Source organism: Hydra viridissima, unplaced genomic scaffold (assembly GCF_058129835.1).
Source record: "Hydra viridissima isolate aposymbiotic clone 2 unplaced genomic scaffold, HvirCarnegie_v1 scaffold_4, whole genome shotgun sequence".
Lineage (NCBI taxonomy): Eukaryota > Metazoa > Cnidaria > Hydrozoa > Anthoathecata > Hydridae > Hydra > Hydra viridissima.
The window spans coordinates 9644916-9717004 of NW_028324303.1; the positions used below are offsets into that span (position 1 = coordinate 9644916).

Sequence of the window (72089 nt, forward strand, 5' to 3'; positions counted from 1 at the left end):
ATTTCGTAGGTACGGTTGCAAGTTCAACATGGAAACACACATATGGGAATAATGGATTGTGTTAAAACTATAATAAAAAATGAATCTGTAAGTAAATAAAAGCCTTCTAAAAAGTTCTTTTGTTTTATCAATTTATGTACAAGTTTAAAGAATATTAACTTTTCAATCTTTTTTTGGTGTGTTCTTGTATTTTTTTCATATTAACATTCATTTGTTAATCAATTGATTATATACATATAGATACATACATACATACATATATATATATATATATATATATATATATATATATATATATATATATATATATATATATATATACGTATATATATATATATATATATATATATATATATATATATATTTTTTGCAGTTTATATAGTTTTTTTTTTTTTTTAAATGCGTTGATTATAATTTTTTCTAGTTATTACAAAATTATATAATTTATCAAAACATTAATCAATCTCATTTTTTATTTTTTAGTTTGTTGGGCTATACAGAGGCATTACACCACCGTTACTAGGGGTGGGGCTTCAAAACGCAATTATATTTGGACTTCAAGGACAATTTCGTTCATTTGTAACTAATGATACAAATGGAGAAGTAATAGCTGGTGCATTAACGGGTGCTGCTCAAGCTGTGGCCACCGCCCCAATTGAACTTGCAAAAATCCGCTTACAAATGCAAGGTAAAGACTGTAAAACCTTGCACCAGCATAGAAAATACAAAGGAGCAATACAAACAATACTAAAAATACAAGAAGAAGAAAGTTTTCGTGGATGTTTTCGAGGTTTAACTGCTGTATTAATAAGAGATATTCCTGCAACAGGGATTTACTTCGGGTCTTTCCATTACCTTAATACGCTTTTAATACCTGAGGGTGGGTCGCTAGACACACTCTGTTTTTATCATTTGCTTTTAACTGGAGGTTTATCAGGTGTCATGTCATGGGCTGTAGTGTACCCTATTGACGTACTGAAAACAAGAATTCAGGCCGAAGGCATAATTCCGATAGGTCGGTATAAATCGAATTACGATTGTTTTTTGGTAAGTTGTCGAGAGGAAGGTTTGGGGTGGTTTTTCCGTGGTTTTGGGGCAACAATGCTAAGAGCATTTCCGGTAAATGCAGCAATTCTTTCTACTGTAACTTTATTAATGCGTTTCTTCAAGACTTCAAATGAATAAATAAAACAATTTTACAAGTTTCTCTTTAAGAAAGACTTCAACCCAATGTATGACCATGGGTCCATATGACTACGCTCATGCAGTAGTTTAAAGACTTGTTGGAATACAAAGATATATGAATGGATTTATTTAAAAAGTCGTTGCGTACAGCGGATTTAGTCAAACCTATTCCCAATACGAATAATTGCTAAATGTTTAAAAGTTTTTTACCAAATAACATTTTTAGGCTACAGCTAGTTTTTATGAATTTTTAAAACATTTCGCTTTTTATAAAGGATTTCGCTTTAAATGTCCAAAAATGTGCACCCTCATTTTCGGTGCGTTAATAGGAATTTTTGCTGCATTAATAGGAATTTCTGACATTATGTAACTTTTATGAAAAACCTTCAGCGACTCTAGAAATTAAATATTCTGGATTTGTTTGTAATAAAGTTTTCAAAAAAAAAAAAAAGAAAAATAGCTTTGATGTCATTAACAAAATTTAGAATCTTAGAAATTAAATTATAGGGCTTATAAAGATGTTTTTACATTATTAAAGAATAATGTAAAAACATCTTTATAAGCCCTATAAAATAACTCGAATTTTCTGAAATTTGTAAAAATTTTTATGGGTTTAAAAAAGCTGTTTTTAAACATAAAAATTTAATAAACTTAGCTAGAAAAGTTTATGTTTTAAATTTTGCTTTTCAAAATTTTTAATTTAAATTCATTTTATAAATTTCTCACGTCAAATATAATTATAACTTATAATTTTTGAAAAATAAGATTAATGGGATTTTATTGAATAGTATTGTGAAATATCTTGAAAAAATAAAACAAATTAATTGCATTGTTACTAAGGTATCAAAAACTTATTTATAGAATCATGTAACTTTCTATATCTAAATAAACAATTTTGATTTCGATTTTATTCAAAAGTCTGATTTAGAAAGTTTGCATTTTATTTGTAATTATTTTTAACGGAAAATAAAACGCAAATGCTCATTCAACTGTGGAAGAATTCAATAGACCTACTTGTCTATGTATTAACGAATTTTATTATGTAAGTCTCCAGTGGAGTTTAGGACTAGAAGAGATAAACTCTGATTAACTGTGTTTTTTTGGTAACGAGTTTCTTGTTAACCCGAAGCGGAATAAGGTCAAGCAATTGATTTTACTTACAAAAATAAAGTAAATAAATGCTCAGAATCTAAATAAGGTCTAATTTTTCAGCATAAAAAAAGGACTAACTATTCAGTAGCAGAATAAGTGTAATAAAGATAAAGAGAAGGAGGGAATGCTTAATTATTACTTCAATACAACAACGTCATCAGGTGTCGGTTCCATACCACGGCCTACTTAATAACAGGCCTGAACTGTAGGCGGATGTTTGTGGTTTTTTTAGTGTTTATATATATATATATATATATATATATATATATATATATATATATATATATATATATATATATATATATATATATATATATATATATATAAACACTAAATTTTTTAAAAATTTTTATGTAAAATATTATGTAAACTTTTATAAAATTAATTTGTAAATTTGTATAAAATGCTTGTATAAAAAAACATACATGCATGGTTTATTTATCACAAAATTTACATTTAGCCACCCTAAGCATATTCAAAAAGTTCTTTCAATGGTGTTAAAATTATCACTTCTTTTGTGAGTAGTTTACTTTTAATTAATATGCATTTGCAAACTAGATTTTCAGCTGGAATAACAACAATATTTTGTGTTTGTTCAACAATAAAAAATAAGTCATCATCAATGTTAACTTTCACATTTCCAATCATATCACCAAAAGTAGATACTAACTTGCATTCCACATTTAATAGTTGTAACTGAACATGTATAAGATTGTCAACTAAAGGAAAATCCAATATGATACCAAACTTATTATGTCCAAATTGACAAGTGTAGCTGTTATGTTTGCCATAAGTTTTTGAATGATAAACAATACCATGTTTTAACAATTTGCCAGGATTTAGCATTTGCAATTCTTCCTGTTCACTAATGCCAATATTTAATGCTTAACAAATTTCAGAATTTTTAGGATGATCTGTTGTTTGCAAAAAACAAGAAGCTGTCTTGAAGTCAAGAAATTTTTGCACAATCTGCTGTGGGTGACCATGTGTTCCTTTCATCATTTTTTTATAATTACTAAGCTGAGCTTCAAAATAAAACATCGAGTAATTTGTCACCGAGTAATTAGCAATATTAATAATATCGCTAACATGACCAAGTAGATGAACATTGATAGTATTCATATATAAAGGAAGCAACTCAGACAATGATTTTTGATAAAAATTAAACAGCTGGATAATAACTGATACTTTATCTAAACATATTTCACTGCTTGACAAGCGCATGCCAATTACTAGAGAATAGATCATCATCATGCAGTCAGGATTTAAATATGGCAGAAAATATGGAACTGCTAAGTATAAAATAAAGTTTTTAAAGTCATGGCCTTTCCAATATATAAATGATTTAATAGTTGGTGGATTAGGCATGTTATGTGGCATTTTTTGATCAGCAAGTAAGATTTCCAGAGCATTTATTTTTGCACCACTAACAATAAAAAATGCTTCATGTTTATTGATAACAGAAAATAAACAAATTAAAAGTTTTTTTGAGCAATTTTCGTAAAACAGATGCAACACATCAATAAGTATCATATCTGGCACTTTAATAAATGACATTTCACTAAAGATATTCAAGCCTTTTATTTCAAATACAGATACTTTTGATTTTTCAGCTAATCTAGCACATTTGGCATACATTTCAGATGTTTTAAGATTATATTTTGTATCTGAATGTGAATAAATTCTTGCTGAACCAGGATGTTCACAATAATGACATCTAAATTCACCATTATATTGCTTGTGATTGATAATTGAGGCCGCTGCAGGTAAATCGAAAACCAAACCAACAATATGAATAACAACTTGGATATTGTTAATTTCAAGGGGTATTTCAAACAGTTTTTCATTAATGCACTCCTAAAAAATAGTTAGTAATATGGTAATTATGCCTAATTGTTGTTTGTTTGTTGTTTATTATCATTACTTATAGTGGTAGAATTCTTTCACTGTTCCACAGCTGGAACAGTGAAAGAATTCTACCACTATAGGAAAATCAATTAACTATAATTTTAATATAAAAAATAACTATTAATAATTGATTTATCTTCAAATAAGCATGCCAATTAGGTTTTAATGTTGAGAACCATAAACCAAGAAGTAATCTTTTTTCAATTAGAAACCGTTTATAAGTTGATAAATCCAAAATAATGGCATGAAATGACCACATTGTAGTCTTTTTTTTTTGTGTATGGTTCTCCACCATCAGTTGACATTAATAAATGAATATGCAAAACATTTTTAGATTTCATATTTTCAACAAAACTTTGTCTCAAAATTAAATCACTCTTTCATTTACCCAATATAACTTCCATTTGATAAGATTTAATTGCTCCCAAATTTTGAGATAAAACAAATTTCATTTGGCTAATAATATCCAATATAAAGATATGTGATGAACAATGAAGATTTAGTTTACATTGTCAACTAAAGCTGTGCAGCAATCATGACAATAATATGTATGGGTTGGTTCAGTATGGGAGAATACATTTTTTTAAAAAAATCTACGAATCATTTTAAGAGATGAAGGCATGCCTTCTACACACTGGAAAATCTATAAACAAAAAATTAAAACTTTAAAAGTATAGCTATTGAAGTTTTACCAACCAACCCAGGCCCCAACCTTAGTTGAAATGAAAATAAGGCTAGACAGTAATGTAGAATGTTCCTAATTAAAAAACTCTCTACTTGTGCCAATTTTATCAGACTTTTTTTTACAAATTATTGGCAATGGGCACCATTTCTGATGGTAGCCGGAGCTAAGCTGCCAGAGCAGCATTTTTTGCAGTGCATTACTTGATATGACAGGCTCAAAGACTAGTCTGAATAGACTGGGTGTATGCACTTTTAATGTAAATGGAGAGCTTTAGAATAAAGCCATGGCTAGGCTGTGCGCGCTGCAGCCCATGCAGCCTAAGCAAATAAAATGACTAAATCATTTCATGGAACCATTGCAATAATCAGGAAGAGAGAATATTAACTTTAAGACTTTTTATACATCTTCAAATATAGCAACTTTCCATGTTTAGCAACTTTAAATAAATTTATGTATTTTTACAAAAAGTTTTATTTATTTGATGTTGTTAATTTATGTAATTATTAATTGATGTCATTTTATTTTTGGTGTACAAAATATTTATTACCTTATAAATTTTTTTGTTGGTGTATTGGTAAAAATTAAATAAATTTTGGCGTTGTTGACATATATTCTGTGAAAAAAATATGGAATGCACCCTGGTTCAGGTTTTCAGTGGCATTTGTCTGCCCAAGACAATAAATGCATTGTGTTTTTGTAATTTTTTAAAATTATGCCAATAAACTAAAAAAAAATTTTCAAAATAAAATTTAATACGCCAAAAAAAAAACTTTTAGAGCATGAGAACACTAAAATAACCCTCTTCTTCAGGCCATTCAATAAATAAATATACAAAATATTTTTATTTAATTTTAATTTTATTAAGTCTCTAAGCTTGATCAGTAGCTTACCTATTGCAGAAAATTTTTGGAATAAAAGTCACTAAACTTGAAGATGTCTGAGTTTTTAAATATTTTAATCAAGGGACAAGTTGGTTGGTGATTTAATCAGCTTGGCAATATTCATTTACAAGTACATCGCACAATGTAGGCTACATTTTACATACCAGCAAAGTCTTCAAAAAACGATCATTTGCGATTTCAGTCAATGAATTGCTAATCATTAAATAAAATAAGGTTAAAAACATAAACGTTTTGTTGGTAAGTGGATCAAATAAAGAATTTTCAAATAGATTACAACTAAAAAACTGAAACATGGAAGCTTTTGATTCTTCCTCAGGCTCAGATACTACAATTTCTTCTGTTTCTTGGGTGAATCTACCATTATTAAGATTATCATCCGTATTGCTACCGTCGGACTGAGAACTACTTTTAATGATGTCCCCTTCAGAAGACGTAGACTCAGCTGTAGAATTAAAATTTTTCTCTCGTACTTTCTATCAAAAAAGTTTCGTTTCATTGCGCACATAAAATTTAAACAAATTTTCCCACCAGACAGGTTCGTTCCGCGCATGTACAAAATGCCACTTTGTACATTAAAATCATTCAAAGTCGTTAAAACCGATAAAAATAATTCCACATTAACTTGCAATAAATCCATATTATACAGTTGCAATAATATTGCAATCAGGGCCGTGCACAAGATTTGGGGGCCCCGAGCATCCTTCAGTTTAGGGGCCCACCCTCTTTACTCCAAAAAAAAAAAAGGCCTGCTTAAATATTTTTTTTATATTACTGGAATATAAGTATAATTAAATAGTCCAGCTGTTGTTTCTTACAATATTATTTTTCTTGTCTTTTGTTTAGCAAACTTTTCAATCACATCATGGAAATCAATATTTTTTGCTAATAGACACTCGATACTCAAAATGGCGAGGTCACTTGTTCGTTCTTGTCCCATAGTTGAGCGCAAAAAATTCTTGATGAGCTTCAATTTACTGAATGAACGCTCACTTGAAGCCACTGTCACTGGAATTGAAGCAAAAATACGCAATGCAATTACTATATTTCTAAAGAGTTCTCCAAGCTTCATTTCAGAAATTTTGTTTAATAAGTCAAATGGGGCAAGAGGTTTCTTTCCAAAATTTGCAGTATGAATTTGTTTTATGTGAAGCAATTCTTCAGTCAGTTCATTTTCGGTCACATCACAAGAATGTTTTTGCGAAAAATGTGAGCAAGCACTATTGATTTCTGCTTCAGACAGTTTTTGATACTTCACGGTCATTTAAACTTTAGCAAAAAGCGACAAGTTTTTATACGCAAGCGCAGTAGTAACTTTAAAAAAAGTCAAATTTTAATAATGGCTACGGTCCGTAGCAACGAATTTTTTTATTTAGTTGACTGATTATTTATACATGTTTTCACATTAATCAACATTTTAAACTCTTTCTAAAACTGAAATCATAATAAGCATATCTCAGTTGCATAAGAAAATGAGTCAAATAAGCTTAAGACTATATCAAAAAATTTAAAGTTGCGCTTTTCTAAGTAAATTAACATTCTTGAATATGCTGATTTGTTTACACTCTTAAAAACACATTATCTAATTTTCTGAGCGTAGAAATTTAATAATTTTTTCGTTTTAAGTTAGATAAATTGTGTCTAGATTTGAAACTGTATTCATATCTGAGAATACAATTTTTTTTTGTTAAAATATATAGTTCTTCTTACTTATAAATTTTACTATCTATGACAGAGTGTATTTTACTATCTATGACAGATAGATACACAGTATCCCAATCACATAGTCTATGTTCAATTCTTAATTTATAATTAAGTAGAGCTATATTAAAAATAATAATAATACAGGGTTCATGGCACTCAGGGAAAACCTGGAAAACCAGGGAAAAGTTTTTAAAATTTAGAAAATCAGGGAATACCTAGAAAAGTCAGGGAATTTTTCTTGAAAATCTTGAAAATCAGGGAAAACTCAAGGAATATTTTTTATTTTAATATTCAGATTGAAGTAACTTTACAGTATCCAGTTTTTAAATCTTTTTTAATATTAAAAGTTGGTTCACTACAGTGGCTTTATAACATTTTTAATAAATAGTAGCTATATTAGATAAATGAATTACTACAGTAACTATATGTTTTATTTAAAAATATTTAAAAATATAGGAAAATCAGGGAATTATCAGGGAAAACTCGGGGAAAATGGATTTTCAAAACTGCCATGAACCCTGTAATAGTAATTGTATTATTATAATATTGTGGTTTTGTCTTAGTGAAGCTACTGCAATGTTTGCACTAGCTCCACTATGACAAAACCACACTTATTATATGGTAGTAATACTAGTCTAATATTACTACCATATAATATATTTGTGTTTATATATATATATATATATTCTAATAAATAAGACAATTTTTTTAATTTTTGTTAAAATCATTTATTTTATAATCAATGTGAGAACTTTTAGCCATATTCCAGACATGAGAACACATTTGAAGGAGCTCATATATTTTAGGGCACCTCTAATCTCAGTTTTTGCTTTAGGCGTGAGATTCAAGCTCTTAACTTCTTCCAAAGATTCAATAATTTGGCTCAAGTGATTATAGAAAGGGCAAATGCTGTCAAGTCTTTCAGTCCATCGTGTTCCTGATTGTCCATGCAAAGACACACCGTGAAGTCTCTTTTGCAATATTTCCCAGCGTTGCAGACTAGCAGAAAAGATCGTATATATGGTTTGAACAGTTCCAAAGAAAGTCTCAGCATCTGTACAGCTTGAGGCAGCATTCTGTCCATAAATTCAATGAATGACAACCACAGGGTGAGAATACAGACAATGGGTTCTTCTTTTGCAGGATTGCTTGAACACCCTTATATTTTCCTGACATGTTGACTCCATTGTCATAGTCTTGGCCACGGCAGTCTTCAAAACAAATTTTTAATGTTTCCAAAGTTTCCAGAATTAATTCCGCAATATCAGATCCAGTCATCTTGGCCTAATCTGCAAAGATCAAAAACCGCTCTTCAATTAAAAATTTTCCAGGTTCTTTTTCATGTACATATCGAATGACAAACGAACTTTGTTCAATATGGCTCACATCAGGAGTGGCATCAACCATAATTGAAAAATACTTTGCAGACTTGCACTCTTCTATAATTTGCTTGCGAACCTCAGCTGCACAAAGGCCAATGAATTCATTTTGAGAACGATTTGACAAGTAATGCGCCTGAAGACGTTGACCCTTGTCCTGTGATTGTTTAACTTTTATCACATGTTCCTTAAGAATTGGGTCATAATGCGAAATCAGTTCCAGCAATCCTAAGAAATTTCCATTATGAGAATCTCCAATTAGGTCAGATTTTCCACGAATAGCCAATCCACGTTCACCAGGAAACAGAATCACATCCAAGATTCGTTCCAAGATTTTTCTACAGGTGTCAGCTTCATTGAGAATTTGGCGATTCATCAAATGTTCAATTTACTGATCAGTTTTCATTCGAGCTTCCAATTCACGCCACTGAATGTAGCATTGTTTATGGGTTTTCGAATGCTCATGTTCAGGAATTCGACTGATGAGATTCTTCCACTTCTTTTCATATCCCCATCCTCCAATCATTGCAAGGGATGAAGTCAAGTGTGGAAGTTGATTTCTAGGTAAAAACAATCGGCATGGAAAAAAAAACAATGCTGTCTTTGCTGGGCTAAATACAAGCCAATCCCGCGAGAAGGATTCCCCATTAGGCATTCTGCTTTTCAAAACTGACATTGGAAATATGTGATTTCCATTATCTTTTGGCATATCCAGTGGAAAAGGAATATGACCAGTCATGACAAACTTTTCCAGCTGAGAAGGGGAGAAATTTTCTGTTTCAAATTCACCAATGTCAAATGGCTGCAACAATGCTGGTCCATCACTGCAAGTGGTCCTTGTAGAAGTATTATCACTACCACTAATTTGACAGTCTTCAAAAGTGGCTAATTTCTCTATACTGCCAGCACTATTACCAGAAACAGAAGATTGGATACTACCGTCATATTTTTGCTTCGATGAGCTAGTGGAAAGGGCATCTGATCTTTTAGAAGTAGTTGTAATTCCAACATCAAATAATGTTTGCCTTCCTTTTTGTAGAGCCGCTTTTTTTACTTTACTGATTTTTAACTTTGATGCACCAGATGGATACGTGCGTTTCATTTTTATTTTTTTAAATACTTTCGTCTAATAGATATATTTATATATATAATTAATCACAAAAACTAATTAAATTTATATTAGTTAAGTTAAATATAGTATAATAGTTAGATAAAATAAAATAAAAAAATTAAATTTATTTTTATTAATCTATAAATTAAATTGTACAATCAAGCAAATCGCCTGTAAAAAAATTAATCCAAATACGCCATTTTTAAAATAAGATTTGAACACATGATAACTTTTCCCGCTAAATTCAAGATAAGCAAGTAATAAGATTTAAACAAAAGCTCTTCCGCAGGGATCTTCTATAAATTACGCAACGCTAAATTTATTTTTAAAAAAATTATTAAATCTCAAGCTCATTTTTGAGGCAATTTTCATTAAACTTAATGAGCTATTTTTATTTTTTATGTAAGTTAAAGCTCTTGATGGGAAAAAGAGAAGGAAAAAAAAACCCGGAATGTTATTGCCACTGTTGGGGGCCCCCATAGGGTCTGGGGCCCCGAGCAATTTGCTCGGGTGACTCACGCTCTGCACGCCCCTGATTGCAATAATATTGTAGTATTTTAACAACAACCTTGTTACTGCTTATTAACACTATAAACGTATGTAAAACAAAAAAATGACAAGGGTAATTAGAAAAGCATCATAATTATTATTATTTAAGTGCATATAAATTACATTTAAAAACACATTGCATTTGTAAAATTTTATTGCATTTTTAGTTGTCAATTTATTGAGCAATTTGTAGCAACTTTAATTGAAAACGCAATAATATTGCAATATGTTGTAATATAACGCAATATATGTTGATCAGTGTACATACACTAAAAACATTTTTGCAAAGAACATAAGGATTTCTATTTTTATTATTCAAAGACAGTTTGTCTTTTCAATTACTCTTTCTTTATTATTAAAGATTTAATATTACCTGAGAATTGTCTTAAATTCTCTTATAAATTTAAAATTCACAAAAAGGAATCGTGTCGCAAGAGTGACACGCTTTATAGCTAGTTTTTCTGTTCAATTACACATAAGAAACGAAGCAAATGAGCTTGTACTAGAAAGTCTCTTATTTTAAGAGTATTTTTTTCAACTCTAATACTAAAAAGTACTAAAAGTTGCTTAATTATCGAAAGTGAGAAAAAGTGTATAAAATGAACTTTGAAAACATGTTATCAAGTTTTATTGTCAGCTAAAGTAGTTTGAATCCTATCACTGTCATATAACCCTAAAGTTTGTCCCTGAACAGAGCACAAATTAGGAAATGTTCCTCGAATCTTAATAAAATAAGTTTCTTATCGAAAAGTTTTTAAGTACTAATAGCTTCTTAAGATTTTGGGAGCTTAAAGTACTACTTTCTTATAAAACAAGTTTATTATTTAAAAAAAAGAAAAGAAAAAGTATATATTAAACCAAAAAAAAAATTTTTATTGTAAAAACCGGGCTGGCATTTTTTGCTTTTGAAAATAAAACACACCGTATAGTTAGTTTATTCAAGATGGCGAATATTACACGGCGATCTTCTATTTGACTTATTGGCCAAATTCACGTCAGAGGCCTGGGTCTATTTGTAGGGAAAAAAATAAAAATGATAGCTTTGTTTAAACTTTTTTAGCGCATTTTAAAGCTGCTCTATTCGTGTTTTTTATTCAGAAAAAAAATTTAAATTAATAGCTTTAGCTATCCTAGATTTCAAAATGGTGAGATGGACATGTGCTTCAGAAAACAACATTTTTAGTAAAATACCATAAGTATATTTCACAATTAATATTAAAAAAAACCGTTTACTTTTGAAAATTCATTTCTTCACTTTTGAATCAATCTATACTTTTCGACATTATACGACTTTAAACTAAAGTCGCTATTCTTATTGAAAAAGATTTGAAATTTATATAAACAAAACTATCTATATACAAAAATAGACTTCACACGATTTTGTTGTTATTTAAAACGCTACCATTTTTATTTTTTTCCCTACAAACCGCGTTATATGAATTTGGCTAATAAGCAAATTTTTCGAGATCGTCCGTGTTTTATCATTCAGTTTTATTTTTATAAGATTTTTCATTCCGTAATTTCAAGGCCTTCTCAAACAGGCCACAACAACTCATTTTCCGTAAAATTAGCGAAGGCCGACTTTTTTTATATTTGCTTTTGTAAACAAACTTCAGAAACAAATAAAGAGCTCTATTAGGACAAAACATTTTGATTAAATTTCGGAAGAAAATATTGTAGAAATTTTTTTTTTACGTTTATAAATAAGTTAATTACAATAAAAATTTAAAGAGTTTAGCTAAAAATGACTAAATCTCATTTTTATAACTATATGTTTATTTTAGCTGTTTAACACTTTAATACAAATAATAAATTTTTTGATAAAAACAAAAAAATATGTTAACTTTATTTTATTAAATTTATTTTGACTTTTTTTTAACTCAAAGTACTTTATTTTGAAGTTTTGCTTGTTTTATTAAACAATCCTTCCCAAAATCTTCAGAGTGTTTTTTACATTAATTGTTTAAAGAAATGTTTGCTAAAATGCAGCAAATTTTTTTAACACTTCAAACAAGCAATTGAAATTTACTATTGCAGTTAATAAAAATGTCAATTAATCCTCTCTTGCACAGCAATGGTGAAACTTTATTCACAAATGTCACTTCAAATATAAAAAAAACAATAAATAACAAAGTAGACTAAACTCTCAGAAGGTCCTCTTAGTCTTCCCCTATTCAAAGAACTAATCAAAGTTTCATATTCTTGAAACATATCAAAGGTGTCTGTTTCTTCTAAAATTGAATGTAATTCCAGAGGTTTGTGAGCAATAACACCTGCAATATATAACAGCCCTTGTTTGCAGTCATTTGGCAACTGAACCTCACAATTTTTACATATTGACATATCAAACTACACATCAAGTTCACAGTTATCACAGTGGTGGTGAGCAGGAGGAAATATTGTAAAATCTGCTCGTCTATCAAATTACAAGTTTTGTTGATTCTAAATTTTTGAATAACATTTTGCACAGTTATCAGATGCCACCTGACCCTTGATGATATTCCCTAAAATGTTTTTCTAGTACATCTGATTTCATATGTCCTAGCAATACATAAGATAAACCAAAATTCAACAAATACTTGGCATAGCTCACTAATCTTTTAGAAGTTTTTTGCAAAGCACTCGCAGTATCAATTGTTAACTTTTTCTCTCTTAAGTTTGAATTTACACATTTCAAATTTTCAGCAAAATAAGTAATATAGTTCTCTATGAAATCTATTTGATAATAATTGAATGAAGTAATAGGCTTTCTTCGAATATCATTTAATCTAACATATAGACCTTTTATTTTACTGTTGACAATAAGCCATCACTTGACAACTGTTTCAATAAAAAGTGCAGTATCTTTAGCTTCAGGAATTTTTACACGTAATGCTGCAACCGTTTCATCACAAAAAAATTTGAGAACTAATCCATAATTTTGTCGTTCAATTGATTTTGGTGACTTGATGCCTAATATAACTTGCTCGCTTAGAATCTGTTTCATTATTAATAACATAACTAACAGCATTCTCCAGTTGAGAATAATATTTAATAATTCCTTTGTTTAAAAAAGAAAATAAATCTCCAGAATCTTCTAAAGTTATATATATTGAAAACTTAGGTACGGGTCCAAATTAAAAACACCAAGTTTTTTATAACGAAACAAGATACAGAAAGAAATTATTTCTTTATTTATTTGAACAAAATACAGACACGCAATTATTTCTTTAAAGTTAAATAATTTTGCAGACCTGGTATCTCGTGACGCATTCGGCTAAAAGTTCTTTAAAAAGACTGATTTTTTAAATAGTAAATTCTACATAACAAAAATAACAAACTTTTCTCTTTCTACTTCTCTTAATAAAACAGGTCTTATTTTTCCTAATTGTCAAAAAAAAAAAAATCAAAATTCCTTTGTTCCTTTGTGTGTATTTTTAAATGCCCCCGAACTTCGGTAATCTGCCCCCGAACGTCGATAATCTTAAAAGTGAATTTTATTTGCATGGCTTCGTCAAAACAACATTTTTTTTTTTTGAAAACAAAAGAATAACGTTCTGACTGTATAACGCACAAGTTTTTGTTTACAAAGTTAGGTGAATTCGCATTGTATAAAACATTATAAATAGGTTACATGGAGTTGTTTCACTATTTGGTAATTTCCAGATCCACGGATATTAGGAAAATCAAAATACCAAAGATCGCCGTGTTAGGGATTTGTCGTTTATTTTTGTACTTTCAGCTTAGATTTAAGCTTCAGATTAGAGCAGTAGCAGATCAAGGGGGCTAGGGGGGGCTATAGCCCCGGGCCCCACAATTTTAGGAGCCCCGATTCAAAGTAAATAATTTTTTATTAACTCTAAAAGATTAAATCTTTTATTAACTTAAAAGAGCCAAAGTTAAATTTACTAAATTGTCTGAAAACAAAAGCACAAAAATAAAATAACTGTCAACAAAAACGCTGCATTATATATTTTTTCCGGTCTTTGACAACGAAGGAGCGCAACTACTTCTTCAAAAAAAAATTACTTGATTAGTAGCAGCGCCTTGTAGCAATAATTGAATGTAACATTTGTACAAATTGCTACATAAACAATTCCCTTCGGAAAATTATTAATGACTTGAATAATTATATAGTTATTGAAAATGCATTAACGATTGCAATTCTACAATTCTTTTGTACTTCCGCACAAGAGTTCTTGTGTGAATGCATTTAATAGCTGAAGCGCTAAATTCGTGAAAGAGAAAAAAAGAACAGTTTAACACTTTTCAGGTTATACAGTTATAATTAAAATGCTAAGAAAATATGAAAGTGGAGCTTCTAAAAGAAGATTGAAGAAAGAGAGAGAGGAAATGGTAGCTAAACTTCCGAAAATGACAAATTTTTTTTCATCAAACCAAACTAATATGCAATTTCCGCAAACTGTAGATCACGGTGGTTTAATTTTAAGCATTTGCGGACATTTATTATGCGCATGCGTTACTTTAAAAACAACAACAACATCGTAATTTTAATTTTTTTTTGGTAATGGTCTTTTACCGTAACCTAAAAAAAGGTCATATCATTGCTTTAAAGATGTATATACCAGATATAAATTTATAAACTGATAAAATAAGTGGCCAAGGAAAACACATTTTATTTGAAATACTTAAATTTAATAATTTTTATGTGATAAATACGCAGGAAAGTCGGAAATTTTTTTATGGTCATCCCTACTACTAAAACATAATAATTAAGCGTTTATTAGAATTTTTATGCTTTAAAGCTATATATATTTAAAAAATAGATGGTTTTAACTTTATAATAAAAAAAAAATCAGAGTCCGGTTACTTTTTTAAGTTTAAAAACTTTGTACATCAAATCTTATATTTTAGCAATAAAAAAACACGTAAAAATGACTGAGTCTCATGAAACAAAACTAAAAACATTATGCAGAATATGTGGAGAAAGTCTAGATAATGATAGTGTTCTTTTAACAAAACATATTATAAGAATAGAATTTTGTTTTTTCATCCGAATCGATAAGGACCACCCAAATAAATACATCCTCAAAAAAAGTGTTATAGATGCTTTTCAATATTAAGAAATATTGAAAAAGGTTCAAACACTGAACTAAAATTTAGATCTTGGCCTGAAAATTGCAATCTAACTGAATGTGTTTGCTTTAAAGCCAATAAAGGAAGAAAAAAAAAGAAAAAGATAAGTGGAAGACCTATAAGTATTAGCTATAGTGAAAATATTTGGACTAGACATATAATAAATAACTTGCAATCTCAACTTTTACCTCAAACAAAATTTAGTCTTAAACTGCAAGATATCAACTGCATCTTAAACCCTCATGTGCATCTTTGTGCGTGTACTATTTGCAACGACATTATACATAAACCAATTATTATAAAAAGCTGTCTTCATTCATTCTGCGCACCATGTCTATTACCACTTATCATTGGCAAACTAATATCAAAAACAAAATGCCCTAAATGTTCTTTTTCAATTCCAAGTGATTGGTTAATTTCATCAACCAATGTCATTGAAATGATAGAAAATTTGCAAGAAGTATGCAAGCAAGGTTGTGGTAAATTGTTTAAAGTCACACAACTGTCAGAACGAAAGGAACATCAAAAAACTTGTCAGACAACTACGATATCAAGTTCAACAACATTATCAGTATCATCGTCATCAACTTCACAAATAAACTTTTCAGATATATTTGCATTGGATTCAACAAGTGTAATACCAAGAATTATTGAAGATGCTGCTCTGCATGTAATAAAACAAAAAATGTCTCAAACAACATCCAATGTAATTGAATTTCCGACAGGTGGACCAAGGGTAAGACTATCTTTACAAAAACAGAGACTGTAAAATTACTATAACAAAACAAAAATGCTTTTAATTTTATAATAGGAACCTATAGTATGATTTTTTGAATATTTTAAATAAATTACACAACATTTTAGCCCTTATGCTTTACATCAACACCAAGAGCCTACAAAGAAAGTTCTGATGTATGTTTACGCACAATTCGCAGACGACAATTACAGCTAAAACATAATATGAGCAAAACATGTGGAGAAAGCATCAGTTCTACAATCAAGCAAACTGCTACTCTTTTGAAATCTTTTAATGAAAATGAAAAAGAATATATTCTGAGCAAATCAAATATTTCAAAAGCCAAAATATCTGCTGAAGAAATGATCAGTTTAAAAGCAAACATGAGCAGTAACTTTTGTCAACATGAAAATATTATCTAGGTAAACAAGATTGCAATTATTATATAAAAATCTTGAAAAGACAAATTCAATACTTTTAATAATTATTGATAATAAAAAAAACATTATCATTTTAGGTGGTTGAAAAACAACAATGTAATATGTGCTTCTAATGCAAAACAAAGAAATGTGGCTAAGAAATGGTCACGTGATGATCTTATTGTTAAAAATGCTCCATTTAGGGTTGAAAAAAAAGATTCAAAAGGTTCTTATGAAATTAGGGAATTGCCATGTGCATATATCAAAAATCTACAAGGACATATAACAAATGTACTAGATAGACTATATAGGTACAAATAAATCTTTTTTAAAAAATACTTAAACATACTACAATTAACTAAATTACTTAAAAATACTACAATAAATTAAATGCAATACTATAAAAACAAAAACTTATTTTTCTTGTTATAATTTTAGCAACAACCTCTTACTATACAACAAGATTAAAGACAACGAAATCCATATAAAAATAGGAGGTGACTAAGGAGGTGATTCATTCAAAATGTTTTATCAAGTAGCAAATGTGGAAAAGCCTAATGCCAAAACTAATACAACAATATTTAATATATTTGAGGCAAAAGATTATAGCACAAATTTGAAAATTTCATTGGCAAGATTTACATCAGAAATTGATTTGTTGCAAAAAAATGATTTGGAAGTAAGAACATATTACAAACAACAAAATAATTCAATTATTCAAGCACACTAAAATTCAAAACATCCAACCAAAATTTCACATAAACAAAATCATCAACTATTCATTTCTTACCACAATTGTCAGGATTATGATAGATTACAGTTTCTTTTTTAAAGAAATGCGTAATAATTTAATTCTGTTCAATTTTAGAGAAAAACAGATTTGCGTATTTGTCTTCGGTGATTATGAATTCTTGTGTTCAATTTATGGAATAACTGGTGCAACTGGTGAGTACATACTTAATACAAACTTCTTTAAAAAAACTCATCTGGGCCAGATACATGCAACATGATTTATTTTGTTTTCTTAAGACAAACTTGTTCAATTACTATAGGTAGACACTCATGCCTGTTTTGCAACATCACAAGTCAAGGAATGTCAAATCCAATTAACGATAACATTGAATTGCGATCACTTAAGACACTGGACTTATCTTTAGCAAAATTTAACACTCATGGTGCAGATCCCAAGTTTGCCAAGTTATGTGACAATGTTATTGACCAACGGTTGTTCAATGTGCCACTTGATCAGGTGCTTTGCTTTTATTCATTATTCGCATTATTTTGATTTTATTTATTAGGCATTATTTGCAAATTTGCATGAATAATTGTAAACAATGTAATACAATATTGTTTACGATTTATACAGTTATTGGTGGGGTAAATGTAAATGGTGGTGTATGCAATTGTAAATGATAATATAAACTTTCTTGTAATCTTAGATAGGAGTTCCTGCTTTACATATCTCACTTGGTATTTTCTTAAAGTTTTTCAACATGTTAGAAGACTCTTTTCACACAATTGACATAAAAATTGCAGGTCGAATGGCAGTAACCAACCAAACATTTGACTGTGAGGAATTTAATGCATATATAGAGCACCAGCGCCAAATAAATCAACTTCAAATAAGTATTCAAGAACTTGAAGATAAAACACGTGTTATAACAGAAGCACTTGAAATGCAAATACTTTTTAACCCTGAAAACGAAGAAAAAATTAAATTAGTATTTGAACCTCACCTGATTCACTTTGGAAAGAAAAAGAAAGAACAGGTAACTACTTTAAATTTTATTATTTACTAAAAATATTTAATTTAGATTGGTAATTAAACCCGAAATAATACAGTTGAGAATCTTATACATTTGAATATCTAAGTTTTGTTTTATTGATTACATTTTTTTGAATTTATCTTAAGAACATATTTAATCATAGATCTCAGAACTGAAAATACTCCTTGAAGCAAATCATATAAAGAAATCATTTGGGCCACTTGTAAACAAACTTGATAACGTACTTAACTCATTAGGAGTACAAAGACAAGCATATCACGGGAAAAGTTTTGTTGGTAATCATGTTCACAAAATGTTAAAGGTAAAATAATATCTAATATATATTTCCTAAATTTATAAAATCTACTCTTTACTAAAAACAAAGTTTACATAAATTTAAATTTACAATACAATATAAATATATGTATGTGTGTGTGTGTGTGTGTGTGTGTGTGTGTGTGTGTGTGTGTGTGTGTGTGTGTGTGTGTGTGTGTGTGTGTGTGTGTGTGTGTGCATGTGTGTGTAAGTAGAATAGATGGCTAATACTAACATTATTAGACATAACTAGATACATAATTAACAACAGTTACTACATATAATACATATTTCACAATTATTTTATATATTAAATTAGGAGAAAAGTATCCTTGAACTTTGCAACTCCATACCAAACCTTGTAGTTGAACTTGGGTTTAATGACACTGATATACACAGAGAAACTGGTGAAATTTGTAAAAACTTTGAGGTACTCTTCTCTAAATTTGGAATATGTCACAAGCTTATTAACTCCTGCAATCAGTTCAATGAAGATAACAAACAGGACCTTGGTATGTCATATGTTATAATTTGGCAAAACACAATTAATAGAGAAAATCGTTTTTGTTATTTGATCTTTATCTTTGTTTTTTTAAATCATTGTGTTATATATATATATATATATATATATATATATATATATATATATATATATATATATATATATATATATATATTATTGGTTACAGAAAATCTAATCAAAGATTTCATGAAGTACTTCCGTGAAAACTGGCCAAATGCTTCAATCACACCCAAGCTTCATATGCTGGAATACCATGCATTACCTTTTGTTAGAAAATGGGGAGTAGGACTAGGTACTTATGGAGAGCAAGGTGGAGAAAGTATTCATGCTGAAATCAACCGCATGAAGACTACCTACTGCCATATGAAAGGACTACGTAGATTAAAAAGCATAATGAATGAGCATTTCATAAAAAACAACCCAACTGTAAAAAAATACCAAAAAAAAGCTCAGCCAAGAAAAAGAAAAATTGTAGATACTAAAAATAATCCGATAAAATACTGCAAAATGATTAAAAGAAAATAAATGGCAGCATTAAAGCCTGCATAATATTTTTGTCAATATTTTTAACCTTTCAAATAAAAAGAAAACTTACCAATCTTTAAAAGCATTATACTATCACAAAAAAAAGTAACCGGTTTTCGATTTTTGCTTTAAATGATTCACAAACTTTTACATTTTCAAAAAAAAATCAAGATAGTCACTAAAAAATTTAAAACTTCAGAATATAGACTATAATGTAAGCACAGGTTAAACTCCGCCTAAAAAACAGCTAAGTTTCACTTTAGTCCCACTTCTATTCTCTTTGTACAATTATTTAAATGATAGCTTTAATGACACATACCATACCTAAAGTATTGTTTTGATATCATTTTATATGGACTTTTTAGAAATATCTACAAATTAATCTAATTTGAAGTTTAGGCAATTTTATAAGTTGTTCTTTGTTTACTTGCGAACATTGTTGTTTACCAACATTTGAGCAAAATATAACGCATGCGCATGATAAATGTCCATTACTAAACCACCGTGAGATACTAATAAAAATAATGAAAAAAAAAAGATAAAAATAATAACACGGAAAATGAGGTAGCCTGCCAAGGTCCTTCAAATGAAATTCAAAAAGTTGAAAGTGTTGAATCTACAATGCATAGTAATGAGCTTGACTCAGGTACTCCAATTTTTACTATCTTTAATGACACCTCTAACTTCTGCTAAACAAACAATTTACTTTTTATGCAGTTAATATTTTTATTCTATAAAATGTCACTTATTATTTTTTTATTAGGCTTATTTATCATGATTTTTTTTCCTAGATACCACTCTATGCGAAGACTCTGCTTTCCCAGCAGGCAAAAGACGTCTATAGATCATCTAAAACTACTTTAATTTGCATCTTTCGTAGATGCGTATATTTTAGACGTATATTATTCATCGAAAAAAGGTCTAATTTCAGTGATTCTATTTTTTTCCAATTGTAGACGCATATTAGATGTATAAACTAGATTAAAACATAGATATCTCTTTTCGGTTACATATAGATGCATTTAAAATGCAGAGTTGTTATCTGTCCAATATGTCCAAGACAAATTTTCTGCCGACATAAAATATGTCCGAAATATTTTTCTGCCAACTTACTTTGACATAATTTTATGTCTGAGACATTTTCTGCCGTCATAAATTATGTCCGAAATATTTTTCTGCCAACTTACTTTGACATAATTTTATGTCTGAGACATTTTCTGCCGTCATAAATTATGTCAGAAACATTTTTCTGTCCACTTACTTTGACATAATTTTATGTCTGAGACATTTTCTGCCGACATAAATTGTCAGAAACATTTCTCTGTCCACATATTTTGACATAATTTCATGTCTGAGACATTTGCTGTTTCTTATTTTAGAAGAAAAAATCGTACAACTTTATTGCTCATTTCAGATTAATTTGACGAGTAAAACAAAAGTTTCCATTTCCCCTTATTAGAATGTAAAAACTTAGTCTCAAACTTAGTTTTTATTACTGAATGTGGTTTTTATTATATGGCGTCCTGTGCCACATTAGAAATTATGTTAAGTAGAAAGAAAAGTAGAACTTTTAAAGGGTCGAACCATTTACAGCATAAATTCGACGATCTAATCGTCTACAACATAATAAAAATAGAAAATAACTCTTTGTCAGAATATTTAATTCCGTTCCAGGATAGGTCGAATAATTTATGGTCGAAGCAAACCTTATTAAAAATTTAATTTTTCACCAGCGCACAGTGGGCCAGAATTCACTTTTACTGGACAAAATTCGTATCTAATTTAATATTAGAGCTATATTCACTAAAATTAGTATGAGTACTAATATGATGTCTGCACTTTTTACCCAGCCGGCACTCGACCCATTATCGACCAATGATATATTAAAAATAACTAGATGTCTAACTTCCACGTATTTTTTGAAGCAAAAATCGGCCATTATGGAGGGCAAATTTAACAAATCAAAAGCTTCGTATTTGTTTTGTTTTGATAAATAGCGTAAAGATTTTGCCCCCCATAATGGCCGATTTTTGCTTCACTTTTTCTTATACCGATTTACGGCAGTTAGACATCTAGTTTTTCTTAATATATCATTGTTATCGACGTCGATTTTAAGTCGATATAAAGTCGCGATGTCGTGCGACTTGATTTCGACTCGGTTTAGACCAAGTTGAAATTTTTTAAAGTCCAGAAATCATTGTGGCAAAAAAATATTTTTACCAAGAGATAAAAAGATGAATTCCAACGAAAGAGTTAGAAAGCAGAGACAAAGAAAAGCATTTTTACAATCAGCTGTGGAAAGTGTTATAACATCCTCTTCTTCTGAAAATGAATCTACTTCATTTCAGTTCAGTAATTCGCATGAGGTTTTTACTGATGATAGGAGTGAATTAAATGAATCACTGAATGATGATCATTATGATCATCATTCAAACTTTTTGGAAAATTCGGAGTCTGATTCTGTTATCAGTGTTGAGCTACAAGAAGATCATAACGATGAAGATGTTGTAGACCTACAGACTGAACTTGCAGTTTGGAGTACTTCAAGTATGTGTACACGAGATTCTTTAAACCAACTTCTTGCAATTCTTCGCAGAAACGGGCATCCAGAACTTCCAAAAGATTCGCGAACATTGTTAAAAACACCAAGGTCTACAACTTCATATTCTAAGTGTGGTGGAGATTTTTTTCATTTAGGTATTGAATCTGGTATTAAAAGGATTTTGATAGTATAGTTATAACTAACGAAGTAACTCAAAATGTTGAATTAATTGTAAACATTGATGGACTTCCATTGTTCAAATCTTCAAGTCTAGAATTATGGCCAATTCTTTGTCGTTTTAAAGGTTTGAAACCTTTTATTGTTTCAGTATACTGTGGCACCAAGAAGCCTAATTCCATCAATGAATTTTTGAAAGACTTTTTAATGGAATACCAGCTATTGAAGACTGAAGGATTTCTTTACAAAAATAATAGATACACAGTCTCTATTAAAGCATTTGTATGCGACGCACCTGCTAGAGCATTCATTAAGTGTATCAAAAGTCATACAGGATATTATTCTTGTGAGCGATGCATAATTAAAGGCTCATATGATGGACGAGTTGTCTTTCACAAAAATAATTGTGTTAAAAGAAATGACCTAGATTTTAGTCTATTGAAATATGAAGGTGAGCACCAAAAAGCTAAATCTCCTCTCATTGATTATAATTTCCCTTGTGTTACTGGATTTGTCTTAGACTATATGCATTTGGTTTGTTTGGGTGTTATGAGACGAATTTTGAACTTTCTGACCGATGGTCCAAGATTGTGTAAATTATCAATTCAGCAAATTAATTGTTTATCAGAGAGTATGATATCATTAAATAATCAAATGCCTAGTGAATTTGCTCGTCAACCTCGATCTTTAGAGTATTTAAAACGATGGAAAGCAACTGAATTCAGGGAATTTCTTTTATATAGTGGTCTTATTGAACTTTGAAGAGTTGTAAAAAAAGAAGTCTACACCCATTTCATTTGTCTTTCAATAGCTATTAGAATTATGCTGAGTTCAAATAACGAGTATCGAAATTCTCTGTTGGAATATGCTCATCATTTGCTTGTATACTTTGTTTCTACAGCAAAAAATATTTATGGTAATAAATTTAATACATATAATGTTCATAATCTAATTCATATCCAAGATGATGTAGCTAGTTATCAATTACCACTTGATTCAATTTCTGGATTTGCTTTTGAAAATCACCTCCAAATCTTAAAGAAACTTGTTCGTAATGCCACAAATCCTGTAAGTCAAATAATCAAGCGAACACATGAGTTGGAAAGTTGCGGAGCTAGATATTCTGAAAAAACTTTGTACACTAAAATAAGTATAAAGATAGTTGGTTTTTATTGAAGTGTGGCAATTATGCTAATATAAAAGAAATAAAAGACAACAATATTTATATATGTGAGACTTACAGAAAAGATAGCATGAAAAGTTTCTTTCTTGAACCCTGTGATTCCAAGAATTTCAATATTGCACTTCTAAAGGAAAGATCACTTAATCTTACACGTAAACCGATTGAAAGAGATGACATTTTGTGTAAAGTTGTTGTTATGCCATATGGTGATCATGGTCTAGTGTTTATTCCTCTTGTTCATGATGTCAACTAGAAATAAAATATATATATTTGTTTTCCTTTTCTTTTTTTTAGGAACTGCATTACATGACTATTTTTAGTTTTAGTAAAATCTGTTTTTTTCTCTCTTAATTTTTCACTACAAAAATTAATTGAAAAACATTTTTTGAAATTATTAAAGTGTAAGAACGGAAAAAAAAAACTTATTTAATTATCTTCAAATTTAAATAAAATTGATTTTTGCAAAAATTGTATTTTTATGTCTTTTTTAATGGAAAAATAACTTTGTATAATTAAGATTTTATTAACCAATTTAATTTCTGCAATAGCAGTTAAAATTTATTACCTAATAATGTCTTATGCTCGTGGTGTTTGGATGGAAGATGGTATTGAAACAGAAGGTGTTGTTCCATGTAACTGGATAATTAATAATAAATTGTATTGGCCCAATGGTGTATCTGTAATAAGACACTTCCAACTTTTAAGTAAACCGGATATCACAAAATGGAAACAGTACAAATATTTGTCAACAAAGTGTGTAGGAGGTTGGTAGTTTATTACTTTCTTGAAAACTACTTTTAATATAATCTCTGTATAAACAAAAAACCACAAATAATTTGTAAGTTAACTAAGAAGAATTAAAGTAATTAACCTTCAACTTTTTTCTTTGTAAATTCTGAATTAAAAGTTGCAGAGTTTTTACAATTATTACTTTTGATTAATTTCTAGATGAACAAACATGTCATGATTATGAGTTCATAACAACACAGGAGGAAAAAAGTGCTTCTGAAGAATCGTTGCAAGACAGTTCTAATGAAGAAGACAATAGTATGTTATAATTAATATGTGAAAACTTAACTTTTCAATGTTTTATTGTTATTAAAAGTATTATTTATATTATATATTATTTATATTAAATGTTAAATTATTAAAAAGCTATATTTACAATAATAAAGGGTAGCTTTAAAATATTTAAAATAGTTTTCACAAATAATTTTGCAACTGGTTTTGGTACATTTTTTTAGTTGTTGTACCCAAATTTCCAAGTGTTGTGTCTCCACAATTAACTCTAAAATCTATACCCCAACCATCAACATTAAAAAAATCCTGTAGCATTAAAAAATTAGGAATGAAAAAATCAATTCAATGTGATAGAAGTGTATCACCAAGTTTAAAAAGCATGAGGAAGATTGCAATACCGTGTAAGTAATCAAACAGTTTTTTTTTCATAGATTTTTCAATTTTTAAAAACTCCTGATTGTTCTTTTATGACATTTAATTTTAACTACCTCTGTTATAATTATCCTCAGCATGCAATTATATAAATTATTTCTTTGAGTTTTGTTGTTGGTGTTGTTGTTCTTTATTTATTATCTTTGTTTAAATATCATCTTTTATACTTCTTAAATTGTTTGTTTTTATAAATCAATAATAAAACTCTCTGCATTAAACGATAAGTTTTTTTTTCTACTTTATTACATTCTTTTTATTTAATATCCTTAGCCCGGAAACTAAATCAAATCACACACCCAGAGGTGAAACGTAGACATGGCTATAACTATCCCTTAACAAATGAGAGTAAGTTTTATATTGTTTTAATTATTTAGGAATATAACATTAGTGGCAGTGTTCACACCCATTGGCAGAAGAAAAGAATTACTCTGGCAAGCTCCAGAAAAACCCTTTGGTGGGAGCAATTTTGACATTTTCCTGATCTCAAAACTATAAAAACTGAAATCATCTATCGCCGTCCGCAGAAGAAAAGTGTGTTTAAAATTTTGCTTATTCTTAAAAAATTGAAAATGACAGCATTCAATATTTATTGGCATTTTTACAGTATTATAAATATTCTTTATTCTAGATTGGCATAAAAAACACAAAAGGTAACTGTTTAACAAAAAATTGCAAAAGATTATATAACAAATCAAGTTTTTAAACACTATTTTTTTCTAAAACAAAAGATATTCAATAGTTGCTATAAAATAATCTGCAAAATCAGAAGAAACTACAACGGAAAATTGCATCTTTGATAGTTTCATCAATGATCCTTAAGTTATGGTTGAGTTCTACAGCTTTTACTCAACAAGTTATCCAAGAGTGAAAAAAGCAGTTTTTCTCATTGAAGTATTAGAAAATGTGCACTATTTTCTAGTATTCATACTTTTCTCTTTCTTACAAGCTTTTGCTGTTGTAGTCAACCAAACAGGTTTCTAGCCACTTCCCATATTCAGGATGATCAATTGGCCTTTTGTATCTACTCCAGTGTAATTTGAAGTTGTGGTGCATAGCCTCTACTGCCTGTTCACTGTATTTTCCTAGTGGTTCCCTTTGTTTTTCAATGAACTCTTTCACGTGGAAAAATACTGCATGAACCTTTGGAGTGATTCTTCCTCTTGTCAGAGACAAGTATGCAGTGTGAAATTTATCAATTCTTTTTACATAGTCAGGTTCCAATTTGTTTCCAAAGCATGCAGAAACCACAGAATCAAATTTTTGCAGTGTGTCAATTGTATCAAAGATGTCAAATGCGCTATCTTGTTCTGCCATTCTCTGAAGAAGATCCACATTCTTCAGCATTTTCTTGCATTCATTGCCAGCAAACTGCCCACCATGAAAAGGCTGTGGTTTGATATGTAGATCATTTAGCCAAGCTGAGACTTTTGGCCAAGACTCCCTTAGAATGTTGTAAAGATGGTTTACAACACCCAGAAGTAGGTGAAGTTCCATTGGTGAAATGACGTCCAAGACAAGTGTGCTGTCTGGTACATTTAGAAGTGGCAGGTTGACAACATTTTTGAATAGCTTAGCTTTCTTCAAATCCTGACCATTTGCATTGAAATCCTCAAAGCATCGTCTCAAAGAGCCAAATGTTCGAGGGGTGCCACATTGGGCTAAATTCTTGTGAGAGGCATCACACCATGTGCAAGGGTGAGAGCTGGCATGTGACTGAAGGCCGCAAACAATGTTGGCTAACTTCAAATCTGTTGAGAGAAGGAGGTCAACTTTCTCGATTACAAGAAGATTGAGGATCTTTTGAATATTACTGTAATTTTCATGCACATCCTCAGTAATTGCAACTAGCAGCTGCTTCTTGACTCCACTGTCCCTGGCAGTTGGTGTGGCTAAAGTTTTCTTGTTTGGTGGTGACCCTGCCTCCATGCTCTGCTCTGCCTCTTGAATGCCCAAACTTACTTTCAAGAAACCACCACCACCATCAAGGCCAAGCTTTACAATGTGTGATGAATAGATTTGTCTTCTCAACAGAACATCATTGAGGAGATCTGCAAGATCTTTGCAATGTACAACAATTTGTTGGCGTTTCTGCAACTTATCATTACTGACCTGAATTTTTGTTTGGATAAAATGATCTTTGAGTTGTTTTCCTGCATCACAAAATTTTTCATGAAAGTTAGGCTCCAAAATCTGACCCTTGGACACGTGATGGATGGTTGATGCAAACTTCTTCATGTTTGTGTTTGACAGGCCTGTGTTAACTTGCACTTGCACAAGATCCTGAGTGCTCAAGATAGGACCATCACCAAAGAGTCTTTTTGTTTTTAATGAACCTGAAAGTTATCATTACATCACATTATTGTCTTGATTGTATTACATTCATAATAATGCCATTAAATTTTTTTAACTCTAGCAAAAAGCAATTGTCTCACTCAGTTGACTTTTGTTTCACTAATTGAAAGATACTTAAATCACCTTTAGTTAGTGGTAGGGGGCGACCACCACCTGCATGAGACAGTCTGATTGTCCCATGTGGAGAGGATTTTTTGGCTGCAACAATAGTGGATGCAATTTGCTCAGAGACTTTAGAATCCGTGATGGCTAGTTGTCTCATATTTTCTCGAAATGTAAATGTGTTACAGTTGTGTGAGATGCCTCTTCCAATAATGGAGAGGCAGTCTGAGCATCTTCTTTAAGTTTGGCCTGTTTCCAATTTTTCTTGATCTTCAAGTGGGTGCTTTTGAAAAACTTTCATTCGACCAATCTGGCAGATTAGCCAGTCACAGTTGTTGTCTCTTGTTGAAGGTCGAACTTTGACAGATTTGAAGTCAAAAAGAGGTGGTAAATTGACTTCTGCTTCATTCTTCTTCTTTCCTATGGTTATTCGGCAAGTATCGCATATTCCAAGAGGCACTCTGTTGTCAGCAAAATCAAGACTTGATGAAAGTATGCTCAACACATCATCCATCATAGATTTTGTGAGAACTCTGAAAACAATACATAAAGCTCATCAGATAATGTATATCAAAAGAATTTTATGTTAAATATTCAAATGAAGAAATAAATGTTTTATAAATAAATCAAATTATTAAAGAAAAAGGAAAAAATAACACAATACCTTGAGCTCTTTCTCATGCAGAGAAAACAGACGGTTTTTCTGCAGTCATCGTGTGATTTGGCTTGATTTGGCATTCTTTTGCTTCAATTTAGGTTTAGAAACTGAAAAAACTATTCTTTTAAAAAATTATTCCATAACAATACTGAAATGTAGATTTTTTAGTGCGCAATTCAAAATTTGAGTAACAGCACAAATTTAAAAATGATAATTGCTGTTTCTTGGATTTGATAAAAGTTATATAGTTTCAAAATTAAAAATTATTTTTTAATTTTGGTTAAATTACAGCATGGAAGTTACAAACAATATTCAATTAATGATCGCAAAATTTTATACTGAATACCTAAAGTTAGCGTAACAAAAGAGCAATGTAGATCATTAATAATTGCTCATTCTTAGATTTAGTAAAAATGAAATTATTTGCAGTTTTATATTCTAATTAGTTTCTCTAACCTGATTATATGTTTTTAATTGTTTTTAATATGAAAATCTAAGGTTACTGCGGCTGTAAAAATGCCAAAAACTTTTAATGCTGTCATTTGCTGTTTTTTATAAAGCATAAATTTAAAAATGAAATTTCTTTCACGGGCGGTGATGGATGATTTCAGTTTTTATAGTTTTGAGATCAGGAAAGTGTCAAAATTGCTCCCACCAAAGGGTTTTTCTGGAGCTTGCCAGAGTAATTCTTTTCTTCTGCCGATGGGTGTGTGTTAAACAAAGTATATGTAGCAACGTTTTTTTATTTAAGGAAGTAATATGAATTCATTGATGATTTAGTTGAACTTGAACTTGAGTTTATGCTTTCGTTAGAATATCATCTTTATTTTATATGTTATACAAACTTAATAATTAAATATAACTAATATTTGTTGTTTGTAATCATTACATTTTACTTCTTTTTTTTTTTCTTTCTTTGCTTTTTTCATCATCACACTAGTCAGCCAATCTTTTGAATTCTTTTTAGTATTTCAAAAAACCGTGATTAATCTTTTAACACAAATTTCAAACAAACTTGAAGATGTCACAATTTGTGGTTGTAGAAGCTTAAGTCAAACACAGATGCCATCAAATGATGAAATCTTCAAATTTTGCCATATTAATTCTATGGAAGAACTTCATAAGTTAAATAGCGATTTAAATGATGATGCAAGTTTTACTTCTTTTGTAAGTAATATTGATTTTTAAGTTTACAAATGTAATATTATATTATTAATATTAAGAATTGGTGTATAAGAATTGAGCTGTTTATTTTGAAAGTTATTGATAACAATGATTACAATGTAATGGTATCTCCTCATTTGTGAAATTTTCAGAAATGAGGAGATACTGTTTTTTGTATAAATGCTATAAACAAAATGGTAGAAACAACAATTCAACTTAACACAACAAATCCAAAAAGATTTTAGTAGAATTAATCATAGATTAGTCATCATAAACTAATCATCATTAAGCGTAGTGTGTAACTTATGTTTTATTTTTTTAGAAAACACAACTGTCACGAATTGGTGGAAAGTCCATAAAAATAAACGTTAAAAATATTTTGTATAGAGTTTAGATTTTAGTATAGAGTATATATACTAGGTTTAAATGTTTACATTATTTTGCGCATGCGTATTTTGCTGGTAGTATAGAAAAAACAAAGTATCGTATTTCACACACAAACTAAAGGTATTTAAACTGCAACAAACTAAGAAATATGCCAGATAATTGTTGTGCTGTTGGTTGTAGTAATGTTAGAACAAATTATAATGATATCAAAAGAAGCTTCTACAGAATACCAGATAAAAAACAAGTTGAGAAACGCAAATTATGGCTATTAGCAATTCGAAGAAAAAACTGGTCTGAAAAATCCATAGAATGTGATAGACTTTGCAGTGATCATTTTATTTCTGGTAAATATTTATAGATTTTTTTATTTTTTTTTTTTATTGATCTTTTTTTATATATACTTTGAATAAACATTGAATATAGAGCATAAATCAAATATTCTTTTTGTTAAATTGTCCTCTAATTTAAGATTTGGTTTATTATAGGAAAAAAGTCTGACAATCCTTTAAATCTTGACTATGTACCAAGCATTTTTAATTATAAAAATGTTCCAGAAAATGTTTTAAGCCAAAAAAAAGATCGTTTTAAACGTGCTCAGAAAAGAAAAACCCAAGTTTTTACTAGTTTAGATTCTCCAGCAAAAAACAACAAGGAACTATTAACTTTTGAAAAAGGTAAATACTTTTATAATTCAATTTTTTTTATTTGCATACAATTAATCTTGATAATCTATTGTTATATTCACATCACAAAAATTATAATTTTTTTCTAATTTAGATTCTCCAGCAGAAGACAATATGGAACCATTAACTTTTGAAAAAGGTACATATTTTTATAATTCTATTTTTGCATTTGCTTTTATTTGATCTTGATAATAACTTGTTATATTCACATCTATAAATACTTTTATATACTATGTAACAAAAAGTAAATAATGCAAATCTAAATAACGCAGCATATAAAATATAATTAAATAATATTTTATTACCTGCATTATTTACTTTTTGTAGCTTTTGTAGCTTATAAGCTACTTGTTAAACTTTATTGAAGTATTTACTAATATTATATAAATAAATAAGAATAAGATAAATAAGATTACTGTTTACGATTAAATTAAAATAACTATTATAAGAACAATATTCTTAACAATAAACTTATTATTTACTTCATTTTTATATTCCTCTGATTTCAAAGCTATTTTTGGTGTAACTTTATCTACAGTAACATTCATCTTTAGGTACACAGATTGAGTGTAATCAATTTGAAAGCCTACAAAAAGAACTTATGGAAAGAAATTTGGAGCTATATCAGTTGCGTGATAAAATTACAAAATTGGAGTCACACAAGTTTTCATACAAAAGTATTTCAAAAAACAATGCAAAGGTTCGATTTTACACTGGTATGAGTGCAGAAAACTTTATCTGGCTATTTGAAAGAATTAAAAACCATGTCAAAAGCTTTTCAAAAAAAATATCCTTAGAAGACCATTTATTGTTGGTTTTAATGCGATTACGTAGAGGATTATTTATAAAAGATCTTGCTTTCAGGTTTTCATTAAATTATGGTTTGGCATCAAAAATATTTAGATGTTGGATTGTTGTTATAGCAACTAGACTTAAATTTTTAATAAATTGGCCTGACCGAATTGCAATGAGAAAAGTTTTACCTCGTTGTTTTTATAATTTCAGAAGTTGTATTTCAATTATTGACTGCTTTGAAATATTTATACAAAGATCCCTAGGACTAAACTCTAGGGCTCAGTCTTGGTCGTCGTATAAAAATAGTAATACAATTAAATATCTTATAAGTATCACCCCAACAGGTTCTGTAAGTTTCTGTTCTGAAGGCTGGGGTGGCCGTGTTTCAGATAAACAGATTACAATACAGTCAGGTTTTCTCAACATGCTTGAAAATGGTGATCTTATTCTAGCAGACCGAGGCTTCCGAATTGAACAAGAAGTCGCAACAAAAGGTGCAATATTAAAAGTACCAGCTTTCACAAAAGGAAGAAGTCAACTCTCTGCTAAAGAAGTAGATAAATCTAGGCAACTTGCTAATGTAAGAATTCACGTAGAGCGAGTTATTGGACGCTTGAAAAAATTTGACATTTTGAATGTTAAATTACCTATAAGTCAAGTTGATTTATTAGATAACATTGTTTTTACTATTTGTGGACTTGTAAATATGAGTAATAGTGTTGTTGTTTAACTGAAAAACTGGCAAAAAGTTTACTTTATTTTTATTTTTGATTCTTGTTTTGTATCCTTGCAAGTTGGGCAAAGCCATGGTTTTTTGGGTGCATGTTTTATACTGACACACGAGTAGTGGTACCATTCAATTTTGCAGTTTGGACTATCACATTCAATCATTGGATAAAAACTTGGTTTCTGGCAAAGACAGTATTTTTTCTCTTCTAATTCATTTTTTGGGTCTTTCTTTCTGCATAATAGTTCTGGAAGTATCACTTCTATGAAAACACTATTCAATTTTTCCAGTAATGTTTTACAAAAATTGTCATCTCTTTCGACTCTCAATAAAAATGTATCTCCTTTTTTAAGTCCATTACTCCATACAAAAAAGTCACAATAAGTTCTATCTGTTACATACATCTGATGCTGCATTTGATAGTAATATTTATGTTCTTTTAATATGTTGCCATAAATATCAATTGGACTTCCTTTATCCTCTTTCCATCCATCAAGACCATTCCTAAATTTAAATGGGCATTTAATTTCTAAAACTCCAGCGCCATGACATTTACATTCAACAAAGCCATCAGGACTTGCTCCTAAAAATGGATTTTCAATATTAATGTACAATCCAGCACCAGTCAAGCGGAAATCTTTGTGCTCTGCTGCTAATAAAGTGTTGTAGCACTTCCTGGCGTGTTCCTCGTTTTTCTTACCGTAGTTTAAAGCAGGTAAGTTTGGGATTTGTTTATACTGCATTATTTCATAAATAAAATGTAATGATGGGTTTTCAATATCAGTGCAAAATGCTTGTTTTGATATTGAAGCTGTAATACGACCTGCTCTATGTAAATGCCAAATTTTATTATTACTTTGTGTCATAGTAACCATAGCAAGTTGTTCAAATTGTTTTTGATAACTAAATTTTTTATACTCACTAAAACGCTGTTTTGAAATATTTTTAACTTCATCTAAAGAGTTATTAACAATTGATGGATCGTATAAATAGGTTAAGGGCTCTGGCAAATTTGTGCGATCATCTCATCAGCTGAATCTGTTTCACTATTATAACTAGTGCTTGATAACCAGCCTATACATGTAAACACTGCTGCTTTTGGTGAAATCTTAAAAAGAGATTCTAAATCTTTTTTATCTTCTTGTGAAATCGGAGCACCGTGGTGTGTTGTGAATCCTTTAAGCATGTAATTAGCAGGTGGCTCTATACATGGCACTTTTGCATTATGTTTTGGCCGCTTGAGGTTCATATACTTCAATGGGACTGGTTCAGCCTTAGTTCTTGATTTGTTCCAATTGCACAGTTTACTTGTGCATGCTGTTTCCTCATTTAGTTCCAGTTGAACACAAGCTTGTAATTTGAACAATAGAGCAGCAAGATGGCTACAGGCTGATCCAAGTCCGGCCATACAGGAGCAATTACCGGTCAAAATCCAGCCCTTTTTATGCAGTGCAACCCAAACGCTGTAGTCCTCGTGTCTTTGTCCTTGCCGCTGACTTGGCAGAACCTATAAACAACCATAATTAAAAAAAAAAATGTAAATAGTTACTAAATAATTTCTTTAATACATTACCTTAGTTTTCAAGTAACAGTAGTCAGTGTTTTTGATTTTATGATAAAATACATCATGAACATGCCCAGAAACAAAGAAGTTGTATGCTTCTAAAGACTTATATGCTCTTATATTCTCTCTGGTGAATCGACTAGGTGTGTCAATAAGGTAGAGTTGTATATCACCAAGTGATATATTAGGGAGCAGTGTCACATTGTTTTGCCAGTCATCAATTGATAATGGATCTGGCAAGACCGATCCGTTTCCAAGAGTTAATTTTTCTTTGTATTTTACTTGCTCTTCATTGTTAAGAGTTTGAAAATATTTTGATTTACTCCACATAATAAATTTTTTTGAAGCTATTTAAATAATATATATAAAATTTAATATAGTATTATAAATTATTATACTTAATAATATATAAAATATACTAAATTTAAATTTTATATTAGCAGAATGAAACTTGTTATGCGGTTGTTTATGTTTATTTTCTATACTGCCGAAACCGCGTGGGGCTGGGGAATAAAAACAAAACGCGTCATCACGCAACCCGTCTATAGAGCCGATTCCATTTCGTTTTCTGGTTTTTCTTCCAGTACGCAAGAATGCTGAATTCAACGTCTAATGACACTCGTGGTTCATTAAGAGTCCATTTTAAAATTAATTGACGAATATCTTGATCTGATTCTAAAGCTGCATTAGCAACACCTTGTCTGGTTCCTCCTCCAGTATATTCAATGAAACGGCGTACTTTTTCAGCATCAATTTCTTCTGAGTTCATCGGAATCATCTCTTCAGAAGTATTTGAGGAATATGACGCATTTAATTGCATGGATTCTTCTGATGAAGAACTTGATTGTTCTCGTTGAGTACAAAGTTTTTGATGGATTTTGATTAGCTGTATAATTCCTCTATTCAACATTTCTGTATTAAACAGTTGATGACCAGATGTAAAGCAAAATCTAGGATCCAGAACTAAAGCAGCAATAAATGCTTCACATTTAAAAAAAACTTGTTCTCGTGTATTGATTGCGTTGGTCAGTAGCATTTTTAATCTCAAATCACCTGCTGGAACGTCCTCAATTTCTATTTTCATTTGAATCCATCGAACGTAGAATTCACTAATTGATAATTTTGCAGATTGAAAATCCATCATAGCCGAATGTATTGGTAAAAATGCATCGAAATATTCATCTATTAAACTCCATGAAGCATCATTTAATTTTAATTGGTCGTGTCTTAGCCTTTGATATGCTTCTGCATTGGTATGGAAATCTTCTATCATCAAAAACGTGGAATCCCAGCGTGGTTCAATGTCTACACGAGGTTTTTTTAGATTTTTAAATGTTTGAATATATGCTACTTTTTTGGATTCGATAGCAACTTTTCTGATGTTATTTAATGCATCTTCAAACATTGATGTTACGTCCTTAGCAGCTAGCTGACACACATGTGCGCCACAAAACATGGCTGAACAGAAAGATCCAACTGATTTTTCAACACAAACAGTGTGGGCTTCACTATAATTCCCTTCTTCATTCTCTAAAGCGCCAATATCAATTTCCTCGTCTTCGAAATCTATAAATTCGTCACCATAAATTTCAAGGATCACTTTCATTTGAACTTGTGCATTTTGAAGAATTTTTGAAGCCTTCGTCATGTTCTTTCCTTGATCTGTGCAAGTTGCGTAGATATCATTAGCACATTTTCCAATTTTTCCAATTACATTTTCTAACTGAGCAGCTAAAATTTCGCCAAACTGTCGACCTTCTTGAGTAAGTATGCCTAAGGTTCTGTCAGCTATTTGCCCGTCCTTCACATATCTACAGCTAACTCCAAACACGTTTCTTCCATATCGCGACGCACTATCAAACATCAATGAGACAAGAACATTTTCAGTTTCTTCTCTTATGAGCGAAAAAATATTTTCACACGCAAGTTGAATGTAGCGTTTCATGCTATGACGATTTATAACAATTTTGAATTCTTTGAGTGCATTTTTCACTAAAGACAATTGTCCAATTTCATCAGCTGACGCGAAAGACAAGTTACGATTCATCATTAACTTAATCATTTCTCTAATTAATTGATTTACATCAACATCCAGTTTGATTCGTTTAATTAATTGAATCTCATCGTCATTTCGATTCCTTGTAGCCGAAGTAGCTTCAACTAAGTCGATTTCGCCTGCTTTTTCTTTGTGTTTTCGAAGAAGGTGATCTTTGAGGTTACTTAACTTGCCTTTGTAAAATTTTTTGCACATGTTACACTTTCCTCCTTCTTTACTAATTTCAAATTGACTTTTCACTTGTTTGTGCAATAAATTATTCTCCATATTTGTCTTTAAATCTTAAGGAAAACAAAAACAGTGATAAGAAAATAGTTATTCCAAGATCTATTTATACCACAGGACAATCGTTTAAACCGCGAAAAATGAATAATTAGATTAATAATCGTTTTTTAATGCGGCTAGGAAAATCGTTTTAATGTCTCAAACGTGGAAGCGAGCATTCCAAGTCGTCATATTTTAGTCGTTTTAATTGACAATTAAATTCAGTGTTGCCAACATTTTTTACATGTGAAATGCCAAAAGCGTGAATGTAAAATGCCATAATAATGCCCTTTTTCATATCGCGGCTGTTTCAAAATGATTCCGTCACTTTATTTTGAACAAATTTCATCAATGAAATCAACTAGTTAATCTTCGGATCGGAAGTCAAAAGGTGTTTTTTATTATCCTTAAAAATTCTTGAGGGGCAAAAATTAATTTCAACTTTTTTTCCAAAATAAATACTTTTTCAAGAACTTAAATTTTTCTGTGTCAAAATGCCAAAATAAAGGTAAAAGGCCATAAAATACCATTGGATAAAAAAAAAAAGCCAATTTTCCAAAGTTTAGCAACCTAAAATGCCATGTGGTTTGATTGAGGAGAACAGACATAAATATTTGATTCTAAGGCATTTAATTGCCAGTTAATTTTTTTGAGTTGTATCCTTTACAATCTGAAAAGGGATATTTTCTCTTTAAAAAACGTGTAAGAGAAAAAAAAAATTTTAACAACCAAACATTATCATTGATATTTGTTTTGTTTAAAATAAATTTTCGGTTAAGATCACAACTCTTCAAAAAATGATTCTGACGGTTCGGTTAAATTAAAAGATAAATTTTGGCCAGAGATTTTCTTACGGCTAAAAATTGCATTCTAACCGCTGCACAGTGGAGTATTTCAAAGTAATAGTCGATCAAAAGTCGATTACAAAAATCTTGTAAAAGTGTACTATTAACTATATATCATGAAAGATTTATAAAGGCTACATCACTAAACAACAATTTTAGTGTTGCCCACTCCCCCTTCCAGGTATAAAAAAAGTTTAAACTCGGACTTCGCGTGAGCTCATTGTATTTGTTTTTTACGCTTCCTGTCAAACACAACTTTTAAAAGTATTATTTAAGCTTGTATGCTGTAAAACCTTTAATAAATCACGATGAACGTTGAAGAAGAAGGTATATACATACAAAATAAATGTGTAGTTTCTTCATTTTACTTAACAAAGTGAGATTTTTTAAAATATATATTCGAGATTAAAATTGTTAGATTTTTTTTTGTAAATACCATATTCAAAATTGTTTTCGTATATGAATTAAGCCGAATTTAGCAAAGATTTTTTATGTAACTTAAACATTAGTTATTCTAGTTAGCATTTTTGAAATAAAATGTTCCACATAAATCTTCCATTTTTTAAAATTTAATTTTGATTAAATAATACGACAAAAACGTTGTCTTTTGAATAAAAACTTATTTCATTTTTTTTTTCAGAATCCCAACCAATGGTGAAAGAGATGACTAGAAAAGAACTCTACGATGTTATGAAACAATGCCCAAAGAAAAAAATTGATGACAAATTTGTGTTTTTAGAAGATCATCTCAAAATTATTACAAAATGTACTGAAAATGAACAAAGTTCACTAAAAAACGCCTTAAATACTTTCAAGTTTCATTTTAAACAAAAATGGATAGCTGCTAACTAGATAGAAGAACGTTTTTTGAAGCACAATGAACTATGGCTCAATGGTATCATAAGTTTACCCACCTGTATAATAAAAAGGCCTGGTCGACCATCAAAAGATTTCGAGTTGTTGAGTTCGCCAAGCAAGGCAGCATAGGTTAGTTGTGCATAAGATTATTCGCGACCAATAATCTTATGCACAACTAACCTATGCTGCCCAAATGAGTCAGCGTGATGCAGGACATTGTGATGCGTCTAGAATAATGAAAGATATTAGCTGCTCACCGGAAAAGGCAAACAAATATATAGAAAACTTCAATTCCATTCAGACGAATGTTAGAAAAAAACACACACCATCGGAAGCATTATCAATTTTTGTGGAAGCCAATATGACAAGGAGACAATATGAAATAATTCATGCAGCTAATAAAAATATTTATCCATGTTATTCGCTTTTGAAAGAATCAAAAAAACAATTTTATCCTCCACAAGAGTCAATGACAGTTTCAGAAACATGTTGTGAAATTAAACTACACATATTCTAGACCACACAACTAGACGCTTGTGTGAATATTTAGATGAAGTTTTGGAAACCTTAAACGAAGAAGAAAGAAGCAATTTAGAAATGTTATCAAAATGGGGTTGTGATGGCTCACAGCAGCAAACATTTAAACGAAAATTCCAAAATAGTACTGATAGTGACTCTAACATCTTTCAAAGTTCATTTGTGCCTCTACGGCTTATATGTCATATTGGTAGCCAGAAGATTATTTGGCAAAACCCTGTGCCCTCTTCTACAAGATATTGTCGCCCAATTCGAATTCGTTTTATCCATGAAACTAAAGACATAACAAATGAAGAAATCTGCTATGTAGAAGATCAAATAAAAAACTAAAAAAAAAACTGAAATATCGAAGTTTTTAGGTGGTATTATACATATAAAGCATACCTTGGCATTTACAATGGTTGATGCAAAAGTATGCAATGCTGCAACCAACACGACATCTACTATGAGGTGCTATATATGTGGACTAACATCAAAAGACTTTAATAATTTAACCATAAAAAACATAGATAATCCAGATGCCCTTAAATTTGGTTTATTGATATTGCATACAAGGATTAGGTTTTTCGAATCTTTACTACATTTATCATACCACATTCCCATAAAAAATGGCAAGCGAGAATACAAGATGATAAAATAATTGTAGCTGAAACAAAAAAAAACATTCAAAACAAATTCAAAGAGAAAATGGGGCTGCTGCTGGATATTCCAACTGCAGGTTTTGGGAATACTAATGATGGCAATACATCAAGAAGATTTTTCTCAGATCCTCAAACCTCATCCTGCATTACAGGAGTTAACATTGGACTTATTAAAAATTGTGGTATCATTTTGGAAACCTTGTCAAGTGGATATAAAATAGATATCAAAAAATTTGAAAAGTTTGCAGAACTAACAGCAGAACAAGATATTGAGACATGGTGCCACAATAATTGATCAAGCTATATTGCCTATTGGTCAATTATCGGAAGAGGCGGCTGAGGCTCGAAACAAGCACTTCCATGATTATAGACAGAATTTCTCGAGGAAATTTTCAAGAGAAATTTGTAATAGGGATATCATAAACAGACTTCTGTTAAGTTCCGATCCTTTGTTGAGCAGTGTCAGAAAGAGGCTCAAGAATAAAAGAAATGCTATTTCCAGTGAGGCAGTAGAGTTCTTGTAACCAGAAACATTGAACGAACTACAGCAATATGAAGAGGAGGCATCTAGCGAAAATGAATCAGACTAATGTTTATTTTTTATCGTTTTTTAAGTATATTTTTTTATTTTATGTTGTTTTTACCTTTATAGTAGGGTTTATTTCACCTTTATAGTATGTGTATTTGTATATTTCCTTTTGTTTAAATTGTTTGTATTTGCATCATTTTTTTAAAACATTTTTACTCTTAAGGCATTTAATGTTTTAATTGAAGTTTAACAGTTTATATTGTTGTTTAGTTTTTTTTTTTATTTTTTTATTTTTAAACTTCTTTTTGTATGGTTTATATGCAAAACTGTGTTTTGAGTAAAAAAAAACCTGCACAATCATTTTAAATATTATATTATGATTTCAAACTGCTTTTAATTGTTTATCTAATTGTTAAAAGCCATAAAATAATTTTGATCAACTTTTTACCATAAATACTCCACTGTGCGCTGCTTGAAATTGTCGGTTGTCCTATGGTTACTCTATTTTAACCTGAAACGCCGCGCTGGTGAAAAATTAAATTTTTAATAAGGTTTGCTTCGACCATAAATTATTCGACCTATCCTGGAACGGAATTAAATATTCTGACAAAGAGTTATTTTCTATTTTTATTATGTTGTAGACGATTAGAGCGTCGAATTTATGCTGTAAATGGTTCGACCCTTTAAAAGTTCTACTTTTCTTTCTACTTAACATAATTTCTAATGTGGCACAGGACGCCATATAATAAAAACCACATTCAGTAATAAAAACTAAGTTTGAGACTAAGGGTGGAATGCAAGAACCGAACTTCAAATTTGAAGTCGAACTTCAAACCTAAAGTGCGACTTGAGCGAATGCACAAAGCGAACTTCAACTCAAGTCAGACTTGAAAACCGCTAAAAATAGACCGTTTTCAAGTCTGACTTCAAACCAGACTTGAGAGAGCAAAAATTCCTTCTGAATGCAAGAACCCGACTTGAAATTTCAAGTCAGACTTCAAATCTCAAGTCTGACTTGAACGGAATGCAAGAAGCGAACTTGAACTGAAGTCAGACTTGAAAAACGAGAATTTTTGAATTTTCAAGTCATTTTTTCAAGTCTGCTCCAGACCAATCTTGAAACCAAACTTGAAAAAAAAACAGACCGCCATTATCATTTTGCTGATGCGTAACAAAACTTTACTATTACTATATAACTTATTACAACCTTTGCAAGTATGAAAATGAGTTTTTAACAAGCAAAAGTAGTTACTTGGGCATATTCACCTAATTAATTTAGAAGGTTACATTGTGAAAGTATATTTTTAAATGAATTCATTACAGAAAACTGAATATTAACATTGCGAAAACGTGTGTCTTTTAAAACATCCTGTAACTCGTATGTAATGATTCAACATGTCATATTTTGATGCCATTAGAAATGTTTATTAGCTTTTTGAAATGTCGAACATCCTAGCATTATAAAAGGCTGTTGATTAAGGCACATTTTTGTGATACAGTATAAAAGTAAATTCCATTTAGTAATAAATAGTTGCAGTTATACAAAGAGGTGATACGTGTAAAAGGAGTAAAAGAGAGTTCATGAGAAGTAGTTACAATTACATGAAGTATTAAAAAAACTTTTTTTTAAATGTTCAAAAATGAATCGGTATGAGCTGAATTTTAGAAGAAGAAGAAGAAAAAATGGATGTATAGAAGCAATTAATGAACACATATTCCTATAATAATTCCTTGTGGAGAAAGCGCAGAAATTTATCGAAACAAAAAGGGATTTTTTTTTTGAATTGCCAGGTCATTGCAGGTGCTTCATATGAAATTTTATCTGCTTGTGTTCAATGGCCTGGAATTGTTCAGGATTCATTTGTTTTTGCTAACTCAGCTATTAAACAAGTTTTAGAAGCTCGCCAACATGTTCATGTTTCAGGTGATTCTGGCTATCCTTATAAACAATATTTAATGACAACTTTTTCTAACCCAAAAATGAAAATGAAATCAGATACAATTACAACATGAGAAGTACACCCATGTTGAATGTTGTTGTTGAATATTGTTTTGGTATATCAAAAAAAAACAATACCCTTGTCTTAACATTCCCTTAGGAACAAAACTGCAAAATTCCATAGCTATAATAATATCCTGTTTTGTGCTTCACAACATTGCCCTTCTACAAAATGATTATTGTGGAGGCAATGAAATACAAAATAGCAATGAAGAATGTGGTGCTAAAGCATTCACTAAAGATATTTTTGCAGAAACAAAGCAAAAGTCAAATTTCAGACTTATTTTTTTTAAAAAAAATTTGTGTCTGATAATGGATAAAGGGTCTAATAACAAAAACATTATTTTCAAATATTTATACTACATATTATTTCAAAAGAATTACATTTTGTATTTCAAAATAGTATTATATATGAAAAAAACAATTTCAATAAAAAATAAAGTGATAAATTAAAACATTCCAAAAACAATTTGGATCTGATATTTTTTGAAAATAATAATCCTCACATAGAATAATTCTGTTGTGTTGCTTTTTTAAAACTTTGTGAAAATTTTAACTGTGAAAATTTTCACAAAGTTGTACGATTTTTTCTTCTAAAATAAGAAACAGCAAATGTCTCAGACATGAAATTATGTCAAAATATGTGGACAGAGAAATGTTTCTGACATAATTTATGTCGGCAGAAAATGTCTCAGATATAAAGTTATGTCAAAATATGTGGACAGAGAAATGTTTCTGACATAATTTATGTCGGCAGAAAATGTTTTAGACATAAAATTATGTCAAAGTTGGTAGGCAGAAAAATATTTCGGACATATTTTATGTCGATGTAAAATATGTCTGAAAATATGTCGACAGATCTGCCAGACATATTATGCCGTAACAACTCTGTTAAAATGTCTTCTATAGATCAGTTGAAGAGAAAGAAGAAGTTTTAACTAAAGACAGTCGATTTTACAGAACGATTATTATAAATGACCGCCATTAAAGAAACGTGCATGGCGGAAACTTGTTTCTATAAAGGAATAAAAATTTATACGTAGCTAAGTTTATACAAACCTATATAGAACATAAATCATAATGATAATAATTTTGAATGAGTTTTAGATAAATAAAATTACATGCTATTACAAATTACTTGCTAATATAACGACGAAATATTTTCATGGTTTCAGTGCATAACATTTTACTAAAATCACTTTATGATCTGAAAGATAAGAACATTATTCTTAAGTTGATATTTTTATTTGTAGATTAAAATGTAATTTTAGTATAAATGTGTGTTTTTATAAAAATATATGGTGTTTTTAATAACGCCAAAAACTGCTTTAGTGGTTGGCTGTGCACATAACGCTTCCATTGAGAAAAATAGTTAAAAAAAAAACAGTGAGAGGAAGGAGTTTTTAGAAGTTTGAATGGTGTGATTTATTTGCCTTTTTTTTTGTCTTGAAATAAAAACATTTTTATCTAGATACAATTATGCCCTTTACAAAAAGTTCATACCAACAGTGATGTCGGAGATTCAAAAGGAATACAAGAAATTACTAGAATCCTCATTTGTATCTTTAGACAGTATACTTAATGTTGGAATCTTAGGAGGAGATATTATGAGAATGAAAGGACATTTGAGGAATATTCTAACTATGTTAAGTATTTGTTTTCTGACAATGAATACTCTGATAACCATGAGTTTAATGAGTACGAACATATCTCAACTTTGAAGAAAAGTTTGTCTGGATGTTTTAGCATTTGACCAGGTTTAAGTATAGTATAAATAGTTAAACAAATCTCTTTGATAGCCAAACTTTTTACAGGAGGAAAGATCAAGAATTGCTCTTAAGCCACACCCTAAGAAAAGTAAGAGGAAGTTATTAATAGTTGTATGTAATAAAGCAGAGTAGTATGTGACTTTTTAGTTTTTTATCTGTCAAAGTAAGGTTCTCTTTTGCACCTGAATTTTTATTTTCATTTTAGCCTTTTTAACTGATAATTTGAATGTATTAAGTTTTTTTGTAAATATAATATTGCAAAGTAGTTTATTTACAGTCCAGACTGTTTTTATTAGGATTCCAGTCTGCATCTTTTGCTGCTGTCTGATTTTTTGCAAGAAGTTACCACTGATATAAAAAGTAAGTTTTTAAAAAATGTTATGCCAACTACTGGGAGTGAATAAAATAACAAATGATATGTTTTTTTGGGGTTTGATTTTATTCATTCCTTTCTTTTGCATTTGTATAATGTTGGTGGTCAGTGATGTATCTAGAAGTTATTTAGGGACACAGGTAAAAAGAATTTCAGCTTATATTTTGAGGACCTTTTTTTTTAAAAAAAAAAAAAAAAAGTCAGCGCACAGCTGTATGGATATTTGTAAAAAAAATCATTTTTCCAAAAAACAATATTTGCAGAAAAAAAAGGTCCTTGATTTCTGAATTTGAGAATCAGTGCCCAAATACTTTGAATGCTGTCATAACAGTCTAGAGTACCCTCTAAATAGAACTTATATATGAATTATATTTATTTTAACTAATTTGATCTGGAGTTATGGCAGAATATTTTGGGTACCCAAACGGTATACCATTGTCAAAATCAGCCTGGATATGTCACTAGGGGGTATGTACCCAAACATTGTTAGGATCAATTAATAAACAACTAATAGGATATTTTTGCTATTTGGTTTCATGAGCTAAATAATAACTTTGAGGTAACTACTGACCTTTATTCACAAATACACAATTATTTATAGAGGTGGAACATCTTATTCTCAAAGAGCTGGCTGAAATAAAACTTATTTTAAAGGAGCTTGTTGAAGTAAAGCTTCATGCAACTGGGGTGAAGTTGCTAGAATCAGTTGACTAATTGGTAGCACCTAATAATAATCAAAAGGACAAATCAGAATATAATAACTTGGTATGATCTAATTATCTTGTTTTTGTCTGGGTTATTTGAAGGTTCAGGATTAACTCTATATGTTGTATATTTTAGCTTGATAGTTTGAAAATAGTTGGTGGCAGAAAGCCAAGAGAGCATGTTTTCATGATCATGAGAAGGTAAATGTCAATTCCAATCTTATTTCAGTTAATCAGAAATTTAATTAAATAGCAGTAAAAAACAAATAATTTTGACCATTTGACCAACAATTACTTGTAACTTGAAAATAATAAATTTTTTGAGTAATTTACTGTAGGTATTTAAACTAGTATCTACATGCAAAAGTAATTTTGTTTGGAGTTTAAATTTAATGATTACAAAATTTTACAATTTATAGTTCATTCAAATAGTTTATTTCATGTATTCAAATATGTCATTTCATTTACATATTCAAATATATATATATTAGTTTATTGTAAAAATATCTATCAGGTCAATTTCCAATCAGCTACAATCTAAATTAAATCGAAAAGGTGATGGGGAAAAAATAAGTCTTGAAAACCTTGTAAATATCTGGAGTGTTTTATGAGGTATAGTTTTAATGTGTATATAACTGCTCTTTGAATTAAAAATGTACTCTTTAGCTCATTTTTGTGCCATACTAGTATTTTTGTCTCCATCACCTTTCTTTATCTATACCAAAGTAAATTATGTTGAATATTTTAAAATTTTTTCGTTTTGACAGATTCCTGTGAATACAATGTTGAATCAATAAAAGATCTAGAAAAATGTTTTTGCAAAATGCTCCTGCTCGCAATCAGAAAAAAAAAGACTTTACAGGTAAATTGGTGATACATAATTGTTAAAATCAATAAAATTATATTTTCAAATTAACTATTATTATTATTATATATTATATCTTCTTCAGATAATTTAAGATGAAGAGGTTAATAAATAGAAAAAAACAGCTTAATAAGGTTACTTTGTACCAGAAAGACGTGTTATATCTCATATCTTTGATGTTTTTATGAAATTTGGCAACAAGTTGAGTGAAAGTTAATATATGTTTCATGTAAACAGATTTTTTTAATCATTCTACATGTCTTTTAAAGCATTAGTGCATTTATTTACATGCTATTATATTATATTTTAGATACCGATGCCGAGGAACAGCGAGTTGGCGGACTCAGTAAAGAATTATAGTTTTCTTATTGTAAACATTTGTTTTATAATCTTGGTAAATAAATTTCAACTACTTGAACCTAATTGTTTCTTTACTTGTGTAATTTTTTAAAGACTTTTTAATCTTAACTCAGTCGGCAAAAGATTGCCGACTGAGTTAAGATAAAAGTGCATCTTTTAGATGCATAAAAGATGTGCAATATACGTCTACTTGATTAATTTTTTTATCGAATAAAATGCACCTAAAAGATGTCTATAAGATAGACGTCTATTTAGCGTTCATTCACGACGTGATTTCAGACATCTTTTAGACCAGTTCTCAGATGCATATTAGATCCATTTTAGACATCTTTTTGCCTGCTGGGTTATGGCCATCACAATTAAAGGAAAAGGAACGTATGAAGTATTTAAACAAGGGGTATGCTTTTTTTCAAAATAAAAACTCTAATTTCGAATCTTCGAAGCGGATGTTCAAAATCCAGTACAGATATTATTCGATTAAATATTTTCAAAAAGTGATGAATAATGGCGAAAAGTGTGACCGAAAATGGTTAATGTTTTCTGAATCCACTGGATCTGTATTTTGTTATGTTTGCAAGTTGTTTTCAACCGATTACGGCAAATACATAGTCCAAATACATTCATTTGTGGAAATCATTGCCTAGTTAATTATGAAACTTGTCACATGGTAAAATTCGTCCCTTAAATCCACCAACTATTTTAATCTGTGTATTTCAAAGTCAAATTCCTACACCTCCAACAACAAAAAGAACAACAACAAAATCACTACCATCTACGCGTAACATGAAACCTGATAAAATTCTAGCTCACTTGAATTTATATGAAATTAGTTGTTTTGATGATCTTTGCCTAAAAATAAGCAAAGAAGGTATTCCATTTCCAGTAACATCTTTTACAGTGGACGATGGTTTAATAGTCCAAAGTAAGGATTATATTGATACCTCTGCTATTCCACAGTTTCTTTTAAATGTTAAAATTGATATGCAATTTGAAGGTTTTCATTTTGGATCTAGATGCTCTATTATACCACTGTGCAGTAATCGAATACATAAAATTACATCTTACTTACAAATTTTAGAAGCTATTTGATATTTAAATTCCGTGGAAATGGATCATAAAAAAAACATTATCCTACAACAAATTGTTAGCATGCATGCATTAACATTTGTTGGTAATAAAAAATATTCTCCAGAAATTCTAAGTAGGGCTTATGAGTATTTTTCAATTTCAAGATCTCTTTACAGTCGCATTAAAGATGACTATGAAATGCCAAGTATTGTAACACTTGGTAAACTTGTATCTAAGGTTAGTAAGCTAGAGGATTTTGATTTCCTCAACAAATATTTTATGCAACTAGAAGATCCTCGTCAAAAAAATGTAGTTATAATCGATGAATTTTATGTAAAACCACAACTAACATATCAAGAGGGTAACTTATTTTGAAAAGCAGTAAATACTCCAGAACATCTTGCAACCACTCTTTTGAGTTTTATGATTTGTTCATTATTAGGAGGAAAGAGGTTTTTGTACAAATCACTGCTAGTGTATCGTTTAAGTGCTGATTTTCAATGTAAACAAGTTGTTGATATATTAAATTTGATTTGTTCATGTAATGGCATTACTGTTGCAATTTTATGTGATAATAATAGAGTAAATCAATCATTCTTTAAAAAGTTCAATTTGATTTTTCCATGGCGCACAAACAAAAACATTGTTCTGCTCTATGATTATGTACATCTAACCAAATCTATCAGAAACAATTGGTTAACTGAAAAAATGCAAAAGTTGAAGTATTCTGACTGTGGCTTTGAAAAAACTCCTAATGGGTTGACTTGAAGAAGTTGGTTGAGTTAAAAGATAATTCTATTGCAGGCGCGGATCCAGGAATTTGTAACTGTGTGCCCAAATTTAATTTTCACGGTTGAAGATACGATAAAAGATCGATACTTTAATATTTTTTCACGGCATTTATTGATTGAATAAAACGTCGGTAACGTATAGTAAGAACCGTTGTGGCTATGGCAGGAATCTCTATAGACAAAATCCGTAAATTACGGCAAACAAATTTAAATTTTTAGGAATATTCCTTAAGCGAAAAAACCCAAAACTAACATGGCTGCCGTTAAATTTAAACTATGTGGCCATTGCCTCAATGGCCACCCCTTAGATCCGCGCCTGTATTGTAAAACTATCAAAGCTTTTCTCTGTCCAAAACCTATAGAACGACAGAATGTTGCTTTATGTCTTAAGATTTTTTGTGTTGAAATATTAACTGCACTAAAAATTCATCCAGAAATGCAGGATTCAGGTGGAACTGTTGATTTTATAGAAAAAATTGTAGACTTTTTCAAAATCCTAAATGTAAAAAGTCAGTTTGAAGACGTTAAAACTAAAGACTTAAAAAGGGCTGTCTTTGATAACCCTAACGATCAATGATTAGAATTTTTACTTGATATTGCAAGTATGTTTGAAAAAATGGTTCCTAAAAAACAAGGACAAAGAGTAAAACCAACTTGCCAAAGATACTGCTCTCGCTCTTGCATACATGAGCAGAGGACTGGTTGAGTTAACTAAGCATCTCCTCAGCACTTCACACGAATATGTATGTCTAGGAAATTTTTCCAGTGATCCAATTGAAAAAATGTTTAGTAAACTACGTTAAGGTTCTGGTGGAACATATTTTATTAATGATCAACAAGTTTTACAAAAAGTAAACGTTAAGAAAACAAAGCTTCTCCTTGATTTAAACACAGATTTTGATGGAATCAAACAAGTTGTGAACATGCTTGTTTGAAACGTGGATTTTTGCTAAATGATGACAATATATTCAATGTGTTTCATAATCTTTCAAATATGGAGTTAGCCTTGTCTAAGTCTGTAAAAATGGCTTTAGTTTATATTGCAGGATAAATCAGTAGAAATGATGTAGATGAATATGATACACAGTTCTATTAAGATGAACTTGGAGAGTTTACTAAAGAAATCAACAGAGGAGGCTTGAAGATACCTGGAGACAATATGTGTCAATTAGTGATTTATTGCTATGTATTATTTCATCACATCATGTCATCAGTTTGTAGGACAAGTTTTATAAATATAACAATGATGATGGCAGAATTTTGTGGATTTGAAAACATAGATAAGTTTCATGGAAAAATATCTAACATATTATTTAACAACTAGAGCAAGCTTTACTCACCTCGATCGACAAAAGAACCAGTTTTAAAAGTACTTAAATTGTCACAAAAATGATCATAGCGGAGCAGAAATATAAATGTATGTAAAATATGTTTTGTGAAGTTGTAGGGTTTGTGAAATTTGAAAAGAAATCATTTACATTGTTAAACAAAAAGTGTTTTTTTTTTTAGTGATCAATTAAAAAATATTATCTTATTGTGAAAGATTTTTTAAATAAACAGCTCTCAAAATTTGAAAACACGCACTTTAGCAGCTAGTATAGCGAATTTTAAATTTTAACTCAACTTATTTGTTTACAAAATTGTTTAAATCGACATATTTGTTTACAAAATATCCGCCTACAGTTTTTTTTTTTTTTTTTGCGCGTCTTTCAGGCCTATTATTAGAGAGCTTACGATTTGAAAGGAGCGGTTAAATCCTGATATGCGGATAACAAAAGTAATACTTCAAAACAATGTTTTGAAAACACACCGCGTATATCTTTTTAAATGGATAATTTACGGTTGTTTACTCAAATCGTGTTAAAACGCTCCTCCAATTTTAAAAGTTTTCGAATTCTTAAAGTTCTTTAAATTATTACTTTTCTCTGTTAATTCATTTTATAACTGATACTCAATTTGATTTTAAATTTTTTTGTTTTTGCTACTATTATCAAAGAAGTAATTTGTATTTAAAAGAAGTTTATATGATAATTAATATTATAAACACAATTATGGAGACCATGGAATTAACAATTATGGAGACCATGAAACAATTATCATGTTCTCAATTACATTTTTTTGATTTCTTATTAACAACTTTCATTTTCTCAATTACATCTTGAAAAAGTGTATATTTGTGAAACGTCAAAGGGTGAACAAAGGGTGAAACGGATAACTTTGAATTTTGTCTTGCACAACAAATTCAATTGTTTCTGATTGCAAAACACTTTTTATATTTGCACTTACTTTTATATATCTAAAAGTGCACAAAAAACCTTTAAAGATTTAAATCTTTAAGAAACGCATTTTGAAATTTAGAAATGAATTATGAACAATAATTGATACACTTTGGCATTAACTCTGTTAATTTATATATATATATACCTTATATAATATGTTTAAACTATGTTTAAAAATCCAAGGACAAGGTTGTCTTATAATAGAACTGTTTACTTTATTTTTTTATATTATTCAAACAAAAAAATAAAAAAACAAACGCAATATGAAATAAAGAAATTTTGAGGTCAGGAAGAAATACATATGTAAAATAAATAAGAAAATCTAGATGTTAAATTGATTCAACTGTTGAATATTATTGACTAATTTCTATGCTATATTTACACTTATATTTGGAATCGTTACGTTTATAGTTGAAATCCCAATTGTAGCAAGTTTATAACAGCTTTTGTGAGTTACTCCATCAACAGTGCTAAGAGTTTTTTCATCTTCATTATTATTCAGCTTTTCGGTCTTAAAGATACTTTCTTTCTCATAAGTAGTGGGTTTACAAAAACGCACATTAGTTTTTTCTTTTCTTTTTTTCTTTGTTGAAACAAAATTTGTTTGAGGCTTAATTCTTTTGTTGGAAGCAACTAATGACGACGTCTTTATTTCTTGCACTGAATGATATTTTGACATTGCATCAAAAGTGTTTATTGTAGTTGTTATCTAAAATAGATTCCAATATATATGTGTGAGCGTGTGTATATATATATATATATATATATATATATATATATATATATATATATATATATATATATATATATATATATATATATATATATATATATATATATATATATATGTAAATATATACACATATATGTATGTGTGTATATATTTATATATATCTATGTGTGTATATATTTACACACACACGCACACATACACAGACACACACACACAAACATATATATATATATATATATGTAAATATATACACACATATACATATATATATATATAATATATTTAATTGTGTGTGTAAGTGTGTGTGCGTGTTTTTAATGTAATACAAATAACTGTTAAAAAGTTTGATATGGTTCATTTCTCACTTGTTTTCCAATGTATTTTAAAGCTTCAATATCCAAGTTGCTACAGTTGTTAACACGGTGCATCAAGGTATGGAGTAAGTTCTCTGTCTTAGACTTTGTTTCTTCAAATTTTGAAACTTTGTGTAATTTCTCTAGGTTGCATTTTATTGAATTTATTTCGTTATAAGAGTATCCATCCTGTAGTTCAACTGAGTTTTTAGCTTTATCATCAGCTTTATTGTTCACAGCTAAAAAGTCCTTAAGCAGATGTACATGTTTACACAAAGTATTTTTTATGAGAAAGTCAGAACAATTGCAATGGAAAGTATGTGTACATACAAAACAGGTTATACACTGCAACCGACAACCTACTGTATTGCACTTGTCTGACAGTCTTGTTGCAACATATTTATTTTGCCCATCTTCAGAGTTGATTAGGAAAACATTTTCATCAGAAGTCTTATTTATGGCTGTATAAGACATTTTTTTACTACTCAAATGTCTGTCATAAATGTTTTGCATACGTTGTGTCAAAGAACCTTTAGTTAATTTTATCAAGCGAGAAAATAATTTATCTCTTGAAAATTTAAGAAGATTCACAAGAACTGTGTCAACACGTTTATTACACTTTCCTTTTAAATAGTTGTATTTAAAAGTTCTATGGAATGCCTCAACAAACATATTTGTATTTATACCTTCACCAACACGGTAGCAATAGGCCCAGCTTTTTGTCACACAAATCCAGTATTTTAAAAAATACGCTTTAAACTCACTAGTAGCATGGGATTCTAGCCTATTAATGAGGCACGATAACTTATCTTGGAAAAGAATTTCATTTGTTTCCTCAAGAACTGTTCTAAGCATTTTGTAAACAACTGTTTCAATTTCAAAATTTTTAATTTTTTTTCGCAATTCTTCTTTCCATGCTTTGTCTACATGCCATGCACAATATAACCATTTTGGTTGAAGATTAAAGACTTCACAAAAAGCATTGTAGAACTGTGGAGCTAAGTCTGTCATAAACCATTTAGGTTGTATAGTCCCAACCTTATTTTTTATTTTTTTGAAAAAGACTTTAACGAATGATTCATTTTCATGGTTAGCTAAACACCAAGCAACTGGATGACCTTGACCAAACTCATCCATAATCAGTAGAGAAATCAAAAGAAAATTATAAGCAGTTGTTCCATGTGTTGAGTCGCAGCATAAACCATTACTCCCAAATTTTTCCAGCATTTCCTTCTGTGCCTCTGTCTGGATTACTATGATAAAATCTTCATCTTTAAACTCGTGCTGAGATGAAGCTTGGCCTAAAATATAATTTTTTATAAAAACAATTTTATTAAGATATTAAAAAAAAAAAATTTTTTTTGCTAAATTCTTTCCACAAAGTTATGGAATGCAGAAATTTCAAGCTTATAAAACTTAATTTTTTTAATATATGGAAATAAAAGTAATTTTTTTAAAGATTTACTGCCAAGAGCATTAAAAGTAAGTTATTTACCTTGAAGTTTATAAAAAAGAATAGGGGTCTTATCTAGTTGCTCCCATTCTTGGATCCATGATAAAACACTCATTTGGTCATTTGCATGTCGTTGCACTTCTTGCAATCCAAAAGCGCGTCCAATGTTTAAAATATCTCTGTTTTCGAGTAAATGAATTCTTTGAAACTTAGAACCAATATCATCTCTATCATAAAAATTTGTAAGTACATTTATGACAAGAATAAAAAAAAAAATTACTATGTACTAGTTGTTTGGAACCATATAACAGACTGTGGAATCAAAAGGTTTGTAAGTGACAGGGTCTATGCCAATATTTTAAGATCAGAAAAAATAGACTTTAGATTTAATAGAGTTTTGTTTAGAAAAATGCTCTTCAATTGCAAAAATATCAATATAAATACAATACACATCTAAAGTAAACAAATTACCTTATATCATCTAGAATTTTTCTGCGTGTAACTCCTTGTTGTAGTTTAGAGGCAATTTCTTGCCGTTGACGTTTAGTTATCCATGTGTGATGATAGTCTTGGCTATGCCCATAATGAGTATAGCAGACTTCAACTTTAACTTTTTCATCACTATTTGTAACTTCTTTGATGGTTGATGTGCAGTTTTTCTCAATCTTGCATGTTCCTAAATTATTACAAATTTAAAGTATTACTTACACACGAGTGACTTTCAAATAGATTTATATGCATAGACCTTTCACAAAAAAAATCTTATTTACCATAATTTTAAATCTGATTTTAATTAACACATCAACTAACATATAAATATAAAACTAATAAAACTTCATTTTCTAAATGTTACCATTCCATGTTATAGTAAGACACAAGACTTTGTCACAAAGCAAACTAAAAAACTATATTACCTGAAGACTTAATTCTGCGCTTTCCGGTTCTTCTTGATTTATATATACCACATCGATTGCATTGCCAATACTTTGTTTTGGAACCATCTTTTCCAATAACATCACCTTGAGTCTTAACATAAGAACTTCCCTTCTCTTCTTCTAACTGACATTTCCAGCTATCAAAACCTTTTAAATAAAAATACAAACAAATTAATGCTATATACTTAACATAAAATTTGACATTTTTCAACTAATGTTTTTAGCCACAATTAGCAGACTTACTTGCTTTATTATCAAAATTGAGAAACTCGATTCTGAATTCAATATTATGACTTTGATTGAGGTGTTTTCGCAAATCTTTGATTTTATGGAACCGATGTCCACATTGATTACATAAACAATTTCCACTGTGACTAACATCGCTGACTCCATGGAGCTTGATCATGTGTCTTTTTAAATCATATCGACGTGTGAAAGTACTTTTACAATTGTCATATCCACAAGAAAACAGAGAAGTCTTCATTTTTGATTGTCAGTTATTGTAAACAACCGTAAATTATCCATTTAAAAAGATATACGCGGTGTGTTTTCAAAACATTGTTTTGAAGTATTACTTTTGTCATCCGCATATCAGGATTTAACCGCTCCTTGATTTGAAAACTGCAACGGCAACGGAGATGACAAAGGTCTGGATCGAGCGGTTGCGACTTGCAGTTGCGGTGTATTCCAATAAAATTAGTTACGAATTTCCACTTTAAAAAAAAGAAAACATCTTGAAATAAACAAAAAAAATTTAAGTATGGCCCCTTTAAGAAATGTTAGAAATAGTTTATTACTTGCATTAGAATCAAATATCATAGACGACGAGGAGTTTTTACTACTGTTCAAATTAAATTTGTCTAAGAATCCAGATGTACCGTTTCGGAGTTATAAACAGTTTTGTTTAGAAATCATGTCTGATGATGAATGCAAAAGTGAATTTAGATTTCTACTCAGTGATATATATCGCTTACTCAATGTACTTCAACTACCTCAAGAGTTTGTATGTTATAACGGGTTAAAAGTTACTCCGGTAGAAATACTGTGTATTTTTTTAAAACGGTTTTCCTACTCATGTAGACTACTCGATATATATATATATATATATATATATATATATATATATATATATATATATATATATATATATATGTATTTATACTTATGTATTTTTCCTAAATTTGTATCAGAAATTAGATAATTACTTTGTTACACTTTTGGAGCAAGTAGTACCTTGATCCATTTATAAGCCGTTTTCAGAAAACGCGAATTTCAACGTTTTGACGTTGCGTAAAAAGTTTTAAAACGGCATTTCAGGGAATCCCATCCATTGCGCATGCCTAGTGTCAAATATTTATCATAAATTGTAGAAGTTGCCGTTGCAGTTTTCTTATCGTAAGCTCTCAATTAAGTAGGCCGTGTTCCATACCAAATTAACAAATGTTAAAAATGAACCGCACATTCTCAGAACCAGTAAAACTTATTTTAATCAACTACTAGGAAATGAGAGTTCTGGGACAAAAGCATTTTTTCCGTATAAAATCCCCAAATTTTTTTTATTCGGCGAGAATTATTTTGTGATTTCTGGGACAAAGCATTTTTTTGAATAAATTGAGTATAATTTTTTTCATAACGTGAGAACGCGTAATGAAAAATTTTAATTTTTGTAAAGGTCCTGTTGACTTGTAAATTTTGTAAAGTCCTGTTGATTTGTTGTTGAACGAGGTTAAGTTTGATCCGTTCAATGAAGACAAGTAAAAGTCTTCCAGTCCAGACGAGGAAAAAATGCATTTTCTGTCGCCGTCATACCCAGGGAAAGTGTTGTAATTGTTTGCATTGTAAAGAGTCCATGGACTGAGGACAGTTCCGTCGCCAGGAGATAAATTACCGTCATACATTCTGACTGTGGACTCCCACCAGCTTCCAGAGGAACCGATGACGTGCATCCTTATGTATTTCAGAAAAACGCCATTTCCTTTTCCTATGGTGTTAAGAAGCACATATTCGTTTCCGCAAGTTTTGTTTAGATATCTGAACGTCTTCGAGTACAATTTAACGGAGGAGAGAAGAGGAGGGATGGAGGTGAATGTGGAAATAAAAGATTGAATCCAGTAAGTGATTGCCGCAGCATTATTATTAACCAATTGAATGGTCAAGTTTGTTGTAAACGGTAAGTCGAGCGTAAAATATCCTCCCAAGGAAGTGGTGTTGTAAACGTTGCAACCTTGCAAAGAGTTGGCGTAAACCGGTCCGCCGAGAGGGAAAAAGAGCAAGTCGCAAGCAAGAGCAGTGGTGTCCACTCCTATTCCTTCCGCGGTTGTTGAAGTATTTCCAACTACAATCTCTCCATCTGCCAATATTCGAATAAAGACATGTCCAGGAACAACTGTTCCGGTTCCACTTATGGCCAGCCATAACCTTCTCAGAACTCCAGGACCGTCTATGTAGCTAAAGACAGGTGCGGTGGTTGATCCTGCTACAGTTTGCGACTTTAACCCCAAGAATGAAAAGCTTGAATTTGGAACAAGTCCTAAAAAGTTGGATTTTTGTGACAAAACGTCTGCGTAACTTTTTGTCGCAGCGTCTTGCGCGTTTGGCGGATCAAGCACATTGATTAATTTATGGGAATTTAAATCCAAGTTCGCAGCTCGAATCACCGTGCCATTTCCTCCCGACGAATGCGTGTCCACATAATATTTCGTGGCGGCGTCGTGTGAGTTGGTTGGTTCTGCCAGGTTGATGATTTTGTTTGAATTGAAATCAATGTCTGCAGTGATGGTGCTGGAACCGTCCGTTTTAATAAAAACGTTGCTTGCTGAGTCTGTTGAAGTATTGTCGAAATAAACGCTGAATTCGCTTCTGTTGAATTTATCAATCATTTTTAAATGGACAAAATTTTTTAAATTCCATTGAGATCACCAAAAGGTGTTGACGAGAGGGGGTTAGGCGTAAGAGTCAAAGCTGAACTTTTTAACACACCCAATGAAACCCGTCAGTGCTTGAATCACCCGTGTTGACAATCCCGCATTCTTTTTTCATTGCCTTTTTTGGCAATTCGTCTCTGACAAAAACTCCTCTAAAGTTTTTTAATTTTAGTTTTTTTGCTGCCTTTATCAATTGAAAATTTGTTAAAACCTCGTTTGGGAAAATAATTCCTTCCACATTGATTTTTTTGTTACTTATTTTTTTTTACTTTGTTAAATTTATTTTAAAATCCTTTGGACTCTGCAATTTTCTCTCTGCACTCCATGAACAGCCTTTTTGACTTCTTTGAAATTTATTTGTTCTCTGCGAATAACCTTCTGCACTCTGCGATCAACCTTTTTGCCTCTGACTCTGGCTCTGACTCTGGCTCTGACTCTGGCTCTGACTCTGGCTCTGACTCTGGCTCTGACTCTGGCTCTGACTCTGGCTCTGGCTCTGACTCTGGCTCTGACTCTGGCTCTGACTCTGGCTCTGACTCTGGCTCTGACTCTGGCTTTGGGGTTTTTAAATCCGCTTGCGGGTCTGTGTCTTCTGGACCGAAAAACTTTCAGTAGTTGATCAAGTTAAATCTGTTTTTGTAATGACTATAAGCCAACGTGTGAATTCCATCTTCCAAAATGATTCTTTTGTCGTCGGCGGCGCTGAGAGAGACTTTGTTAATTTCTTCCGAGTAAATTTCGTGTTAATGGGATCTGATCACGCTCATTTTACTTACCTCTTCTTTTTTAGTTTCGAGACAGTCTTTGTAATCGTCGTGGGTGATGTATTTCTTAACCACATTTTTTTCACTCCTTTGCATTTTTTGTGCTCTTCTTTATGGATTTTGTAAGAGTACAATTTTGACCGCAGACCGACAAACTCTTCAATCTGTTTTCCTCTGGTTTCGTCTTTAAACATCCCAATGACTTTTTTGTTTGCGCCAACTTTGAACCCAACGCTTGAATGGCAGGATTGTTTTTGTCAAATTCGCTCGTGTCGAATTTGCTTTCCACATCCTCAGCAATGTCTTTGTAAAAATCGTCCGTTTTTATTTCATAAATTAACGAGTCCGTGTCTGTCATTAACAACTTTGCCCGATCTGAATACATTTTTTTGATGTAATCGTAGTGGAATTCAAACATCAAAGTCTTGCTCAAATCCAAGATGGACATTCCCAAATAAATTGGTTTGTTGTAAACAAGTTTGGTTCTTTTCATGTGAACGGCGATTAAGTTTTCATCGAAAATCGTGTGTCAGGTGTAATTTGGTATGGACGACAATTTCGAAGCTTCTTCCCTTTTTGTCACCAGTCTCACGTCCACTCGCTTTTCAATGTTTTCCATGGTTTTTCCAAACACAGAATTGTTCATCAGCTTGAAAAATCCTTCTCAAAGTCGTTGGTGGCTTTTGTTCTTAAATTGGTGTTGAGATCAATGTATTCTTTCAGCCAATCCCGTTCCTCAAATTCGATTCCTTTGTGCACCTTTGAAATTTTTAGTCCTAATTGTTCATACAATTTCAGGTTTTCTCTGTGAATGACGTAATTCTTTTTGTCGTTTAAATTTGGAACGAGTTTTTCTACTTTTTCAATGGTCATTCTTTCCCGCGCCAAAGATAAATCGTTGTGCTCGTCGTGAAGACTTTCTGGATAATCCAAATCGACTTCTAAAATACATGGTATGGATTTCCAATTTAAAAGTTCGTCTTCAGTCATCCATTCAAAGCCGTGAGTGGGAAGAGGTTTGCTCATAGCCCATCCGTACAAGTTGTTTGCGTCCAAGTACTGGATGAAGGTTGAGTCTTTGCACGAATCGAACGAATCTCCCATGTATTTGTTGCTTGATTTTCCAAGTCGGTTTTAAATCATGCTGATTCCTCCGCGGATTCCTTTTTTGATCATCAACACTTTGTCAAAATCGCTTAACAACTCCAATTTTATTTTTGTCATTTTCAAACAAACGTCCCAAGCCAATCCGGGAGAAGTGTAATACCAAGCAGGGTCGAGTTTATAGTTGCTAATGCAAACATCTCTAAAATTCTCAAACACATCTGCTTACAGCAACACATCTGAAACATTGTACAAATGTGATAATCTCTGAACGTTTTGCAACCAAATTCATTCCTAACCGTTTTTGTGTACAAATAATTTTCATCGCTTATTCCATCTCATTCAGTTTGGAGAAAAACTATTCTTTGGGAGGTAATTGCGTTTCAGAAAACTTTTCGATCGAGGCCATCCAATCGTAAGGGTAAACTCCTTTTCCGAGTAGCAAATTTCGTTTTATTCCACTATACATCAAATTCAGGTTTTTACACATAATATCACTTTTTTAAATACTTCTAACTTTACAATCTTTACAATTTAATTTACAATCACAATCATTTTCCTTATTTTTTTGACAGTCCTTCTTACACTCTCTTACATTTAATGTTTTACATTCGACGCACAAATCTTTAATGAGGTTTTCTGTTAAATCTTTTAATGAGCAGGCCATGAATTTGAAACTGTCGATAAATCTTAACTCTTTTTTAATTTCAAAGATCTTTCCGTCTTTTTCAAATTCTCCCACTTTGATTTCTTTTGTGAAGCTGATGTACTTTTCCTCGTTGTTTGGAATGCAGCTTAATTTTCCACGACAGGGAAGAATTTTGGAATTTTGTATTTTGTGTTGCAAGTGTTGTGCGCAGCTCCTCGGTACTTTCCAGTCAAATGGCAGTGGTCGCGCACTTTGTCATCTCCAAGACTTTCCTCGCAAATATGATACACGGTTGCAGAATTGAATTTTTTTTTATCTTCGAAGGTCATGATCATCTCTTTTTTGAATTTTGTCATTTCGAAAATTTCCATGATGTCTTATTCGAGCATTTCCACAAATATTTGAGCAACATCGTCCGTTTCGCTCGTTGCGGTAAACGTCACCGGATTTTTTTCATAAACGGTTTCGTCAAAGCATTTGATGAAATAGCAGAACGAACTCGGAGTGTGTTTTTGGTACTGTTTTGTGTAAGACTGTTTTGGGTCGGGGACGCAAGTGTTGATTGGAGTGATGAAACTTTCAAAGTCTGCGTAAATGATAAAAGGAACTCTCATCGACCTTTCTTTGTGTTTAAATTTCATCGACGAATTTTTTTTAGGAAGTTTGATTCGAACTGAGCTGTGCTCTTGACATTAAGATGAATGTTTGGAAAGATCTTCCTCGCTGTTCATCCCTTGCAAACAGTTTCTGCAAAAATATTTTTTTCCGTTATGTTTGGATGATTGTGAGGAAATGATTCGACTTAGACTTTTGATCAAACAATAATGATTTGTTCGTCTGAAATGAGCAGCAAATCTATTTCATGCTTTCTGTTTAAACATTTGGATATTTTCAAAGGATAAATGGATTTATTTTCGTAACCGAAAACATTTACACTGATTTCTGGATTGTTTTCTTCAAATTTTTTGATTTGATCAAGTTTGACTGGAAATTCAATACCTTCCCAATTCAACTCTTTCAATTTTTCAATCAAGTCATTGTCAATTCTTTCACCGTGTTTTTCCTTCATGTTTAAGGCCCTTGTGATGCACCATTTAAAACATTCATTGTCTTCGTTGACCATGTTGATGATTGCTTTTTTGCTCGCCAGAAAATCATCAAGAGGAATGTACGACCGAGCTCTGATTGGATTGTAATCAATTAAGTTAATGTCCATTTTCAAGATGTCAGACAATCTGCAATTCGAACCCATTTTGTTGTACTTGGTCATGTTTTCCAAAATTTCATCTTTTGCTTTTTCGTAAAATTCTACCAAATCCGTCGACTCCAAAATAATTCCAGAGTGCGACGAAAAAGGGACAGTTCGAGACACTTCCTCTCCAGTCATAATGCTCACGCTCGACTTGATGCGAAAATTGTTTGGCAACATGTCTCAACGCGTGATCGGTCAATTGAAAATCAGTTTCTGGTCTGACAGGACGCAGCGTGGGAACCGGTCTTTGAACAACATTTCTTACAGCTGTTGCCAACCGTGAAAATAATCCAGGACGTGGTGCGGAAACCGGTTTTGGACAATCTGACGAGGAGCAGGAACCGGCCTGTTGAATATAATCAACTTTATTCTTTTTTCGACTCCGTCTCTTGCATCTCTCACTTTTTTCTTCACCGCCTCTGGGACATACGGATCAATTGATTCAAGCACACTGTTAAAACTGTCGACAATAGCATTTTTTGCAGCTGTTGTCAACCTTGAAAATAAATCAGAAGTCGGTCGCGGAGCAGGAACAGGCCTTTCAGCAATCTGACGCGGAGCAGGAACCTGTCTCGAAACGGGACTTTGAGCAATCGAGCGCGGAGCAGGCACAGGTCTCACAACGACAGGTCTCGGCTCGATTACGGGTCTTTGAACAATTTGACGCCGAGCGATGATAGGTCTAGTGCTTTTTATTGCTTCAACGAGATCAGCCTTTCGCCTCTTTGAATAGTTTTTCACTTTTTGGTCTTTGGCGATTTCTCGCAATTCTTTGACAGTTTTGTTTTCCATTTTTTATATGACAAGAAATTTATTTAACTCAAAATCAATTTTTTGTGTTTTTTTAATTTTTTAACTTTTTTCATGTTAAAAATTTTTTTTTGGACTGTCGTTTTTTCAAGTTTTTGGACTTAGTCGTTTTTGCGGTTTTCGAGTTTTTCAGAATTTAAAATTTCAATCTTGATTCCATAGTCCACTTTTCCATCTCGTCACTCCAAATATCTCCATCCGTGCCCCGTCTTTTTCATCGCTTTGTAAAGGGATTCGTATTCAACAACCTCCCCAGTGGTTGTTTTCACAGTCACAGGTTTTTTTCGAATTGTACCAAGTCTCTCGTATTTTGGGTCGATCGGTTTTTTCACCTTTTCTTGTTTTACTATTTCCGTTTTCACTTTTTCCGTTTTCACTTCTTTTTTTGGTCGACCTACAGGTCTGTCTTCTTTTGCACCTTCCAAAAGCAAATCTTTGCTGATCAGATTGTTCTCAACCGCAATCCTCATCAAAGTCAACAAATTGTTTGAAGTTTTTGTGACTCCATTTTCTCTCAGCAATTTTTTGTGAATCTCATGTTTTTATTTTTAAAAAGAAAAAAATTTTGTTTAATTCATTTTTGTCAAGATTTGTTCTTAAATAATCTAATAAACAGCATTCATGTTTGTTCCGTCTGAAACAAGTTTAATCATTTTGTCGGAAATGATCACTGCAAATATAGAGGTGTTATCTAGTGTTGCTGTTCGAAATTTAAGGTTCACAACCAATTCGGCCGTTTCAGAAACAACTCTTTTTGCTTGCTGATATCGACAAAGAACAATGGAAAAAAATTTTTATATTCAAGCAGAGATAAACCAGATTGACAAACAAGTTCGTTTGTTCCGTAATATTTTTCATCAAAAGAGAACGCGTCAGAATGAGCCATAACAATTTTCTTTTCTCCAAAATTCAAGTCGTAATTGTAATTTGGATACTTTATACCATTGACGGTCACGTAAAAATTGTTGACATCGCAATGATCGAATACGGCTGGATTTGCAGTTTGACTGGAAGGTCTGTTTGTCTGAAGTCCGAATACTATATATCTAGGAACGCTTTTGTCTGTGATTCTTCCGAGAGTCCATGTAAATTCTGTAAGACCAGCGGGAATGATTTGTCTTTCAACTTTGTTTGCTTTATATGCCACTGGAACAGAAATTTTCTTCGCCATGAAATCCATAAACTCGGCTTTCTTCAAACTATCTAATTCAATTCTCGGCATAAAAAATCTTAATTTTTTAAGGTCGATCATTCCAGCAGCAACAGTTCCAGCTCTATAAATGGCATCGTCATATTCTTTCTTTGTAAAGGTGATGGTGTGTCTGAATCCATAAACAACTTTGTCATAAGTTTCACAAAAACCAAAAAGGTGTCTGTAAACAAGTGGTCTCGTCTGACGTTGAATCCTGTGGTTCCAGTTGCGTTTGAAGTATCTTTGCACCACATTTGCTTCAAACCATCTGCAAGCTGAAAACCATAAGGATATTTCAACAATCCAAGCATGGTTGTTCCTTGACCTGGATACATGACTCTTTCCACTTCTTGTCCTGATAAGTCATAAGTGACGTCGCTGAACAAATACATTATGGCGTTGTTCACCAAGGCAATGTTGTCTGTTGCTGTGTAAGCAGTTCCATCAGCTTTTTTCAGAACTCCTTCGACGAGGATGTAAGCCTCTGACGGAAATTTCTGCACAGACTGGCAATCAATCTCAAACGTGATCAATCCTGAAGTATTTAAATCGAGATTTGTTGGAAGGTACTCGAAATAATTAATTTTTTCAATGCCAGTGTCATATTCCAGCATTTCGTCAACTCTTAATCTGTCGGTGTTTATCATTTTTTAAATACAGGAAAAAAATTTATATCATTTTGATCCGTGGAGAATTCACGCAATCAAAAGTCCAATCCCCATTTTGACGAGATCTTGAATTCTGGCTGCATTCTTTTACGTCATTTTCCTTTTTACTTAAATGGACGAACCAAACAATTTTTTATGCAGCTCTTCCATAGGATTAATAGGCAAATACTGATCTACCTTTGCCGCTTCGTTCACAATCGTGTTGACCAATTGGTTTGGATTCACCGTCCCTGTCTTAGCGTAAACTCTTTCAATCGCTTTCTTGCCTTTGTCAATGGCAACGTCTTTGGCTGTCAATATGGCGGAAGAGGCCAATTCTTTTCCGGCAGACTTTGCTGCTGTGATCGCTTCTCTTCCAATTTCGCTTGCTGCCGCCTTTCTCAATAAATGAAGAGACGATCTCAATGCGTTTGAAGCTATCATTCTCCTCAAAAAATTCTTAGCCGCTTCCATAATTCCTCCATCTCCTACTACGTTCTTTTTTATATATCTTCTTTTGTTAACAATGAGCTTTTTTTTTAAAATGAGAAAATTTTTTTAAAATCCATTTTGTTTTTACGACTCGATGTATTTTTGAATCGACTTGTATTCCTCTTTATTAATTTCCCCTTGTCTCAACAACTCATCACAAATCGCGACAGCTTCGTTTCTCGATGCGACATTTCCAGCATGCCATGCGGCGATGCTCAAGTTGAGTCTTTGCACAAAAGCATTCGGATCGCTCGGAAGTATGATCACTCCGTGACCTTTTTTTCCCTTCGTTTTAATTCTATTTCTGTCCCAAATGGGTGCAATGGTTGTAACATATTTTTCACTTCTCGAAGCTTTTCGTCTGTTCGGATTTGTATCAGATTCAATCGCCTGAGTACTAATAAGAATTTTTTCATAATTTTCTAAGTCCTCTTTTGTGTAAATGTTTTTATCAGGTTTGGATCTTGAAATAAGCTCCCAAAGACCTTTTGTTCCCGTATCCTTTTCTACACCAACAGTGACATCGTTTTTATCGATGACAATTTGTTCTTTTCCAATGTACATTTTACCACCTTCTCCTGCGTGAATTCCAAACACTCTATCTGAAGCAAATCGTTTGGATGCGTATTTGGACAAATATTCCAAAGCAGTATTTCCAACAATCATTCTTTCAGGAGGCTTTTCAACATTCATTTCTTCAGGAGGCTCTAAACTTTTAAAAGGAGTATTGCTTTCTTGATAAGTCAAAGCCAGTGGATTGTTATCAACCGCTCTGTAAGCAATGCTCTTTAGCTCATTTTTCACCTTTTCATTGCTTTCAATCAGAGGCTTGAAAAACTTGCTCAACTCAGTCTGATAATTTGTATATGAAATGTCGGTGTTGATGCTGTCATTCTAAAGCTTTTCTCTGTTAGCCATGTAATTTTTAACAATCTCATCCGTTTTTTTCGGGTCTTGTATTTTAAAAAAAGACATTTTTGAAATACGTAGAAAAAAATCTTAAACAAAAACACGAACGAGTTTGCGTTTTTTGTTTATTTTCCTTTTTTAAACATGTTGTTAAGCGCTTGAATGGCTTCTTCTCTTCCTTTTTGGATCAACGACTCTTTGGTTATTTCGTCAATGCTGCTTTTGGTCTTTGTTCGTATCTCCTCTGTCATGGTCTAAAATTTTTGAAGCTCGCCAAGAATTAATTCGTACTCTGAATCGCTCACAAAACCATCCATGAGCGCTTTTGAAATGTGATCGCTAATGGTGTTCAATTTTGACTCTGAAAGAACTTTCAATTTTTCGTGCTTTTCAGCCTTCAGCATTAGTTTTTTGCTCTTTTGATTTCCAAAAATAGATAAAAGCCCCATTCCAATAGCAACACCCTCACACGCAATCGATACTGGAGCGGCTACGATGGTTGACAAAAGTGCAATTCCTGTAATTCCCAAAGCAATGCACACCGTTTGTAATCCATCATCTGTAAAACGAATAATCTTTGCAGCTTGATGATACTTTTTGCTGAGAGCCATTCTCTTCACCTTTTCATCCTCCATTTCTTTTTGGATCTCACTTATTTTTTGAAGTCGATAAATGTGTCCTTCATCTGATGGTGCTGTTGGAAGAGTTGGATAAATTTTATCTTTGTGTTTTATTATTTCCATCTTTTTAACAAATTCATTATTTTTTTAAATTCGAATCGATGTGATTAATTTTACAAAGTTTTCTCCTTTTTTAATGGTGACGTCACATGAACTGTAATTGTGTATGGTCATGACGATTTCATCCACAGACTCTGAAAAAATAACATCGTTTTTGTAATAATCCAATTGATCATTTACTTTGTTCATCAAAGTAAAAACAGCAATACCACTTTCTAATTTTAGACCGATAGACAACGATATTTGTGTGTGTGTGATAACCAATTTTAATGTCATGTTGAGCAAAAATCTCGTGCTGTCCGTTGACATTAAAATAGGCTGGATGACTCAATTTTTTATTGGTCACAATAATGTTTTTCGGATTTTTTTGTTCCAACTCTTTAATTCTTTCCTCCAAATGACCCAAATGCAATTTCAAACTTTGGTCTTCTACTGAGGCAATGTTTTTATACAACTTATGAGGGGCGTACATTTTTTTAAATGAAAAGAAAATTTTTTAAATCATTTTATTTTCATTAATTTTACGTGATTTCACAACTCAGAATCAGATTCCACTTCTCCCAAATCCAAATCGTCACCCATGATGCTTTGAAAAGAAGGTACATTTTTTGTGATGACCACTTCGGAAAGTTTAACCTGAATGGACTCGATCTGCGCGCCGATAAATAACACCTTCAATTTTTAAAGAAGCGATGGCGAAGCACTTTTGTCGAATCTATTCCAAAGGATTTGCTTTCACACGCATTTTATTTTCATTGACGAACTTTTCGTCTTTTGCTTTCTTTTCGAAAAACAAAGAAGTCACTTCAATGTTTTCTTTTCGAAAAACAAAGAAGTCACTTCAATGTTTTCTTTTCGAAAAACGAAGAAGTCACTTCAATGTTTTCTTTTCGAAAAACGAAGAAGTCACTTCAATGTTTCCTTTTCGAAAAACGAAGAAGTCACTTCAATGTTTTCTTTTTGAAAAACGAAGAAGTCACTTCAATGTTTTCTTTTTAAAAAACAAAGAAGTCAGTGTTTTTTTTTTTTCAATGTTTTTTTCGTTTTTCTTTTTGAACAACTTTCCGAAAAATGGGAGCTGCGCTTGGATTTTCAGATTTGTTTTTCCAAATGGACAAATCTTCCGTAATGATTTTTTTTGCTCTTCCTCCTTTTTTCAAAGTGGGCATCATTTCTTTGACTTGTTTTTGAAGAAATTTTGATATTTTTTCAGTCAGCTCGATGAACTTTCTTTCTTCTTCGTTCATTCCATTTTTTTCGTTAAAACCAAGAAAGGACATGGAATAACCATTCAGTTCTTTCGTTTCAAAACTGCAACTGTCAAACACACCCAGAGAAACAAAACTGGAGTTTTCAAAATGACAGAACCAGAGGGGTAATCATAAAACAGAGGAATCTTTTGGTACTGAACTGGTTTTGTTGCTGAATAAAATTCTCCAACCGATAATTTGCTCTCGTCAAAATTTTCAATAGTAACAAAATTCATCTTTTTATAAAGAAAAGAAAACTATTTATATTATTTTTTCAAACGTATCAATTCGTTATGGTCCACCCAGGAGTTGAACGAGTCTGGATATCCTTGCCATTTGACTAATGATTTGCTCTTTGTTTTTCGAATTATTTTTTCAATTCTAAATATCTCTTGATTTGTCTTTTGCATTTCCTGCTCATAAAAAGTGCCTTAAATTTCTTCACCGTTGGCGTCGGTGACTTTGTACGTGGGTGGATCTGAATTTTTGACACTGTGAAAACCTCTTCAGTCCATCTCAGCGTGTACCCTTTTTCAAAATTGGACTTCTTTTTTTTGATCCTCACTTTGTCACCCATTGAAAATTTCGGTTCTGGTCCTTCTGTTTGCACCTTTCCATTCAGGTTCATCCAAACCTTATTTTTATTCTTTTCATCGCTGGCTTCAACTGGAGTCATTTTGATGGAAGAGTGTTTTGTGTTGTTGTAATTTTTCACCATTTCTTCTAAAACGTCAATGTATTTATTAGTGTTGTTAGCTGAAAAGTATTTAAACATTTTCTCTTTCATCGTTCTGTTCCATCGTTCAACGACGCAATTTTTTTCTTCGTTTTCAGTGGAATACAATTGCATGCCCAACGCTTTCACGTGTTTGTTATAAAATTCTTTTCCTTTGTCCACCCACATTTTGGTGCACTTTCTTTTTTCAAATATTTTACTGAAAGCTTCAGCCACGTCAAAACTCGTTTTGCTTTTTAAAGGAACAATCGATCCATACTTTGAAAAAACGTCAATGACCATGAACAAATATTTTACTCCGTTGTTGAATTTTGAAAAAGAGCGCATGTCGACCAAATCTGCACCCCATATTTCATCGACGTCATTCACAAACACTTTTCTTCTTTTGAAATGATGAATCACTGGTTTGTGAAGCTCCTCTGCAAGCTGATCCGTCCATTTCAGACGACTCTCGGGAATTTTTTTTAGTGAACTTCCAGTGATCTTTTACACTTCCAGTGAAAGTTCACTGGAAATGTAAAAGATCACTGGAAATTCACCGAGTTCGCTGGGTTTTCCGCAAATTTTACGACTTCGCTGGAAGTTCACTGGAAGTTTAACGAAAAACGTCATTTTATTTCCAGTGATCTAAAACCTTAGTGGAAATTTAGCGCTGATTTTCAATAATCGAAAACGCCGCGGGTTTCATAATTCAATATTGATATAACTTTTGCTAACATAACTTTTTTGAAATTTGACAGATATAACATCTTGAAAATTTTTTTCCAATTTTTGTAATAAAGTAAACGTTGTTTTTTTATATCTACAGTTTCAGTTTCTATTATTTTAAGTTCTACTCAATTTCCAAAACCACAGGTATGTTGTTCAGTATATATATATATATATGTATATATATATATATATATATATATATTAGGGTGTCCCAAAAACAGCATTTTTGAAAATAATTTGTTCCCACCCCCTAAATGTGTTCTATCTAATACAAAAACACTAGGTTTAAAATTTTTTTGGAATAAAAAATATTTTAAGAGTCCTTATAATTACAAAAAAAAAGTTTTTAAAAAATATGTCATATATATATATATATATATATATATATATATATATATATATATATATATATATATATATATATATATATATATTCATACATATACATACATGTATATATCCGAATAAATTTAAATGTATTCTTAAAATAGAGTGCTCAATGTTCTTAAAAGAATTTTTTGTGATGTTTGTGAAGTTGCTTTAAGTCTTAATAAGCAGTGTACAAAATGTTTGAAATATTTTACATAATCCTATCTTCATAAGAAATGCAATTTTTTTCATATTTTAAACATGAACAAACAGCTTAAAAATACTTGCGATAACAATTGGATACATTTAGCAGATCTTGAAGAAAATGGGCAAACAACAATTAGACTTGTTGTTAATACTCATGGAGTTCCCGTATTTATGGCTCAGATTTACAAAATCTGAGACATAAATATAGCCATAAGGTCAATAAAAAAAAACATTTACTTTATATTAGTGAATTTACTTTATATTTTCTTGTTAAAAATTTATGAAAATTTGTATTCATACTTAAGGTAGTTTATTAATTATACATTTTATTTTTATTCTAAATATTGATATTTTTAAATAAATGTTATATTAAGCTTTTTTTTTTCCTATGCTTAATTTGTCTTATTTCGCGCTTATCGGTTTTAAATATTTAAAATGTTTATGAACGTTTTAAAAAAAATATATCCTAAAAAATAAAATTCCAGCGAATTCGCTAAACTTCCATTTTTTATATATAAAAACATGAAAGTTAACTTTCATAGCTAATTAGCTATAAAAGATCACTGGAAGTTCACTAGAAAAGTTCACTGGAAGTTCACTGGGAGTTCACTGGGTTTTGGAACAAGATCACTGGAAGTTCGCTGGAAAAGATCGCTGGAAAAGATCACTTGAAGTTCGCTGGGTTTTGGAACAATTTTTCACTGGAAGTTCACTAGGTTTTTTTGTAAGGGATGAGTTTTCTTTCGTTAATTTCTTTTTGAGTGGGGTTTGGAATGGAGTTCATCTCTTCAAACATTATTTGATCTGCTAAATTTCTGTTTTGTATGTCGTTGAAATATTTATAAGCCAGGTCGTAATGGTATGCTGCATTGTCCACTCTGTCCACCGGTTTGCTCCACTCCTGATACATGTCGGTAGAAGTGAGCCTTTTGTCCAAGTTTGTGCCAGGCCCTGCAAAATTCATTCCTGGAATGTGCATTTGAAGAAGTACCACAACCTGTTCTTATCTCTTATTTCTATACAATGAATTCTAAATTACAATACGATATAATATGTCTTAAACTCTCCATCTCAGAGTACATTCTCACAGTGCATTTCTCCTGGGAATTTTGCCCATAGGAGTTTGATTTTTTTTGAAAATTTGTTGATCAATTCAACCAAGTCTCCCCCTTTTTGAAATGATTCATGCGAAGGAACAAACTTGCTTTTTGTTGTTCCGCAAACGTCACAAGTTCCTTTGATCATATTTCTGTTGTTTTTTGAGAATTCGTTTCTCAAATGGATCGTTTCTGTTTTCCTTTTACATTTGACGCAGTACATTTTTTATTTTTTAAAAAAATATTTTAAATAAAAATGGAAGTTACTGATTTGTCATGGAATATTGGAAAGAGCAAAAGAAACAACAACAAGCTTCTGCCGAGAACCATTCGAGGAATCATCGTCGGAAAGTCAGGTTGTGGAAAAACAACTTTGCTTCTGAATTTGCTGTTAAGACCTGGATGGTTGGATTACCACCATTTACAAGTTTTTGGAAAATCTCTTTTCCAACCCGAGTACAAAATACTGAAAAGTTCGTTCGAGAGGAATTTACCAAAAGAGGTTATTCTCGATTTGTTCAAGGTACAAAGTGAAATCGAAAAATTGAATTTAAACCCTGAATGTGTTGTTAATGACCTTTCAAAAAATTATGTAGACAAAGAGAACATGGAGTGTCAGTTTTTTGAAACAGCTGACGACGTGCCTGAACCTGAAGATCTCGACTCAACCAAAAACAATTTGATGATCTTTGACGATTTGCAATTAACCAAACAAAACAAGTGTGAAAAATATTACATCCGAGGAAGACATTCCAACGTGGACTGCTTTTACCTGGCTCAAAATTATTTCATGCTCCCCAGACAAACCATCAGAGAAAATGCTAATTTTATTTGTCTGTTTCCTCAAGATTCAAAAAATGTAGACCACATTTATCAAGACCACGTTTCGAGCGACATGGGAAAAGAAGAGTTTAAAAAGTTTTGCAGACATTGCTGGTCTTAGCCTCACGGATTTGCGGTTATTGATTTGTCATCAAAAAAGTACGATGGAAAATATCGAAGCGGATTTGATGATTTTTATTTTCCAAAAGAGGCAATTTAAAAAAAAATGACGCATAATAAAAAATGTCAGGCATACTCATCGACGTGGATGGAAATTCCAACGTAATCATAACAAATTTTTTGGACAAAATCGTTTTTAAAAAAGGGAAAAGTTACGAAATGGCTTTTCTCGGTCTAGAAACGTACAACAGCTTTGCAAACATCACCAGCAAAAACAATTCTTTTCAGGTACATCGCCATTCCAGAAGGGAGTTACGACATCATCGACATTAACAATTACTTTCAAAAGTCCGTCTCAAACACGATAAAAAGTTACGCGTCACATAGTGCAAGTTACGTCACTGCAAATAAAATCAGTTACTCCCCTGAAAACATCAAAATCGGATCCAATTCCAACACTTTAAAATCAACCATTAAATTTGGTTTGAATTATTTGATGGACTTGAACGTGGAAAAAAGCATCGCGTCAGTTTTAGGGTTCACAAAAAGACAGTTGGACTCCAATTCTGAATACGAGTCCGACGACATTGTCAGAATTTCGAGCGTCAACACGATCAGAATCGTCAACAACGTCATCGGGTCGGCATACATCAATGGTTCCCAATTAAATTGCAAGGATACGAATCTATCGGCTCCGGACCAAACTCCCCATTCTCAAGCGTCCCCTCTTTAAATTTGATTTTTTGAAAATTTTGACTATATTTAGAAATTCTTGGCACATTAAAATAAAGGAGTCAAATGGCGGGAGATAGAAATTTACAAATCAATCATCGAAACAAAAAAAGAACAAGACGAAAGAAAAAAAGAAAAAGAAGTTTTTCGTGCAAGAAAATTTAAACACCTTTACAAAAATTAAAATTTTTCATTACGCGTTCTCACGTTATGAAAAAAATTATACTCAATTAATTCAAAAAAATGCTTTGTCCCAGAAATCACAAAATAATTCTCGCCGAATAAAAAAAATTTGGGGATTTTATACGAAAAAAATGCTTTTGTCCCAGAACTCTCATTTCCTAGTAGTAGTTAATTAAAATCTTAATGCTCTGTAAGAAATAATCCCACCAAACATAAGACGACTTTAAGACGTATTTAACTTGTCTTTAACTCGTCTAGACGTCTACAACTAGTTAAAGACGTGTTTAAGACGGCTTTTCAACACCTCATTAAGACATCTTCCAACAACCAGTTTAAGATGTCCTTAAGACATCTTAATAAGACGTCTTTCAGAATAACCAGTTTAAGACATCTGTTAGACATCTTAACAAGACGTCTTTCAGAATAACCAGTTTAAGACATCCGTTAGACATCTTGACAAGACGTCTGTCGGAACAACAAGTTTAAGACGTCCTTAAGACATCTTAATAAGACGTCTCTCGGAATAACCAGTTTAAGACTTCTTTCGGAATAACCAGTTTAAGATGTCTTTCAGAATAACCAGCTTAAGATATCCGTGAGACATCTTAACAAGACGTCTGTCGGAACAACAAGTTTATGACGTTCGCAAGCCTTCTTAACATGACGTCTGTCGGAACAACCAGTTTAAGATGTCCTTAAGACATCTTAACAAGACGTCTTTTGGAGTATGCAGCTTAAGATGTCTTCAATCGTGGAAGTATTAGAGATGGACGTGCAACATTTTTGTTTTTTTTCAAACCATGCTAGTTGTGCATTCTTAAAAATCTATTGTTTTAAACAATAGAAATTCAATTCTCTTAAAGTCTGTCGGATTCGTCGAAAATTTTTGGGCTCGCGCAACCAGTCATATCAACTTGCTTTTACTTATTAAAAATAACAGCAATAGAACCAAGTTTTAAGCTTAATTTTATATAGCAAGGCATTTTTAATATTTTAAGAAATAACGCGGATGATGAAAAGAAATTGAGATCATTTACTTGAATACTTTAGTACATGCAGTGGCGGCGTTAGGGTAGGGCCTGGTTGGGCGATGGTCCAGGGCGCCGAATATAAAGGGGCGAAATTTAGCCTTTTTTTGTATGGGGTTCAATTGAGCTAGGGGCGCCGTAGAAATCTCGCCCAGGGCGCTGGTAGTGCTAAAACCGGCACTGAGTACATGTATAACTTGAGAGGTAATCAATAATACGAA

General features: G+C 31.2%; 4 protein-coding genes, 1 long non-coding RNA gene and 6 pseudogenes across 14 annotated transcripts in view; 8 read left to right on the plus strand and 3 right to left on the minus strand.

Moving 5' to 3' along the window:
- The window catches only part of LOC145183782 (mitochondrial basic amino acids transporter-like), a 10524-nt gene extending 9065 nt beyond the window's left edge, over window positions 1–1459 (plus strand). For all 3 annotated transcript variants that reach the window (XM_090085441.1, XM_090085442.1, XM_090085443.1), the window contains 2 exons: window positions 10–87; window positions 484–1459. In XM_090085441.1, coding sequence (XP_089941567.1) covers window positions 10–87; window positions 484–1185 — 780 coding nt within the window. In that variant the 3' untranslated portion in view covers window positions 1186–1459. The remainder of the gene's footprint in view (window positions 1–9; window positions 88–483) is intronic.
- Window positions 1460–2802: 1343 nt separating this feature from the next.
- Window positions 2803–6264, minus strand: LOC149889779 (uncharacterized; annotated as a pseudogene).
- Window positions 6265–15166: 8902 nt separating this feature from the next.
- LOC145194979 (uncharacterized) lies at window positions 15167–19876 on the plus strand (annotated as a pseudogene). Its single transcript, XR_016451436.1, has 10 exons — window positions 15167–16384; window positions 16513–16806; window positions 16902–17114; window positions 17242–17482; window positions 17672–17748; window positions 17856–18052; window positions 18243–18572; window positions 18733–18865; window positions 19204–19396; window positions 19574–19876. The product of XR_016451436.1 is annotated as an uncharacterized LOC145194979 (transcript).
- LOC149889780 (uncharacterized) lies at window positions 17117–20417 on the minus strand. Of its 2 annotated transcripts, none has more exons than XR_016451438.1 (2): window positions 20257–20417; window positions 17117–18498 (listed from the first exon to the last, which is right to left on the minus strand). It is a non-coding gene; the product is annotated as an uncharacterized LOC149889780 (long non-coding RNA). The 2 variants fall into 2 exon arrangements; XR_016451437.1 differs by lacking the exon at window positions 20257–20417 and adding an exon at window positions 18815–19204.
- Window positions 20418–22166: 1749 nt separating this feature from the next.
- Window positions 22167–24255, plus strand: LOC149889781 (uncharacterized). Its single transcript, XM_090084961.1, has one exon. The coding sequence runs from the start codon at window positions 22167–22169 to the stop codon at window positions 22665–22667; it is 501 nt and encodes a 166-aa protein (XP_089941087.1). The 3' UTR covers window positions 22668–24255.
- On the plus strand, window positions 22859–23827 carry LOC149889782 (uncharacterized; annotated as a pseudogene).
- LOC149889783 (uncharacterized) lies at window positions 24140–29559 on the plus strand (annotated as a pseudogene). Its single transcript, XR_016451741.1, has 5 exons — window positions 24140–24598; window positions 24783–24881; window positions 25079–25255; window positions 25557–25631; window positions 29366–29559. The product of XR_016451741.1 is annotated as an uncharacterized LOC149889783 (transcript).
- A 325-nt stretch (window positions 29560–29884) lies between these two features.
- Window positions 29885–32180, plus strand: LOC145189374 (uncharacterized). Of its 2 annotated transcripts, XM_090084959.1 has the most exons (5): window positions 29985–30293; window positions 30435–30623; window positions 30727–30771; window positions 31187–31244; window positions 31297–31658. In XM_090084959.1, the coding sequence occupies exons 1-5, from the start codon at window positions 30098–30100 to the stop codon at window positions 31352–31354; spliced, it is 546 nt and encodes a 181-aa protein (XP_089941085.1). In that variant the 5' UTR covers window positions 29985–30097; the 3' UTR covers window positions 31355–31658. The 2 variants fall into 2 exon arrangements, with proteins under 2 accessions (XP_089941084.1, XP_089941085.1); XM_090084958.1 differs by having other exon boundaries at window positions 29885–30293; window positions 31187–32180.
- A 4738-nt stretch (window positions 32181–36918) lies between these two features.
- On the plus strand, window positions 36919–39913 carry LOC149889784 (uncharacterized; annotated as a pseudogene). The gene is made up of 2 exons (XR_016452212.1): window positions 36919–37210; window positions 37524–39913. The product of XR_016452212.1 is annotated as an uncharacterized LOC149889784 (transcript).
- A 1218-nt stretch (window positions 39914–41131) lies between these two features.
- On the plus strand, window positions 41132–45576 carry LOC149889785 (uncharacterized; annotated as a pseudogene). Its single transcript, XR_016451480.1, has 10 exons — window positions 41132–41137; window positions 41240–41372; window positions 43017–43097; window positions 43234–43304; window positions 43513–43576; window positions 44191–44354; window positions 44430–44494; window positions 44808–44905; window positions 45061–45155; window positions 45469–45576. The product of XR_016451480.1 is annotated as an uncharacterized LOC149889785 (transcript).
- A 4344-nt stretch (window positions 45577–49920) lies between these two features.
- Window positions 49921–53682, minus strand: LOC149889786 (uncharacterized). 2 transcript variants are annotated; one of them, XM_090085917.1, is made up of 6 exons: window positions 53374–53682; window positions 53110–53277; window positions 52667–52871; window positions 52238–52422; window positions 50755–52043; window positions 49921–50365 (listed from the first exon to the last, which is right to left on the minus strand). In XM_090085917.1, the coding sequence occupies exons 1-6, from the start codon at window positions 53612–53614 to the stop codon at window positions 50024–50026; spliced, it is 2430 nt and encodes an 809-aa protein (XP_089942043.1). In that variant the 5' UTR covers window positions 53615–53682; the 3' UTR covers window positions 49921–50023. The 2 variants fall into 2 exon arrangements, with proteins under 2 accessions (XP_089942043.1, XP_089942044.1); XM_090085918.1 differs by lacking the exons at window positions 53110–53277; window positions 53374–53682 and having other exon boundaries at window positions 52238–52403; window positions 52667–52728.
- Between the last annotated feature and the right edge of the window lie 18407 nt (window positions 53683–72089).

What these genes read in the sequence shown, in the direction of transcription:
- LOC149889781 (XM_090084961.1), top strand. Translation starts at nt 22,167, where the DNA reads ATGAATTCCAACGAAAGAGTTAGAAAGCAGAGACAAAGAAAAGCATTT.
- LOC145189374 (XM_090084958.1), top strand. Translation starts at nt 30,098, where the DNA reads ATGCCAGATAATTGTTGTGCTGTTGGTTGTAGTAATGTTAGAACAAAT. An exon ending in CAGTGATCATTTTATTTCTG is followed by an intron (nt 30,294 to 30,434) that starts GTAAATATTTAT and finishes GGTTTATTATAG; the next exon opens with GAAAAAAGTCTGACAATCCT. An exon ending in ACCATTAACTTTTGAAAAAG is followed by an intron (nt 30,772 to 31,186) that starts GTACATATTTTT and finishes ATTCATCTTTAG; the next exon opens with GTACACAGATTGAGTGTAAT.
- LOC149889786 (XM_090085917.1), bottom strand. Translation starts at nt 53,614, where the DNA reads ATGAAGACTTCTCTGTTTTCTTGTGGATATGACAATTGTAAAAGTACT. An exon ending in GCGCAGAATTAAGTCTTCAG is followed by an intron (nt 52,872 to 53,109) that starts GTAATATAGTTT and finishes GTAATAATTTAG; the next exon opens with GAACATGCAAGATTGAGAAA. An exon ending in AAAATTCTAGATGATATAAG is followed by an intron (nt 52,423 to 52,666) that starts GTAATTTGTTTA and finishes TTTTTATGATAG; the next exon opens with AGATGATATTGGTTCTAAGT.